Below are 72,089 nucleotides of genomic sequence, written 5' to 3'. Positions count from 1 at the left end.
CGGGGAATGGCGTTGTCCATAGGGTTGCCGCTAATCTTAAAATACCTGTAAAAGACCAATTGGAGACCGGTATCAGGCATTTATAGGAGCAGTGGTACCATTACAAAGCATGATAGTGTACGTGACAGTCAACATGAAAGCCTGAAAACAAAAATAAAGAAAATGGCTGATAACTATGAATTATGGCATTGCACAAAGCTTGGAATAAACTCCTATATCTACATGGATATTCTGCAAACCACACTTAAGTGCCTTCAGAGGATTCATCGAATCACCTTCACAATAATTCTCTGTTATTCCAATCTCGAACAGCGTGCGGAAGAAACCGAATACCTGCATCTCTCCGTGGGAACTCTGATTCCGCTTACTTTATTATGACGATAGCTCGCCCTATATAGGTCGACGTCAACAAAATATTTTCGCATTCGGAAGAGAAAGCTGGTGATCGAAATATCGTGAGAAAGTTCCGCCGCAAATGAAAACGCCTTTGTGTTAATGATGTCTATCCCAAATACTGTATCAAGCCAGTGTCATTCTCTCCCTTATTTCTCGATAATACGAAACGTGCTGCTCTTCTTTGAACTTTGTCGATGTACTCCGTTAATTGCATCTGGTGAAGATCCCACTTCGGACAGCAGTGCTCAAAAAGAGGACGGACAAGCGTAGTGTAGGCAGTGTCTTCAAGCAGATCTGTTACATTTTCTGTGCTCTGCCGATAAAACGTAGTCTTTGGTTTGGCTTCCCCACAACATTTTCTGTGTGTTCGTTTCAATTTAAGTTGTTCGTAGTAGTAGTTCCTAGGTATGTGGCTGAATTTAGGGCCTTCACATTTGACTGATTTTTGGTGTGACCGAAGTTTAACGAATTCCTTTTAGCACTCATGTGGATGAATTCACGTTTTTCATTATTTAGGGTCAATCACCAACTTGCGCATCATACAGATATCTTTTTTAAATCGTTTTGCAATTTGTTTTGATTTTCTGATGGCTTTACTAAGCAATAAACGACAACGTCACCTGCAAACAAACTAAGACGACTGCTCAGATTGTCGCCAAACCTTTTATACAGATAGGAAACAGCGCAGGGCCTATAATGTACTATCTTGGGGAGCGCCATATAACGCCTCTTCTTCTTGATGATTTGGTTTGATTTGTACTTGGACTCGGCTAAAAATCGGCGACAGTCGGTAGAGTGTTGAGATCGTTATCAAGTTACGAAGACGACGTTATACAAAATAACAGTGCTGAACCGAAATGTCGACGTGCGTCAGATATTTACTTCACCAAGAATCGTAATTAATCGTTCGTTATCGATGTTTAACTGATTAATGTCCGCCCCGGTAGCTGAGTGATCAGCGTGACAGACTGTCAATCCTAAGGGCCCGGGTTCGATTCCCGGCTGGGTAGGAAATTTTCTCCGCTCAGGGACTGGGTGTTGTGTTGTCCTAATCATCATCATTTCATCCCCATCGACACGCAGGTCGCCGAAGTGGCGTCAAATCGAAAGACCTGCACCAGGCGAACGGTCTACCCGACGGGAGGCCCTAGCCACACGACATTTCCATTTTCCAACTGATTAATGATGAAATACTAATTATAAAACCAATATAGTCACATCCACAACAAATTCCCTACAAGCAGGTCGTAATTTCAAGTATCTAAGAAATCGTAACAGTGGGCTTGTTATTTGAGTCAAAGATTCTACACAAGCGTCGAGCGCTACAATCAAATATTATCGCTGCGCGTAATTATTACTCGGGAGTTTCATGTCAATAATTTGATAGAATTTTAAATCACAAATGCACGACTTGACACGAGAGGGTGTTTTATTGCACAATATCAGTCACTTCCTAACCGAGCCTTGAGAAGAAAACTTTCCCAGGTGTTGGGGGGATTTAAATTATTTTGCTTCGGACCTATCACTGAAGTTCCATAAACCACTGGATATTATGAATGAAAATTGTCTGTCAGTGTTCGTTGCCTAAATCACTGTCTAAGTAATGTTTAGTTCTATTATCCAGTTAAAATTTCACTTTATTCTAGTAGGTAAAAGTCCTCCGTTCGAATTCTAATGCCGTGATATTTGAAGTCAGACGATCGTATCACTGCGCCATAATAGATCGCAATTATTCAATCTCAATAACAATCTAAGCGCGCCTATATGTACGAGCATTCAAATATATGACCTGCTTCGGCTAACTCTCCTAACGTAGTGACAATGCATTGAATTATACTTAGTCATTACCCACGATTCCCAAAGAGTACTCACACGGAGTATTCTTTGGGGTCGTTGGTTCTACTTTGCAAATGTTAATTTATGCTAAGTTTGCGATTTATTATGATTTTGATTTTAATTTTAGTGAAATTTAATCTTTCTTTCGTAGATTGCTAAATTGTCAAGTCTAAGATTCCTGATTTAATTACTTGTTATTGTCCTAATAATAGTGATAAATAGAACTTCGTTCGCTTATTCACTTTTCTGGGAATTTGGGACTTGGGGGGAAATCTTTAGGGTATTAGGAGCTAATTTTTGATTTTTATTTCTCGTCCGAGGAAGTGGCATTACAGCCAGAAACCAGTTCTGTTTTACTCGACGACTTTTCGTCAATTATTACGAACTGTGACCTCTCTGACAGGAAGTCACGAATCCAGTCAGGTTACAGACGATATTCCATAAGCACACAATTTCACTACTAACCGCTCGTGTGCTACAGTGTCAAAAGTCTTCTGGAAATCTAGAAATACGGAATCAATTTGAAATCACTTGTACTTCTCTCACCTGAGTCCATCACTGGGTCTAATGAACCTCTACTTGTTCAGGATTTGAAGAATGCAATCAGGGATATATTCAAGACTGGTTCGATAGTGATGTTGATGACCCTATCTGCCAACTGTTGACGGGTGATGGACGAGTTCACGGTCTCACAGACTACGAATATCCTTGCAACGACGAGAAATAATCTATCGACAACGACCGAGGTGGAAAAGGACATCCAGTGAGTACGTTTTGCACTGCCTTTATGCGGCTATGAAGTAGTTAGAACTACAAGGCGAAGTTAATGCAGTCCAGATTGGAAGATCTGCGAAAGTTAGCGACAGATGAATATGAATCTCAGATCTGAAAAAAATGGGACTTCTTTCAGTAAACTATACGCCTCTTATAATGGTTATCGAGAACTTATCAAGCTGCACTACGTAGTCAGCTCCCTGCTTTTTTTGTAAGACGTATGATACGATATACGAGTTGATTCAACTACCCCTGCCGTTGGGCTCTATGCAGCCAAAAACGCCCTCTGTAAAATTCTCTCACACGCTATGCACAAACTATTAGTCCTAGAGAAAGAGTGAACAGCTCGTACTGCGAGCGGCTAAAAACAAGGAGAAACAATAGCTGATATTTTTTTCGAGGTCAGGTAACTCTACAATATGGTTAAATGACGATGGAATTCTCTTGGCCGGCCGAGGTGGCCGAGCGGTTCTAGGCGCTACAGTCTGGAACCGCTCGACCGCTACGGTCGCAGGTTCGAATTCTGCCACGGGCATGGATGTGTGTGATGTCCTTGGGTTAGTTAGGTTTAAGTAGTTCTAAGTTCTAGGGGACTGATGACCTCAGACGTTAAGTCCCATAGTGCTCAGAGCCATTTGAACCATTTGAATTCTCTTGGGTAAATTTTTCCGGATGTAACCTAGTCCCCTATTCCGTTCTCCGGGAGCAGATTACTTCGAAGGGTGCAGAATGTTACATCCGTTAATCGAGTAGGTAGTCAATATAATTTAAAAAGGGTAACGCATAGCTTGAAGATATAGTGGAAAATAGTGAAGTGAGGTGACAGAAAGAACTGGATTCCCTGTCAGGTGAGTACATGGTTACAGATACAAAATCAGTCAGGTGTAACGAATGAGTATGTCTAATAATGAATGAGGAAATAGGGATGCGGATAAACTTCTATAAAGACCTCACTGAACGTATTGTCGTAGGCAAGAGAGAAGTGAATCCAATGTACACTGGAATAGTACAAGTTTATATGCCAACTTGTTCTGCAGAATTTATGATGAGATAAAAGTAATTATTCAGGTCGTTATGGGAAACGAAAGTTTAATTATGACTGGGGACTGGCGTTCGATAGCAGTAAAGCGTAGAGAAGGAAAAATAGTAGGAGAACAAATACTTGGAGAAAGGGATGAAAGAGGAAGTCACCTGGTAGAATTTTTTACAGAGCAAAATGCGCTCATTCTTGGTTTTAAATCTATGAAAGAATGCTGTACACTGAAAAGATACCAAGAAATATTGGAAAATGTCAAATAAATTACATAACGGTAACAAAGAGATTTCGAAACTAGATTTTAAACTGTAAAACATTTCCACGGGCAGATGTGGACTCGTTTATTATTATTATTATTATTATTATTATTATTATTATCATTTATTGGTTATGAGCGGGAGTACTCGGGCCTCCTGGGTGAGAGCCAGGTATCCTAGCCAAACAACACTGGAGAGAAGAAGTAGCAGAAAGCTAGAAATTTATGATGATGGGGCCGGATAACGTGACGCAACCAGATGCTATTGAGAGTCTGAAACAGGAATTAGGCAAAGATTAAATGCAACAGAGTTGAGGATCTACGGAACACAACATAAAATGAACGGTTAGCCTTGACAGACGAAACAGGGAAGCATAGGACCAAATAGGCAAAAAGATAAAGGCCAGCATAAATTCTTGCGTAACGCAGGATACATTAAATTTAATTGACTAAAAGAGAAAATGTATAACACAGAAAATGAAGCAGCCCAAAGGGAATACAACATCTAAAAAATGAGATTGACAAGAAGTGCAAATTATCAAACCAAGAGTAATTGCACGGGAAAAGCAAGGATTTAGAAGCATCTGTAGCTAACGAAAAGACATGCCGCCTATAGGAAAACTGAAGAGCGTTTGGAGAACAGACTAGCACCAGTATGGATATCAAGAATTATTAATTTTACTTTTAAAAACCAACAGCCTCAGTTGCAAAGTTTATCTAGATTTACCTACGTTTCAGTCGGGATAATCCAACCTTCTTCAGAATAAAAGTAACTACCGTTTGTCCATAGTGGACATCGTCAAGCTAAAACTACAAATCATAAATTATCGTCAGACTCTAAAAACTTATCTGAAACTGCCTCGGCCCCACTTCGCGACCACGATGCGGCAGCCATTAGTGCTGTACTGAATTCCAGTTAATATTTATACAGTTTCTGACAGGGTCGCAAATTATTGAAAATATTTATTTCAAGACTTAGATGGCCCGGAAAGAAGAAAAAGAAGAATGGAATAACTGGTACGAGCCGACTTCGGTAAAGATTAGTTTGGATTCCAGAGATGTCTAGGAACTCGCGAGGCAATACTGGCCCTGCAACTACCTCAGAAGGTAGATGAGAGAAGAGCAAACCAGTGGTTTTAGCACTTATAAATTGAGAGAGACTTCGGGAAAACGTTGACTAGATTACAGGTTTTGAATTTCGAAAGTAGCAGGGATGAAAATACAGGGAGCGAAATGTTATTTACAACAATGAAAAAAAAAATCAGACGTTAAAGAGAAGCGGTGGTTGAGAAGCGAGTCGGAGAGAGTTGTAGCCAAGGATGGATTTTGAGAGGAAATTTTGGTTCAATGATTAAAGAAACAAAGACATTGAGGTTTGCTGAAGACATTGTAATTCCGTCAGAGACAACAGACGACAAGGAAGAATCAAGTTCCAGTAAGCAAAGATTTGTGAAAAGGCATTTTGCTACTGGTATAAGTATACTGTGCTCTGGGATCTTTTATGCTTACCTATTTGATTGTTTATTTTATGATTATCGATTTAGGCTTCCTTGATGCAGGAAGTATTTTGCATATTTTTGAGAAAGTTGTTGTTAGAGTTGAAAAACTGCCTCATGCTATCGCAGGCTACCCTCAGTAAGCGTGGACTACGGTAGTTTTCCTAGCAGTTACGGTAGTGCCTGCCTTACCTGAACATTGGGTATGTTGCAAATCTATCGGGTGCGACCTGATAGCGGTCGCTTTCGTTACGTATGCAATGTGTCTTACGATATTTAGCTAAAAACCTCAAGCAGTGAACCATCTAAACACTGACTGAGGATAGAAAAACATTGAAATTTGTGATAAGGTCTTATGGGACCAAACTGCTGAGGTCATAGATACATGAGCTTACACACTACTTAATTGAACTTGCGCTAAGGACAACACACACACCCATGCCCGAGGGAGGACTCGAACCTCTGACGGGGGGACTGAGTGTATATAAAGAACCAGGTAATCTACAGAATATTTTTGTTCTACGCAGTTATCCCGTCTGTTATTTAAGTATAAACAGTATTTACAGCAAAACTGAAATTGTCAATGTTTATTTCAGATTTTATTCAAAAATTTGTAATCTGAAACGTGACACAGAGGGATGCTGTAGTAAAACTAAAGAAAACAATACAAATTTATCAGGTACTGGTAGAAAACGAAAGTATCCTAACAAAAAGGTAAAATAAAAAACCACAACAATATATCAAGCAATACTTTGCCGAGCTTATATAAAACATGTTCCTGTTATTCATAAACAACTTTCGTATTTATCAACAATAACAAGAACTGTTGCCTTTGATCATGTTGAAGAATTTCTATTGAGTACAAAATAACAACAATAATTATATACATATCTTTTATGTCTGTGCATGTAAACTGTACTTGCGACAAAAGTAATTTCTTTGGTTACGTAAAACCGCAGAAGTTATGCGATCAACTAATTATTAGTGCTTATGAAATGCAATTTATATTTTGTAAGGATAAGAAACGCACAATTAACTAACAGTGAGTGAAGTGCGGTTTTAAATACGTGTATAAAAAGCAACTAAACAAACAAAAATACTGAAGAGAAGTCGTCAGCTCCCATTTTTCCTCTTACACATTCATTTATGTTTCTTTCCCTACCAATTCCATTAGCACTGCTAGTAAACCTACCATCTATATATCATTTGTATAGCGTGTACCAAAACTATCGAAACGTAATTTGCTAGAGTGCAGCTCTAGTTATTACAAAATTAATTATGTTATCTTTGAAAAGCTGGACAATGTTTCTTGTTTTTCTTGACTAACAATGTTGAATCTGTGCAGTTACCATGTTGTTCTGCTGAAACATTCAGTTTTTTATGTGTTACGTATTGCAGAAATAGAACTCTTATTTAGAAAAGGAACAACAACAACACAGGTCAAAGCATACAATGTTTACTGCTACACAGATCTACACCAGTACCAGCAGAAGATGTGGGAAAATGTAACACTATTCCTGTCGCAGTTACTCTAAGCCTTACAGTCAGGACATTTTCTGTTGTCAGTCAACGGTTTTTGCCACACAGGCGTAAAAAAGTCGCTATTCACTTCGTACTTGCTCACAGAAATTCCGTTTTACATCTGTGTGTCACATGTCAAGTACGGCATAGTTCTTGGCACTTTTTTCTGGCAGAATTTTATCACACAAGATAGCGAAAACTAATATCTAGAGGCAGATTTCTTTTCCCCATTACCTCCCAGCTTCTTTGTAATGCCTTGACAACCCCATAGCAGCTGGATGTTATGACTTTTCCTTTCCCTTAGGGTAGCTGAGTTGTCAGATGAAATGTATAGTCAAACATACTCAGCTCTTCTGAATGAGTCTGACAAACATGAGGTCTCCTGCGCTAAGTGCCATGAAATCCTCTGGTCCCGTCTTGCACAGAAGGAATTCGTTCTCCAGGGCACTGGCAATGTCTGGACTCCAGGTGGTTGGTTCAAAGGATATTTTTTTCTCTCTATCCCGGCAAAAGGTCAGCGGCCTTGCCGCAGTGGTAACACCGGTTCCCGTCAGATCACCGAAGTTAAGCGCTGTCGGGCTGGGCTAGCACTTGAATGGGTGACCATCAGCTCTGCCGTGCGTTGTTGGTAAGCGGGGTGCACTCAGCCCTCGTGAGGCAAACAGGAGATACTTGATTGAGAAGTAGCGCCTCCGGTCTCGGAAACTGACATACGGCCGGGAGAGCTGTGTGCTGACCACATGCCCCTCCGTATCAGCATCCAGTGACGCCTGTGGGCCGCGGATGACATGGCGGCCGGTCGGTACCGCTGGGCCTTCATGGCCTGTTCGGGAGGAGTTTAGTTTAGTTATTTATACCTGCAAAATCGCTATCAGTTGGTAAAAAACGTACCCTGTAATTTCTCATTTACAGTAGTGAAATATTTATGAAAGATCAGCGTTTGGAAAGGTGTCCTACTGTCTTGCACATGTCTCACAAAATCAGCAATATTTACGCATATCTTCAAATGAAGTCCTTATGGAAAACAGTAATTGCAATATAAACAGGGAAATAGGAATTATAATCAAAACATTCCAGTTCCGTTTCTTTTCCCTGAGTACTGTCCTTTACTTTGTCTAACGCAATATAGAAACACTTTCGAGACATCCTGTACAAATACTGGAAACGTTCGGGATATATTTTCCCTTCTCACATACTTCTTCCCTTTTTTTCTACCATAACAAATACGCACTTTATCTTCTTCAACACAACACATTTAAGAGTTTCAAAAGACCGACCAGATCAATATTTTCGCCTGATGAAGACGCCATACTCTCATCCATTCGTAGCACGACCGCCCCGCGTCTCCCTGACAGCGCCACTTCTGTGTGCGCTTCTCACGTCCCGTTCGCGCCACGTGCAGCTTCGTCATCGCCAGGCCATTGCTGTGTGATTTGAGCCATTCAGGTGTAAAAAGATCATCTACTCCGTTCAAGTAAGCTGCGTAAAATAAACAACTTGGCGAGTTGTTCATTTTCCACATTTGACTTGTACTTAATATAAGATACTACTTCGTCGATGCCGTCAACATGAGGCATCTTCAAGGACACTTTTATCTGAAGTAGGTCTAAGCCTCTGTAGCGAAACCGGTGATCATTAATACGAAAACACCTCATATTGTTTCAAGATAAGTTTTTTATTACCTTGCCTACATCTACATCTACATACATACTCCGCTGGCCACCAAGCGGTGTGTGGTGGAGGGCACAATTCGCGCCAAAGTCGTATTCCCCCCTGCCCCCCTCTGTTACACTCGCGGATCGCGCGGGGAAAGTCTGAACGCCTCAGTACGAACTCTAAATTCTCTTATCTCTGAATGGTGATCATTGCGCAATTTGAAAGTTGGTGGTAATAATATATGCCCTACATTCTCGGTGAAAATCGGATTTCGGAATTTAGAGAGCAGCCCCTTCCGTTTAGCGCACCGTCCCACTTCTAACTTTCTATGAGATTTGTAACGCTCTCGCGATGGCTAAATGTACCAGTCACGAATCTTGTCGCTCTTCTTTGGACCTTGTCAATCTCTTGAATCAGACCCAACTGGTAAGGGTCCCATACAGACGAACAATAACACTCGACGAACTAACGTATTATAAGCTATTTCCTTTGTTGAAGGACTGCATCGCTTCAGGATTCTACCAATAAACCGTAATCTAGAGTTCACCTTACCCGTTACTTGTGCAATCTGATCATTCCATTTGAAATCATTTCGAATACTCACACCCAGAATACTTGACGGATGTTACCGCTTCCGAAGACTGGGCATTTATTTTGTACTTGTACATTAATGGGGATTTTCGCCTTGTTATACGCAGTAGGTTACACTTACTAATATTGAGAGATAACTGCCAGTCATTACACCACGCATTTATTTTCCGCAAATCCTCATTTAATTGTTCACAACTTTCGTGTGATACTACAGTCTAAGGCCGCTGTCAACTACCAGATCGTTTATGTAAATCGTAAAAAGCAGAGCACCTTTTACGCTTCCCTGGGGCACGCCTGAAGTTTCTCTTGTTTCTGTTGAAGTTACCCCTTTCAGGACGACATACTGCTCCCTGTCTGTTAGAAAACTTTCTATCCAACCGCATATGTCATCGGATAGATCGTAAGCGCGCACTTTTTGGAGCAAGTGACAGTGCGGAACTGAGTCGAACGCCTTTGGAAAGTCGAGAAATATGCCATCAACCTGGAAGTCGGTATCTAGAGCCTGTTGTATATCATACACAAACAGGGCCAGCTGTGTCTCGCATGACCGCTGTTTCCTAAAACCGTGCTGGTTTCTGCAGATGAGCTTCTCATAGTTTAGAAAGGTCATTATGTCTGAACACAAAATATGTTACATGATTCTACAACCAATCGATGTCAGTGAAATTGGCCGGTAATTATGTGCATCCGATTTTCTACCCTTTTTATAGATTTCTATGACCTGGACCTTCTTCCAGTCCCGTGGAACTTGCCGTTGTTCCAATGATCTCTGATAGATGATGGATAAGAATGGCTATATTTGTAGCATAGTCAACATATTATGTTACGGGGATACCGTCTGCGCCAGACACCTCCCTGGCGTCTAAGGATCTTAACTGTTTCACAATCCCAGATACAGTAAACACTGTGCCAGCCATCCTTGCGTTTGTTCGATAGTTGAAAGAGGGAATGGTGCTGTACTCCTCTACTGTAAACGAGTTTTTGAAAGCCAGGTTTAGAATTTCGGCCTTCTGCTTATTATCTTCAGTTACATTACTCATACATCTACATCTACATCTACATCTATACTCCGCGAGCCACCTTACGGTGTGTGGCGGAGGGTACTTATTGTACCACTATCTGATCCCTCCTTCCCTGTTCCATTCACGAATTGTGCGTGGGAAGAACGACTGCTTGTAAGTCTCCGTATTTGCTCTAATTTCTCGGATCTTTTCGTTGTGATCATTACGCGATATATATGTGGGCGGTAGTAATATGTTGCCCATCTCTTCCCGGAATGTGCTCTCTCGCAATTTCGATAATAAACCTCTCCGTATTGCGTAACGCCTTTCTTGAAGTGTCCGCCACTGGAGCTTGTTCAGCATCTCTGTAACGCTCTCGCGCTGACTAAATGTCCCCATGACGAATCGCGCTGCTTTTCGCTGGATCATGTCTATCTCTTCTATTAATCCAACCTGGTAAGGGTCCCATACTGATGAGCAATACTCAAGAATCGGACGAACAAGCGTTTTGTAAGCTACTTCTTTCGTCGATGAGTCACATTTTCTTAGAATTCTTCCTATGAATCTCAACCTGGCGCCTGCTTTTCCCACTATTTGTTTTATGTGATCATTCCACTTCAGATCGCTCCGGATAGTAACTCCTAAGTATTTTACGGTCGTTACCGCTTCCAATGATTTACCACCTATGGCATAATCGTACTGGAATGGATTTCTGCCCCTATGTATGCGCATTATATTACATTTATCTACGTTTAGGGAAAGCTGCCAGCTGGTGCACCATGCATTAATCCTCTGCAGGTCCTCCTGGAGTACGTACGAGTCTTCTGATGTTGCTACTTTCTTGTAGACAACCGTGTCATCTGCAAATAGCCTCACGGAGCTACCGATGTTGTCAACTAAGTCATTTATGTATATTGTAAACAATAAAGGTCCTATCACGCTTCCCTGCGGTACTCCCGAAATTACCTCTACATCTGCAGATTTTGAACCGTTAAGAATGACATGTTGTGTTCTTTCTTCTAGGAAATCCTGAATCCAATCACAAACCTGGTCCGATATTCCGTAAGCTCGTATTTTTTTCACTAAACGTAAGTGCGGAACCGTATCAAATGCCTTCCTGAAGTCCAGGAATACGGCATCAATCTGCTCGCCAGTGTCTACGGCACTGTGAATTTCTTGGGCAAATAGGGCGAGCTGAGTTTGACATGATCTCTGTTTGCGGAATCCATGTTGGTTATGATGAAGGAGATTTGTATTATCTAAGAACGTCATAATACGAGAACACAAAACATGTTCCATTATTCTACAACAGATTGACGTAAGCGAAATAGGCCTATAATTATTCGCATCTGATTTATGACCCTTCTTGAAAATGGGAACGACCTGCGCTTTCTTCCAGTCGCTAGGTACTTTACGTTCTTCCAGCGATCTACGATAAATTGCTGATAGAAAGGGGGCAAGTTCTTTAGCATAATCACTGTAGAATCTTAAGGGTATCTCGTCTGGTCCGGATGCTTTTCCGCTACTAAGTGATAGCAGTTGTTTTTCAATTCCGATATCGTTTATTTCAATATTTTCCATTTTGGCGTCCGTGCGACGGCTGAAGTCAGGGACCGTGTTACGATTTTCCGCAGTGAAACAGTTTCGGAACATTGAATTCAGTATTTCTGCCTTTCTTCGGTCGTCTTCTGTTTCGGTGCCATCGTGGTCAACGAGTGACTGAATAGGGGATTTAGATCCGCTTACCGATTTTACATATGACCAAAACTTTTTAGGGTTCTTGTTTAGATTGTTTGCCAATGTTTTATGTTCGAATTCGTTGAATGCTTCTCTCATTGCTCTCTTTACGCTCTTTTTCGCTTCGTTCAGCTTTTCCTTATCAGCTATGATTCGACTACTCTTAAACCTATGATGAAGCTTTCTTTGTTTCCGTAGTACCTTTCGTACATGATTGTTATACGACGGTGGATCTTTCCCCTCGCTTTGGACCTTAGTCGGTACGAACTTATCTAAGGCGTACTGGACGATGTTTCTGAATTTTTTCCATTTTTGTTCCACATCCTCTTCCTCAGAAATGAACGTTTGATGGTGGTCACTCAGATATTCTGCGATTTGTGCCCTATCACTCTTGTTAAGCAAATATATTTTCCTTCCTTTCTTGGCATTTCTTATTACACTTGTAGTCATTGATGCAACCACTGACTTATGATCACTGATACACTCTTCTACATTCACGGAGTCGAAAAGTTCCGGTCTATTTGTTGCTATGAGGTCTAAAACGTTAGCTTCACGAGTTGGTTCTCTAACTATCTGCTCGAAGTAATTCTCGGACAAGGCAGTCAGGATAATGTCACAAGAGTCTCTGTCCCTGGCTCCAGTTCTGATTGTGTGACTATCCCATTCTATACCTGGTAGATTGAAGTCTCCCCCTATTACAATAGTATGATCACGAAACTTCTTCACGACGTTCTGCAGGTTCTCTCTGAGGCGCTCAACTACTACGGTTGCTGATGCAGGTGGTCTATAGAAGCATCCGACTATCATAACTGACCCACCTTTGATACTTAACTTAACCCAGATTATTTCACATTCGCATTCGCTAATAACTTCACTGGATATTATTGAATTCTTTACTGCTATAAATACTCCTCCACCATTGGCGTTTATCCTATCCTTGCGGTATATATTCCATTCTGTGTCTAGGATTTCGTTACTGTTCACTTCCGGTTTTAACCAACTTTCCGTTCCTAATACTATATGCGCACTATTTCCTTCAATAAGAGATACTAATTCAGGAACCTTGCCCTGGATACTCCTGCAGTTTACCAGTATTACGTTAACTTTTCCTGTTTTTGGTCTCTGAGGACGGACGTTCTTTATCAACGATGATAATGTCCTCTCTGGTAAGCCGTCAGGTATTTTATCGCTTCGCCCAAGGGGGTGTCCCTCTAAACTAAAAAAACCCCGTGCGCACGCCACACGTACTCTGCTACCCTAGTAGCTGCTTCCGGTGTGTAGTGCACGCCTGACCTGTCTAGGGGGGCCCTACAGTTCTCCACCCAATAACGGAGGTCGATGAATTTGCAACCATTATAGTCGCAGAGTCGTCTGAGCCTCTGGTTTAGACCCTCCACACGGCTCCAAACCAGAGGACCGCGATCGACTCTGGGCACTATGCTGCAGATATGAAGCTCAGCTTGCACTCCGCGTGCGATGCTGGTTGTCTTCACCAAATCAGCCAGCCGCCGGAAGGAACCAAGGATGGCCTCAGAACCCAAGCGGCAGGCGTCATTCGTTCCGACATGTGCTACTATCTGCAGCCGGTCACACCCAGTGCGTTCAATAGCTGCCGGAAGGGCCTCCTCCACATTACGGACGAGACCCCCCGGCAAGCACACCGAGTGCACACTGGCATTCTTCCCCGACCTACCCGCTATTTTCCTAAGGGGCTCCATAACCCGCCTAACGTTGGAGCTCCCTATAACTAATAGGCCCGCCCTCTGTGACTGTCGGGACCTTGCCGGAGAATCGGCCACTGGCCCAACAGGCGAGGCATCCTGTGGTGGCTCGGAAACGATGTCATCACCACTAGGAAGCACCCCGTACCTGTTGGAAAGGGGTAAGGCAGCTGCCACGCGGCCAGATCCCACCTTCGCCTTTCGGCCAGGCACGCGCGAGCCCACCACTGTCCGCCATTCACCCTGGAGTGATGGCTGACCGGTAAGATGCTCACTGCCGGAAGACGCAGCGACATCAGGGGTTCCATGTGATTCCAAGGCCACCGAAGTAGGCATAGGTCTCACCACAGTTGCCCCAACGCCACTACGAGCCGACGCCTGCGCCTCGAGCTCGATGAGCCTAACAGACAAAGCCTCCACCTGCCCCCGAAGAGTGACCAATTCTCCTTGCGTCCGCTCACAACAACCACAGTCCCTACACATGACTATGTTTACCCTACTCTATACGGTGACAAATTCCCAAGATAATCTTCTGATGAGCTACTCTGATAATCAAGAAACACTCACTGAAATACGAGACGCGAAAACTACGCTAGGTTTTCCCAGAAAAACTATTGAAAAGCTAAGCGCAGCAAATAAGTACAAGAACGCTTTATACAAACAGTACTCGCTGCCGCTGGTGCTCTCGCTCTGGCTGTCACAAGACAACTGCTGATTCAAGTGACTAGTGGCTAACGGCCGCGAAACAAACAAAAGACGGTTTTAGGGCGCTTTCTGTTCTAAACGATCAAGAAAACACTAAGAAATCTAACACGAAAACTACGTAAAGTTTTATTAAGAACTGTTAGTTACTATGCAGAGCAGATAAACACAAATAGAATCCCTTCCTTAGTGGAAGGTCGTAAACAAAATGCAAAATAAACGCTTTATACAAACAGTACTCGCTGCTGCTGGTGCTCTCGCTCTGGCTGTCACAAGACAAGATACTATCAGCAAGAAGCTTGAGGCTACGGTAGACGCAATGTACGATGGGCGTTCAATGAACAATGCAACACAATACTTTTCTGAAAGCAGGTTTGTGTTATTCAGGATTCCAGGGCGCCGTCTTACATCCCTCCTTTGGCTAAAAAACCTTTTTCTCAACATAATCTTCATTCAGTGTGCCGGCCGTACGCCTCCTCACTGGGAGGGCCTGTAAGCCCACATTGTACCACTCTACAGGTCGACATCGGAGCCAATGTCCTGTTGTATCAATAACCTTCACATCATCCACGTACTGCTTCCCGCAGAGTTCACCTTTGAGTTCAAGCTGTAGGGTGGATGAGGAAGAACGGTCCAATGATGTTTTGTGAGCTCCTCTCTGCTGCACAGATCTGAGTTGCTCCTTGCGTTGTCAAGGAGAAGAGGAAGCCCGTTTCAATTTTTGTGGCGACGAACACGCTGAAGTCGTTTCTTCACACCCCTGAAAAGGCGGACATACTGGTGCAAAATGACGTCCCGGTACACCTGATCTGTTACAGTCCCTCTGTCAAAGACATGCAGGTGTGTACGTGCACATGCTCATAAATTAAGGATAATTGCAGGATATGGTGCCACACAACGTGGCACTACACAAAACTGGCACTAATAGCATAGGGACAGAGTGAACACACACGACACAGATCTATAACTCCACGGTATTGTTGATAAGTTGAGAAAACCGTCCCGAAACACATGTGTTACAAAACGCCGCGCGCATATACCCCGACATCAATGTCGGATATGATCACATGCCCACGTACACAGGCCGCACAACGGGTTGGCGTACTCTGGATCAGGTGGTCGAGCAGCTGCTGGGGTATAGCCTCCCATTCTTGCACCACTGCCTGTCGGAGCTGCTGAAGTGTGGTATAGGTGCTCGATGGGGTATAGGTGTGGAGAACAGGGAGGCCACTCCATTCGCCTGATATCTTCTGTTTCAAGGTACTCCTCCACGATAGCAGCTCGGTGGGGCCGTGCGTTAGCATCCACCAGGAGGAAGGTGGGACCCACCACACCCCTAAAAAGGCGGACATACTGGTGCAAAATGACGTCCCGGTACACCTGATCTGTTACAGGTGTGTACGTGCACCAATCATAATCCCACCCCACACCATCAAACCACGACCTCCAGACAGGTCCCTTTCGAGGACATTAAAGGGGTTGGTATGTGGTTCCTGGTTTACGTCAGATGAGACTATAGGGGCTGAAGCGAGAATTTTCCACCACGTCCCTCAATAAATTCGGTATTTTTCAACCGAAATTGGCCGAGAAAAATGTGTGTTTATTTACATATTGAACGGTCCACGTATAAAATAATTTATGGGCCTGAATAAGCGTGCCCTCAGCAAAACCGCCGCCCTGCCCTATTTTAAACTGACGAGGTCGCATTTTACCAGACACAGGAAGTTCTAGAATCACAGATGGGCAACCAGTGTCCTGCAACTACACTCACGCTCATATATTAAGGATAACGCTGATACATGGTGAAACAACGCTCTGGTGGGCGATTTGCAGGTTTAAATCACCTCGGGGTATGACAATGCGGTGCATTTCACCTTCGGTCGTCGCACGGTGGCGCTGGCAGCAGTCCATATACTCAGAGGTGTGTTGCTGCATGTCAGAGTACGGTGCAGCGAGTAAGTGTGCAGCCTTCTCCATATGCGCTAATGGTGACCGTGTGTTGAAAATGGCTCAAAGAATACATATTGATGACGTTATGAGGGGTAGAATACTAGGGCGAGTAGAGGCTGGTCAAACACAGCAGGTCCATTCGCACAGGTCCTTCGTGTGCCACAAAGTGTGATCTCACGATTATAGCAACGATTACAGCACACAGGAAACGTGTCCAGGCGCTACAGTACGGGACGTCCACAGTGTACAACACCACAAGAAGACCGATATCACACCGTCAGTGCCCGCAGACGGCCACGGAGTACTGCAGGTAGCCTTGCTCGGCACCTTACCCCAGCCACTGGAACAATAGCCTCCAGACAGACAGTCTACAGACGACTGAACAGACTTGGTTTATTCGCCCGGAGACCTGCAAGGTGCATTCCACTGACCCCTGGTCACAGGAGAGCTCGTAAAGCCTGATGGGTCGAACACAGCACATGGTCATTGGAACAGTGGTCCCAGGTTATGTTCACGCATGAGTCCAGGTGTAGTCTGAACAGTGATTCTCGCTGGTTTTTCATCTGGAGTGAACCAGGAATCAGGTCCCAACCACTTAATGTCCTTGAAAGGGACCTGTATGGAGGTCGTGGTTTGATGGTGTGGGGTGGGATTATGATTAGTGCACGTACACCCCCGCATGTCTTTGACAGAGGAACTATAACAGGACAAGTGTATCGGGACGTCATTTTGCACCAGTATGTCCGCCGTTTCAGGGGTACAGTGGGTCCCACCTTCCTCCTGATGGACGATAATGCACGGCCCCACCGAGTTGCCATCATGGAGGAGTACCTTGAAACAGAAGATATCAGGAGGATGGAGTGGCCTCCCTGTTCTCCACATCTATACCCCATCGAGCACATCTGGGAAGCTCTCGGTCGACTTATCACTGCACGTCTTCGAACCCCTACGACACTTCAGGAGCTCCGACAGGCACTCGTGCAAGATTGAGAGGTTTATACCCCAGCAGCTGCTCGACCATCTGGCGTTTTGTAGCACATGTGTTTCGTGGGACGGTCTTCTCAACTTATCACCAATACCATTGACTTACATATCTGTGTCGTGTGTGTTCCCTATGTGCCTATGCTATTAGCGCCAGTTTTGTGTAGTACCACGTTGTGTGGCACCACGTTTGGCAATTATCCTTAATTTATGAGCACGAGTGTAGGATCCGGTTTGCGTTTAGTTGTGGCCCGCAGGAGAAATTCACGGGAGAGAGCGAGGGGCTCGCATTATGCTCCGCCAGGGACGCATTTTAGAACATTTCGGTCAACGCTTGGCTCGTTTCACATTTGCTGCTCATGACGCAGACCAGTTAAACCTTTACTTAACCCTTGCAAGGGTAATGCTATTTCTCAACAGCTGGATTTGAACGACAAAGAGAAACACGTTTTCAGTCTGAGCGCGATATTGTGACCCATGAGCTCACGTGCATGCGGAGAGGGGGAAAACATCTCATTATGTTCAAGGGATGTGGGGAGAAGGATTTTCACCTCTGGATCATTGCTGACAACGCAAACACAAAGATCTTTTTTCAATTAATGGTGGGATCATAGAGCAACCGCTGATAAATTGTTTTGAAGAGATAAACAGTGTTGTCGGCAAAACAGACTTTATTATTTTATATTTTACCAATAAGACATTTTATATTTTACCAATAACACATGTTCAGATCGGCTGGCACAATAGGTGTTAAACAAATAGTCTGCCGTCCATGCCAATGTCTTAGCAAATATCAACAGTGTTTGCCTTCCAACACATGTGTGGACGGCAGACTACGCCTTTAACACCTACTGTGCCAACTAATATGAAGATGCCCTAAACATGGCGATTTGCGCTATTGACAAAATATAAAATAATAAAGCCTATTTTTCAACCAAGATAGTTTATCATTTCAATACATACACACGATTACAACTTACAGAAATAACTCGTACCTGTGCAACCAGTTGTCAAAAGTATTTTTGAACGATCATTTACAAAATGTTTACTGAGCATATTTGTGGATATTAATGCACTAAATTTCAAACATACGAATGACCCGCTTATAGCCAGAAATCGCAAAGTTACTGCTAATTGCTAGTGGACTGAGAATGCCTATGTCATAGCCATATTTGGTTTTTCTATTCCTTCTCGTATTAATAATAGTAAATAATTTTTGTCCGTTGTGAGATTATAAGTTTGTTACTGTGTAACCGGAAGGCAATTTAATGAAGTAGCCGCAACCATTTGCTTTAATAGGAGCTTCATTTTCCATGAATTCAAGACGCCTGGCATCCCATCTTCAGATGTTTACTTTCATTTACTTGCGTGCACATTCTTTCTTTGCTATCAACGGCCGGCCGAAGTGGCCGTGCGGTTAAAGGCGCTGCAGTCTGGAACCGCAAGACCGCTACGGTCGCAGGTTCGAATCCTGCCTCGGGCATGGATGTTTGTGATGTCCTTAGGTTAGTTAGGTTTAACTAGTTCTAAGTTCTAGGGGACTAATGACCTCAGAAGTTGAGTCCCATAGTGCTCAGAGCCATTTGAACCATTTTGCTATCAACGTTTCAGAATTTTGCAATGGACGTTTTTAAGACAGCTATTGTAAAACGTCGTAAGTAAAAAACAGTGGGATGACGCGTGAATAAAAGTAAACATCTGAACATGGAGTGAAAATAAATGCACGTGCCACAAAAAAAAGCGCACGTTTTGTGGCATAATTTGTTCTGTGCCTGTCGGGAAAAGGGTGTCATTCCTACCAGTGCTTATCCACAAAACATTAACGCCATTGATGTAGTGGTTTTCTTTTTATATTCTGGGAGTGCTGCTATTTTGAACCTAGCGACTTCCTCGCACATTCATGTCGCTATGCGCTAATTCCGTGTCCTGGAAGCGTGCGTAATTGAGCAGCAGAAAGCGTGGGCACAGAATGCATCCAGCGTTGACCTCGTAACCGACAAGCAACAAATAGAATGTGACTATGTGCCTTACACTGTAAGATGTACAATTTCCGGGCGCTCTTTTCACACGCTGCATCATACTGCAGTAAGCTCTCTGCGAGAAAGAATCAGATACTTTCTGTGTACGAAAACCAGTCTTTTCTACTGTCAACTCCATACGGGAGCATGTACTCAATCATCGACATTTCCACGCTTTTGTTGAAGAATCTGATTCCGAATTCTGTTACTTGCCTTATGACAGCAGTGAGGTGGCTCAGCTGCGGTAAAGTCCTGTTTCATTTTTACAAGCTCTGGAACGAAACTGGTGTTTTTGTCACTGTATAAGATAGAGCTAATCAACGGCTGTTAAAGTTGTCATTGTTGGTCGACATCAAAACATGATTGATCGGAACTTGAAACATCAGGGAAAGGAGTAACCTTGTCTGTGATCTTTACAGAATCATCAAAGGGTTTCGGAGGAAACTGTTACTGTTTGTAGCAATACTGGAAGTAGAAAAATTGTCCCTGTTTACTGCTACAATACCCGAAGACGTCAATCCTAAAAACATTACCCATGACATGAAGAAGCATTCTTTGGGGAGATTGTCTGATCTGGGAGTGGCATTCTTCTGTTCCAGGATCCGTTTGAATTGAAACCTTGATGATGTGCCTGTTGAACTACAGTTTGTACTCACTGATTGGCAAAGCAAATGACTTTTTGAAAGAGAAGCACAGAGAAGAAAAATTTGTTGAAATGTACCGCTGCTTAGTTGATGTCTGGTTTCGAAAATTGAAGAAAATTGCCGCTGGTGTGGCGTGAGCGTTGGGAACAACTTCTGTAAGCAAGCTTTTTCAAAAATGCAGTATGTTAAATCTGCACATCGAACAAGATTGTCTCATGAACATATGGAAGCAACACTCTTGATTGGATGCAGTACTACCAAACTAAACATTGATGATATCATGGAAGACAAACATCGGTTTCACAAATGTCATTAATGTGTTTTGCTGCCTAGTTTATGAGATTTGGATATGTGCACACTGGGTCTGATGTAACTTTCATTTCTCTAACGCCGCTTTCTTTGCCAAATTATTTTAGTAAATGAATATGCTGGTTTCCTTGATTTTACACGGAATCCTGAACTTACTTTTTCGTCTTTTTTCACAGAGCTTTCGTCCTGGGTTCCATGGATTGTATAGAATTTTGTCTGTTATCCGGCCCACTGTGCAAAACGCTTCGTGACCTCTGACGTAAACGATTTAAGCATCTTACGCCAGTAAATTTCTCAAGAGGCATTATTGTTGTCTACGGCACATTTAATTGGTGTGTGGGATGACATGTCGTAGCAATTATAGGAGAACATCATAATGTAATTAATCTGTTTACTACAAAGTAAATTTCCTATGAGAATCATGGGTGTAAGCGTGTGTGTGCTTCTATATATGTTTTAATTTGTAGCATACAAGAAGTGGAGGCTGGTTGAGTGGATCATGTCTGGAGACTACAAAGGAATTAAGAAGAAAAAAAGACCACGGTTGATGTAAATGTGTAGCCCGCGATGGACTTTTGTTGTAAAACTTAGTGTGCACTGATTCATTTGTAAGACTCATTGACACAATTGTTTGTCTCTGACCTTTGGACCTTTTTAAGGCAGACTGTCGCCCTACCGCGAAAAGAATCGTGTTCGCATCTATGTTTGATTCAAGGAAAGCAGAAAGCTGTTGAAAAAGTTTCTTTACGTAAGCGAAGCTACTTCACATGTAGAAGTAGTTTTTCGAAAATGCTTTACTTTGCTTATAAAAATCTGAAAACCAAAGATTTTCGATTCGTAAATTTTTTCGCTATGCAATTGTTCTGAAAGAGTTGCAATTAACTGGATGTCAGTTTGATGAGTCCATAAGCAGCTTTTCAGCTGGGCATAGGGGACTTATAGTGTTAACATGGGATTCAAACCACATTTCATTTCTGTCGAATCTCCAGAAAAAAGAGGGGACAATGCTAGATTAAAAATAAGCGTGAAGAAAAAATGATCCAGCAGGAATTCGAACCCGCAAATTTCACTTTATAGATCGGCTACCAAATATCATCAAGCTTTGCTCTTTTATTGATTAGTCTTTCTCCACAGATGTGGCGGCTGTGTCGCTAGGTCGCAATGACGTCGTTTTCACCGTGGCAGGGGTCTTCAGTTAGTCTTAACTCAGACAACGTCCAAGAAACATTTTTCAATTATATACACAAACTTCCTCGTGAACAATATATCTGCAAGTCAAAACATGATCAAAACCCGTACAATAGTTCCTGAGGACTGAATACACAGACGGAAGCGAACAGAGTATTTCAATTTATGTATAATAGAGAAGACATGAAGTAAAATTAAATTAAACGCTACATGTTTTGGATGCGGTGGTTTTTTTTTTTAAACATGTGTAAAATTTTGCTAATGTGCTACAGAATTACATCTAAACAGAATGTAGTCCATTATGTCGTCATGATAGGTGCTGCATAATGCTTTTGGGATATTAGTTTTACCTAAGGCACTAAAAAAGTATATTGACTGTATGTTTCTGATTTCCGCTATGTTTTTTTATTAAAAAATTATGCCAATATATCCTAGATAATTCACTCCGGCTGCACCTCACGAATCAGAGATACCGGATAAAAAACGTGGAAAGCAGAGAAGTGTATTGCGAACATAACATCCGGAGATAAACCTATTTCCGTACAGTTTCACACTTCTTTTACCACCACTGACAAGGGTAGTAATGGTTACCTAGTTGAATATATTAAGTTAATATACGTAAATTTAACTGTTTAAATATATTCAAATTTTATAATTAAACGTTTAACATTCCAAGGAATAAAACAAAATGAAATAAAAGTGACAGTAGCCGCAGGATCCAAACCCGAGCCGATGAACAGCCAGAGGTCTCCTGGCCGAAACATTCTGCTGTAACTGCCTCTTACCTGACAACACAGTAGTATCGCTCCCTTTTACATCACCTCTCGTGACAGCTATCGGGCAATTCCGCTTTACATAGGGATTCCGGATGTATTTTGTCAGTGTAGTTGCATTTAATACATTATTTGTTGTATCATTCTCGGTTACCAAGTATTAACCTGTCTTCTAGGCCTTCGTGATGAGCAAATTACCGAAACTCGTCTTCCAACATGACAACATCTTTGTTCACAGGACTGCTTATCTAGCTTCCCACCAGTCTGATGAACAATCACGCACTCAATTGTACCTCGACATAGTAGTATAGAAAGCGTCTGGACTATTTGGACCAGAGGGTGAAATACTGCAATGAATATCATCAATGAAAAATTGAGACCAAGGCTAGAGGAGGCGTTGCGCGGTATTCGTATGATCTTTCATTGGGATGACAAACTTTTTGTCCAATTTGCTTATTTTCCATAGTGTCGGTTGAGTCTGTACACAGTAAAACTCCGATTTTACGAGAGACACTCAATAAGCAATGCAAACACATCTATTTCTCAAAGCAGTTTCGTTTTATTCGTGATCCATTACATCATATTATTTTCCATTGTTTTTGCTAAAGGACCCTATTTCTCAGCACAACGCCCTTCAATGCGACGGCGCTGACCCAACATTTTACTTTATCAGTTGCCTCTCCAACATCCGGGTACTGCCTCCGGCGGATTGCATCCTTCAATGAGGTAAACAGATGGAATTCGGAAGGTGCGAGACCAGGGCTGTAGTGTGGATGAGGAAGAACAGTCCAATTAAGATTTGTGAGTGCTTCTCGGGTCCATATACTTGTGTAAGGTCTTGCGTTGTCATGGAAAAGGAGAAGTTCGTCTGCAATTTTGTGATGATGAACTCGCTGAAGTCCTCTGTTCAATTCCCTGAGGGTGGCACAGTTGCCTGCCTGGTCACAACTGATCGTTGCACAGTCAGGGAGATTATCAAATAGCATAGGAGAAGCGGAGTGTTGCCACTCCATGGATTGCCGGTTTGTTTCCGGTTTGAAATAATGGACCCATGTTTCATCGCCTGCGGCGATGTTCGACAAAGAATTGTCACGATGAGTCTTGTAACGCTCAATCAATTCCTCATAGATGGTTATTCTTTACGGTCTCATGTTAGGTAGCGAGCAATCCAGTGGGCACACAGCTTTGAGTACCCTAACTGCTGGACGAATGTGTCAGCGCTAACAAAAGAGACGTCCAGTTCAGCAGCGAGGTGTTTGATTGTGATCTGTCGATCACCTCGAATGAGAGTGTTCGCGCATTCCAACATTGCATGAATGACGATTGCGTACGGCTAGCCGGCACCCCTGAGATAGGATTAGTTTATGCGACTTTGTGGCTATGATAACAGATGGCTCACTCAACGACTCGCCTTGCTTTTGTTCACTTCCCAGTCTCCGTAGAATACTGCAAGCGCCTATGAATTACTGAAATGCTCTAGTTTTCCGCTGAAAGTGACTGAATGACAGCTGTCTGTTTCCACGCACCTCCGTTGCAGGCGCCTTTTGGAAGGCTACACGTGGCGACGCCATCGGAATTTCGTGAAACTATAGGGGCTGACGCGGGAATGTTCCATTATGCCCCACAACGAATTCCGCAATTTTGAACCGAAAGTGACCGAGAAAAAAAGATTGTGTTGCATTAGTTATTGAAAGCGCTTCGCCCTGTACAAATGAGTTCGTGTGTTAAATATTTGACGTAAAGGATTAAGCGATAAAATAATTTAAGTCTTCAGGCTAATGTTACCATTGTCACTGAAAGTTAAATCTTGTGGGTAGTTAGGTCGCATCATATTTCTTCTATGCCTTAGACGATACGATCTCTCAGTCGGAACAGTCTTCAGGACCTTGAGGCGTCCACGGTTGACTGAACACTGTCGGAAGCCAGTGCCTAGTTCTTTTATAACGGTGAGACGTTCCGCTCTTATGGATTTAGTGGGTAAAATTCTTGTGGGTAACATTGGCTGGCCATCGTCATACGACCGAAAAGGATTTTTCCCTTGCATATGCTGAAGCAGTTACTTCCGACGCAAAACGGATGCACCTGATTACTGCTACACTGCGGACGTCTATGAAATGAGCTGTGGATGCGACAGAGTGTATTATAGGCTGAACAGGAAGGTCTGAAAAGAACGTATTAAGGAACACGAACGTCAAGTGCAGCAAAAGCAAAGCGTATATCGGCGGTAGTGGAACGTCGCGACAACTGTGGCCTTGGCACTGATTTCAAAAACGTATGTGTGCTGGCTAAAAAACCCACAATTATAGAAGAAAAGTTCATGAGGCGACTGAACTTCCTAAGAACGAAAGTAACTTCAATAGAGAGAATGGCTATAGACTTCCGACTTCCCGGCTTCCACCATCAAGGCAATGAACACGTGGCCGCAGTCTTTAACAACGCCCTGGAAGCCACCATTGCGGACGACATTTGTGATAAAAATTTTCCGTCTCTTTTCTGACTGTTTAGTTTCTATTCAACGTCGGTGGCCCGCCAATAGCAGCAGTAACAATCTGAACTAATAACACTTCTCCGGCCTAAGTGCGGGAAAAATCCACTCAATGACTGTGACTCACCAACAGTAGCCACAAGAATTTTACCCAGTAATCAAGTAAGCTCTCGGAAACTCCCTCTTGCAAGAGATCGCGGCGTTGGTGTTTACATCTACATCTATATGATTACTCTGCAATTCCCATTTAAGTGCTAGGCAGAGGGTTCATCGAACCACAATCATACTATCTCTCTACCATTCCACTCCCGAACAGCGCGCGGGAAAAACGAACACCTAAACCTTTCTTTTCGAGCTCTGATTTCTCTTAAAACTTTTGATGATCATTTCTACCTATGTAGGTTGGGCTCAACATAATATTTTCGCATTCGGAAGAGACAATGTTCAGTCAATGGTGGACACCACAAGATCATGAAAATGATCTCAGCAGAGGTGTCGAAACGTCGATCGTGCAAAAGAAATATGACGTGGCCTTAACAACCTAGAAGACTTTACCTTAAAGTGAGGAGGCGTTCAGAAAAGGTTTGAACTATGTGTAAAGTTCGTTGAAAATCCCTAAGTGCTTTCATCCTCAAATACCTGACGAATATACTCCATGTAAGTTGCGCGTCTTGAATTACGCTGATTAAAGACATATACAGAGTTTCTGACTTCGAAACTTGTTTTTTTGTGTTACACTTCCAACGAAAGACTTTAGTCCTTATAAGTATATTATGGCACCATTTTAGATTTTTTTAGTTTGGTCAATAATTATATTAAATACTGAGGAATCAAATGCTCCTATACTGTAGGAAGAAGTTACAAAGGCAGCTTTCAACTAGGACTCGGTGTTCGGTTGACCGTTTAAAGCTACACCTGAAGCGGATTCGTATTTCTTCGCCAGATGTAGTTTTAATGTCTACATTAAACTCAGTTAACCCCCGATCTGGAGGCAGATGTACTTCGTTGTTGTGGACTCCAAGGACGACGTTTCGTGTTGCCTTCTGCTACAGAAGATAGTATGCTTAGTAAGAGAGAACAGTGATGTGGATGCGCTAGTTTGATAAAGACAGCTCCACAAAGGAGTTTACGAAATGGAAGGGCTACCACTGTATGATTACGTTCTTGGAGAACTGGCATAACAATTTTCCACAACCATCAACTGTGAAAGGAATTATTAAGCGTATGGCATTTCTCATACTTGGAGACGATGCATATACTTTAATAACTTATTTAGTGAAATGTTATCCCAAACGCTGTCCTAAACATGAAGAGAATGTTTTCAACTACAAGCTAGCGAGAACAAGTACATATGTGGGATGTGGCTACGCTATCATGACTGACAAGTGGCGTTTACGAGAAAAATGTGTAGATACTGAAACTAAAAAAAAGTAGAGGGTACAGCTAAATGTACATACTGCTCAACTTAATTACTGACCATGAAACCATTGACTTCTACAAGTCGGCGCAATTGCAAGACAGTTCTATTGAATCATTACTGCCGTGACTTAATTCAACCACAACTTCCGCCAGCCCATTACAGCAGGCTCAAATCGTGTGAGGCAATTTCATATCATACACCAACGCAGCCAGCAACAATAATTCTTATTAGCTTCTAACAGTAAAATAAAAATTGATACAATTATTTAATTTAATGCAGTTGTCGTTATAGTTGTCTGTAGCAAAATAAAGTAATTTGAAATTCAATATTAAAAACCTTTTGCGAATAATTGCTCCCCAATAGAATCCCATGGTTCTGATTTAATTTACTTGTTATGGTAGTAACTGTTGCACTTGTCCCACAAGATCAATTAAAGATTCGTTTTTACTTTCCGCCTTAATTAGGCACCTTAGTGTTCCGATATGGGACTGAAAGCAAATATGTTTGGTCCGTCATTGGACACTGTCGCATCAGGTTTTCGCTTCCATTGTGAGCACTTAAATTGTAGTATTGGTGTTTATCCTTCCTGAGTCATCTACTGGTCGCTCGACATGGGAACGGGAGGGTTACGGATTCATTGTAGTTAAACAGTTTATAAACTTATAAGCGATCAGCGGTCTCGGTGGGGGAAGTGCTTTCCCAGAATAACCCTTCGACTGCGCTACAGGTAAACCCAAAATCAGTTGTCCCTTTTCGCGTCCAGCAGTCTGGTGCATCGAACGTTGATTCTGTTGGTGTTATTTTGGTTAGCGCCGTCAGTCAGTTCAGTTACCATATTTTTGATACACTGAGTTATCCAGGAGTGATGGATAGGCGTAGTATTTCGGAAGAAATTACGGATTAAAGAAGGTACGGTCGTCTCCTAGGTACTCTTAATACAGTTTTTATTGAATAATTGGTAAAGAAGAACTGAGGGCTGATATTTCCAGCCACGATCAAAGGCTTCCAATTTATGCAGGTCTGCCTTGTCAAATAGGACACATCAGAAAAGTAAGCGAAAATATATTCCAGGGTTTAGTGGAATTACCAATGAAGTATGCTACGAAATGAAGGAAGAAATCCATCGTTGTAAACAGCATACCAAAATCGGTAATTCGCCATATTGCTGTAGAACAAAAAAAATCCAGTTTTCTTGGCAGCAAGAACTTAACTTAAACCGCTCGTAGTGTTATAAATTTTAACTAGCTCCTACTTCTCTGCAGAAACACAATGTAAGAATAAGCCTTAAACTTCATACTACAATTGTACTAAATTGTGTTTAAAAACGTAAATATGCTGATAATTAGATGCATTGGTATGAAATTTGGTTCCCTACAGAATTTGCGAAAATCGAAATACACGAAGGTGACAAAGTCATGAGACACCTCCTAATATTGTTTCGGACGTCCTTTAGCCAGCGTAGTGCAGCAACTAGATGTGGCATGGACTGAACAAGTCGAAACTCCACTGCAGAAATGTTGAGCCATGCTTCCTTTATAGCCGTTTACAGCTGCAAAAGTGTTACCGATGCAAGATTTTGTTCACAAACTGAGCATGCGATTATGTCCCATGTCGGGTGATCTGCGTGGCTAAATCATTCGCTCGAATTCTCCTGAATGTTCATCACACCAATAGCAAACAACTGTGGCTCGGTAGCATGGCGTATTGTCATCCATAAAAACAGCATCGTTGTTTGGGAATATGAAGTCAATGAATAGCTGCAAACGACCGAACGTACTCTTTTGCAGTCAATTACCGGTTCAGTTGGACCAAAGCAGCCAGTTCATTGCATGTAAACACAGCCCACACCATTACGGTTCCACCTCCAGCTTGCAGAGTGCCTTGTTGACAACTTACGCCCAAATTTGTAATATCTGTAGGAGCCCTGATTTATTACTTCTGTTCCTACGTAATTATAATCGTTTTTTCTATTCATATAGTCTTACTCATTTATCTACAAACAACCGCTGCCCGGTTGTATCTGCACACTGCAAAGCCATTGGTTTAAAGCATACGCTAAGGGAAGAGCCGGTACTGTCACGTGAAACAGACTGTAGAGTTTGTAACGTAGCTGGGTAGGCACAGACTGGACTCACTCACTCTTGAATTTACCGACAAACTACAACAACCTTAAGCCGTAGGCACAGGGACCGTGCTATCGAACGTCAACGTTGAGCGTGCTAAGTTCAATGTGCTGCTGAACACTCAGAAACGATGCGACTTGTGCATACGGTAGGTGGGACTCAACGTGGTATACGCGATCGCAAGGCACTCCAGCGGCAGTTGTGTGAGGTTTCTAGTTCGTAAATCACATTGTCTGCTAAAGGGCTCTATTAAAACGCACATTTCCTCCATTGTCCATATGCTATTCATGTTGTTCTGTATGTAATATACACAAATAAAAACTTCAATATCCATGTACATATTTTAAGACAGAAAGGAAAGTACCGAGTACAGTCAATAAGGACACAGGCTTATAAAAGTTCCTTTACAAACAGTGCGATGCAAATTTGCAGTAGTTCTTCACATACGATAAACATTATTTCATCATTCCCACATTTTAGTTAAATCCCAAGGTTTTACTTGATCACCGTTCCTACCCAGTAGCAGAATCGTTACAACATGTGAATTACAAAACTTGATAAGGAGCAAAATAGCTTTATACAAGTAGCGCAAGCTGCCCTGTAGATTAAGCCAATCGAACAAACTCACTCCTAAACTAAAGAAAAGTGGACTTATATTTGCATAACATCAAATATTATAGTATATACTTATATTAAACTAATAATAAAGCATCAGGACCTATTAAATACACGGATGTTAGGGAAAAAATTTAGATGTGGCGAGACGCCTTTTCATACTACTCTTGGGGATCGGTAACTCAACTCACAACACTTTTTTTTTATCTCATTTTGTTCGTTACTGTTCGTTCGATTTGCTCAGGGCGGACATCTCATGACGCTTATTCAAGTTCATCCATTAACTCAGTTTTTTTATTACATACGTCGGCTAACACTCTGACCGAACACGCTGAGCTACTGTGACGGCATGCTAAACCGATGACAAGTTATTGTTAGTTGGTCTTAGCATGTTCCCACTTGCTACGAACTTTAATTGTAGCTATGTTATTAAATGAAATTTAATTATAACCAGTTTTACGAAGAGCAATGCGTTTCCGGTGGATCCTCAGTATGTCGGTCCCTTCAAGAGGCATACTCTCATAATACGCAAGTTACAGCAATTCTTTTGCCCCGAATATGATGTTTCTCATTATTTTATTGCAACTAATCACACAGTTAACAACGGGTTTTCGAGTAATTGTCAATTTTCAGGTGCTCAGAACGGCATATATGTGTATAGGCTTGAACTGAATGCCAATATGGCGCCTCATAACTCTGTACTGAAGAGATATAGCGTGCATGACGTAGGTGGCTTTCTACCATCTCATTGGTCAACACTCAGACGCACGCTCAGAGTATCTGACATGCTAGATATTGCTCTGCGTGTTCGGAAAGACTCCCGAAAGTGCTATTCCACGCTACGACGTCAGAAACTCGGCACGCTCAACGTTCAACGTTCCGATGGACGGTCCGAGTGCCGACGGCTTTAGTCTTTAGTAAAACAGCAGCGCTGCTTTTCAAGCGCAGAGACATAGGAAGACAAGCGCCCAGTGATATTGCAGTTAAGATATTGCGCTAAGCAATCTGCATAACTGATTTACAGCACGTCCAGGATATGTCATTCTTCGACGCAAAATAATGTGCCGACGTGAGGTGCAGATACGTTATTGGTGTTTAATTTGATTCCTTCATGAGACATTATGGCAGAATCAGTTTGACGTCACCAGCATGGCGTATCACTGCGCCTCGCCCATCCCCAACTGCGCCATCCCCCGTGATTGTAGACCCGTGTTCATATGTCATGTTCTGCCTGCGGCAGCGTTTACAGTCGCGCCTGGTGTGGCAGCCGTTCGAGCGACGTTCAGCAGCCGCAGGCCAGTTGCTGCTGTAGCCAGTACAGCGGAAGTGGCATCAGCCAGCTCTTTCGTCCTAGTCTAGCTTTTCTTTTTTCTATTTCCCCGCATCGCGAGTCACTAATTACGAAGCAACGTTGTAAGACGTGTATATTTCTGTTGTCTATTGTCAAGTCACAATTTATGAAAGATGTTTGTACTTTATTAATAGGATTAAGTAGGAATAATTAATATTTTTCATGTTGGAAATAACTGTGGTAGCAGGGAATGTCTGCACCAAAGTATTGTTGGCAGGAGAGACCGCACATTGATATAATTTTAAAAAGGGCGGGAGAGACCGCGTATGGATACAGTAAAAGAAAAGAGTGGGAAAGACCGCGCATTGATACATTTTGTAATGGTAACAGGGATTGTCTGCACCAGAAAGCATTGTTGGCGGGAGAGATCGCACTTTAGCGTTCGTAGGAAGTCAGTAGTAAGCGAGAAGTGAAGCGAGTCGGTAGCAGGTCTGAAGCGAGAGGTTGAGAGAGCGGTGTGCCTGCCAGCCACCAGCTCTGATTTACAAGAGATTATAAACGGATGTACATAGACATCAGCTAACTATTATCATAAGAGGAACTAATATTATTGAATTATTTTTTTGAGACACTCAAGACTTCTGAAGGTATGTTTGCGCAATGCTAGTTGTAAGATTATTGTAAAAGGTAAGTCCCTATTGAACGTTTGTAAAATCATTTCATTCAGAATTTAATTAATTTTTGCCAGCAATATTGCATTACTGATTATAATCCATCCCAAAAACCATCAACATAAAACTTTGGAAAATTTTATTGTTGTCAAGAAAAAGTTTAACTATGAACTACGTAACTTCAGTCAAATTAATTAAAGAATAACGTCAGCTTTGCTATTAAAGAATAACGTGAGCTTTTGTAATAAATACAGCCACTTATTATGACAGCTCACCAGTAGCTAATAGAGTGTAGTAAACCAGATTATGTATATTCACGTCGCAGTTCGATGTAGCAGTCATGTGGCGATCCAGTAACAGTAAAAAAGGTAAGGAACAGTTTTGGATTATTGCAGGTAACGACTGAGGGCCACGACGACGACGCATTCTATGTTTCGTCGAAATAATCAGACACTCACTTTTAATAAGCAGCATTTAAATTTGCATTCGAAGATTGAGAAAGAGAATAAATTTCAAAGGGAAGATTTCATTTGTTATTATTAAGCAAGAGATTGAAATCCTAATGGTAGGTTTCACTGGTTATTGTAGAAGGGAAGGTTGCGTAACATAAGAGATATAGAGGAGACGGGAAAGTTTCAACATCTCTCTTTATCTGCGGTAGCAAAAACTTTTTGCCCAGGTGCGAGTCCTTGTTACCCTGACACTGTGTTGGATGTATAGTAACAGGGGCAGACAAAAGGAACAGCTACTCCCTGCTGTCCAGAAACCAAGCATTATCGAGAAAAGGATGAATTTTACAAACGATCATCACTTCACAAAGAGCAATTCTGACATATGTGGAGATCGGGAGTCGAATTAAAATACAGAGTGGCAGGATAACCACAGTACAATACAATAATATAATAAGTAAGCGTTGCTGCATTTGCTGGACGCACACACAGTACCGAATGAGAGTCAACTGCCAGGAAATGAGGAGCAGCAAAAATGAGTTTGGTACGAAAATTACATCAAAACTGAGGACCACGAAGTAGACGAAGTGAAGGCATTCTGTTACATTGGAAGCAAAATAATACGTGTTGGATGAAGCAAGATGGGCCACAAAAAGCAGACTAGTTCAGCCAAGACGGCTGCTCGTATAAAAAAACATTGACTTTGAGGAAGGAATTGTTGAGAACGTACGTTTGGATCTCAGCACTGAGAAGATAATCTTGGAGTGTGGGAGAAAAGGTAGAGAAGAGAGTCATAGCGTCTAAGGAGTGGGCCGGCCGGTGTGGTCGAGCGGTTCGAGGCGCTTCAGTCCGGAACCGCACGACCGCTACGGTCGTAGGTTCGAATCCTGCCACGGGCATAGATGTGTGTGATGTCCTTAGGTTAGTTAGGTTTAAGTAGTTCTAAGTTCTAGGGGACTGATGACCTCTAATGTTAAGTCCCATAGTGCTCAAAGCCATTTGAACCATTTTCTAAGGAGTGGTGGTGAATAAGGATTCTAACAGAAGAAATGATACTCCATAGAAACGACAAGTAGAAGAGACAGGCCGATAGGACATGGATTAAAACATGGAGGCTTAACTTCCACAGCACTAGATTGAGCTGTTGAGTGTAAAACTTTAGGGGAAGATAGAGACTGGAAAATATCCAACAAATAATTGACTACTCAGGTGAAAGTTCTACTGCGAGGTGAAACGGATGGTACAGGAGAGTCATTCATGGGTGGGGACGGGGGGGGGAGGGGGGGGGGGGAGGGCAACAAACCAGACTGAAGACCAATGAGGCACGCAAAAAAAAAAAGTGAAGCATTTTCATAGTTTTGAATGAGCATGAATCCGAAAATTCATTTACAATGAATACAATGGACACGACAGGTGGAAAATGTTCTACCGGATAATATGTATTTCATCCCCGCCAGAAGAAGGCATTCAGGCATTACATGAGGGAATAATGAACCTACTGATACCACCGTCTTGGCTGCAAATGGCTCTCAGCACTATGGGACTCAACTGCTGAAGTCATAAGTCCCCTAGAACATAGAACTAATTAAACCTAAGTAACTTAAGGACAACACACACATCCATGCCCGAGGCAGGATTCGAACCTGCGACCGTAGCGGTCGCGCGGTTCCAGACTATAGCGCCAGAACCGCTCGGCCACCAGCGGCCGGCACCACCGTCTTACTATGATCCATGACGTCATAATGACGGACATAAACGACTCATCAAAATTCAATACGCCTAACATATAAGCCATAAAAAGAATTACAGCTTCTATTGTGACATCACAGTCGTACCCTTCGACAACTCGCCACCTTCGAGCATAACCAATAGGCCGTGAACGCGGGATGATATAGCTGGAGCTAGACGCGTGGGACATTCGACTTTGGAAATCGTTAGGGGAAATGCAATATTCCGAGTTCCACACTGTCAAGAGTGCCGAGAATACCAGAGTTTATGCATTACCGCTTGCCACGGACAGCGGCCTTCGCCGGCGTTTGGATGTTGTTATGGCCTTCAGTCCTGGGACTGGTTTGATGCAGCTCTCTATGCTACTCTATCCTGTGCAAGCTGCTTCATCTCCCAGTACCTGCTGCAACCTACATCCTGAATCTGCTTAGGAGGAGGAGGAGGAGGAGACGATTAGTGTTTAACGTCCCGTCGACTAAGAGGTTATTAGAGACGGAGCTCAAGCTCAGGTGAGGGATGGATGGGGAAGGAAATCGGCCGTGCCCTTTCAAATGAACCATCCCGGCATTTGCCTGAAGCGATTTAGGGAAATCACGGAAAACCAAAATCAGGATGGCCGGAGACGGGATTGAACCGTCGTCCTCCCGAATGCGAGACCAGTGTGCTAACCACTGCGCCACCTCTTTTATTTTTCTTCTCCTTTTTTATTTTTTACTTTTTTGTGCGTAAGCGGTCAGAGGCCTTCTGCGCCCGATTGGTAGTATGTTGAGTCACGTCTTCTCGAAATTGATGTGTTCCGTTAAATTGTTCAGAAATGTTCATTGGTTCAAACAGGAAACCTTCTTGTCTCTTGGCTTAACACATTCCAGCTGCGAGACGGGTCGTGGAAAGCACTCCCAAGGAAGTTTGAGAAAAATTGTCTGCATTTTGGGTGACGGACAACGACATAATGACGGTCATTGGGGTATGTCCAAAAATCGAGTACAGAGTCTACAATTTGTCCAAATAGGTAGTGAATGGCATGTCCGCGCATCCAATTCACAGCATTGGTCTTTGTCCGAGGAAAATAGTCACGTTCCGGAAATAATGATGAAAGGGGAGTAATCCGATCCGGAATGTCCCGCGTTAGAAAAGCCACAATACGACGAACCAAGTGCCAAACCTCCGCCGCCGGTCCGCAAACAAACCGATGTTCATCATTGTCTGGCACTCCACACGTGGAACATAGAGGAGATTGGGCGAGGTGGATAAGATGAAGGCGAAATTGGTTGATTTGCTTACCATTGGCAGTTAGGTACCAGACAGATTGAACATTCGTGTCAAGGTAACAAGCGAACACCGAGCGCCATCCATGACGCCAGTCAACCTGGGGGAACTTTTGTTCAATCGGGTTAGGTGGACGACCTAATTGGAGGACATTGTATACTGCCTTTGTCTTGAGTAAAAGTTGTCTTGGTAGGGTGAGGCGTAGATAAATGAGTTCAAGAAAGAAGTATCGTATATAATGGAACCGGGCCGGAACATCCGAGATCATCACTGGGGCTGATAGTGAGACCGGCGAATATGCCGACAGGAGGAGACCAGTGAGGCTCGTTGGGCAACGGGTCCATACCGTCATCTGGGAGCTGACAAATAGGGCGAGAGCTCTATCCGGCACGTGAAACAGACCTATCCCATCTCGTTCACGGGGAAGAGTAATGGTTGCATAGTTAACTTTGAACAACAGCCCAGAGCTGACGAAATATGCCATTGCTGCCAACATACGACGTGCCACAGTAAGCGGGAAAGGTTGAACTTGTGCTACATGGGGAACTCGGGATGCGATATATATATTTACATATCGAGCTCGTTGGAGAATATCTAGAGATCGAAGGCGATGGTCCATAAGACCTGCTCTGATCATTAAAAGGAGGCGTCGGCAGTTGATGGTGGCTGAACGCCGGAGATCAGATGAAAAATCTATTCCCAAACAGCGAATTGTATCAACGGTGGTGAGAGGTGTAACGCACTCCACGGGAAGTCCTGTGCCAATGAACATAACTTGTGACTTACGTACGTTTAAAGAGCTACCCGACGCCTCACCATAAGTCGCTATCCACGTCAAAACTGCTCGAACCTCATCCGCATCACGTAAACAGATGACTACATCGTCAGCATAGGCCGTGCAACAGAATCGGTAGCGATCTATGGACAACCCTACCAAACGTTGTCTTAGTCCACATAGCAAGGATTCCAAGGAAAAGGCGTACAAAATCGCTGATACAGGGCAACCTTGACGTACGGATCGACCTACTTTTTTCGGGGGAGTGAGTCTACCATTGTACATAACCCTGGATGAGGCACCCCGCAGAAGGCGCATCACTACCGTGATAACGGTGACTGGGAAACCCATATGGTGGAGAACGGCCGTAAGGAACGAATGGTCAACCCTATCAAAAGCTTGACTAAAGTCCAAAGACGGAAGTGCCCCAGAGAGGCGTTGTGCCTGGGTAACGGTGATCATATCCCTGTAGCGGCATAAAGCAGTGCGGATATTATTATCCTCTCCCAAAGATGCTTGATCTGGCGACACAACATATCAGGCAATGTTTTTAAGTCGTGCCGCCAAAAGGCGGGTGAAGATTTTCGTATCACTGTTAAGGAGGGTGATGGGCCGATAATCACTGATATTGTTGCCACCATGCGGTTTATGTACAGGAATAATAATTCCTTCCATGAAAGCGTCCGGCACAGGTACTTCCGGAGACATCAGTTCCCGACAGATGGAGATGAAGGTGAACTCTAACAAATCACGGAAGGTGCGATAAAATTCGAGGGGAAGACCGTCGGGTCCTGGGGAGCGATTGATGGTTCCTGCCCGGATCGCGGACTTCATCATCAGTCACCTCTGACATCAAGTCAATCGCCGCATCTCCTGGGATACCACAGAAGTTGAGCTGTGAGACTTCCTCGATCAACTCTGGGGAATGTGGAATTGCGGCGTAGAGCTGCTGGTAGTGGGCGTGAAGCACATTCCCTATTGCAGATTGGGTTACGTAGCGACGCCCTTCTTAATCTGTTAGGACGTGAATCAATTTTCGGCGTCGATTTTGGCGTTCTTGGATGATATGGTACATCGACGGATGTTCATGAGGCATGCGATCAGCAGTACGTACTATCGCTCCCTCCAAATACCTCCGCATGAGATTGGAGATTTGTGCCTTAGCATGTTTCATCCTTGTATGCCGCTCAGGGGAGGCTGGCATCGTGGAGCATTCTCGTAGGATCCTGCGGTAAAAGTCCATAGTGCTCTTCCTCCAGGCTACAACATCTTTGCCATACCGGATCAAAGTTTTTCGAAGAGCAGGTTATGCATACTGGATCCGCCAGGATATGGTAGACGGATACGTGGGACGGCGTCTATTACATGTGATCCAAGTCGACAGTCAGGTGAATTAAGAAGTGCCGTGTTCAGTTTCCATAAACCACGTCCGTGCCATACTGCCTGTCTTGTGAGAACAACATCACAGAAGTAAGCCTCATGATCTGAGAAAGCAACAGGCCAGATTTCAGCCTGTCGTGTGTGTTGAATTAGGGATCGCGAGATGTAGATGCGATCCAGTCGGCTAGAGGAGTGCGCAGTGTAGTACGTAAAGCCCATAAGATCACCATGAACATGTCTCCACGTGTCGACAAATTGTAGCCGCGTGACGACTGTTTCCAGAGCTGCGCATGGTGAGTGACGCGGCAATTGGTCCTGAGGTCGCTGGGTGCAATTGAAGTCTCCACCCATGACCCAGTCAATGTGTGGTCCCATAAAAAGGGGTGTAACTTCATTCACGAAGAAGGCATTGCGTTCACGACGGTAGCAGGAGCCAGACGGCGCATAAATGTTGACGATGCGTACACCAAAGAGAGTAAGGGCCATACCTCTGCCGTTGGGGAGGTATAGGACATCTTCGGCAGGAAGACCTTCTCGTAAGATGATGGCAACACAACTACCGGTGTCCGAAGCGGGAGAAAGATGCGCCGTGAAGCCATGTGGCGGTGAAAAATCGGCGACATGCACTTCCTGAAAAAGCGCAATATCTATGTCCGCATCATAAATCATATCGCGAAGCAGCGCTAGTTTGTGGGACGCACGAATGGTCGCGAGGTTAATCGTTGCGACACGATAATGCTGGTGTTGGAGTCCCACAGGCACAGGTGGGGCTCCTTCTTCAGGAGCGAGAGGTCGTCGATCTTGCCGGTCCGATGAAGAGGTTGCTATTGTGGAGAGTTTGCGGGCGCGGGCGCAACCGATGGGGGCGCCAACAGCACCGTCCACCCCAGTCCCTTCGATCTCCACGTCGTCTGCCCAGGAGACTGATACTGCGGTTGGGCATCGGCTGTGCACATCATCCGCGTGGAGAGGAGACGTAGTTTTCGGCTCAGCGGATAGGCTCTCTTTTCAACAGCGACCTGTGGGGGCGACGGCGCCAGTAAGGAGGGGTGTTCGTTGTCAGTGGTCGCCTGCGGCGGGTCGTTCGCATCAGACTTTTGGTCATCAAAGTGCGGTTTGTCGTCCATCTTCGGGTCTGCATCCCTGTTATCCATCCGTAGAATGGATTCATCAGGGGGTGTACGGCTACGTTTCTTTCTCTTTCGTGTCGACCCTTGTTTTCGAACATGTCGTTCAGAGTCTGATTGCGGGTGGCTTTCGTCTGACTCAGGACCAGTCTGAAGGAAAGCAGAAGTAGGTACCACTCCCGAATCAACGTCCATCTCAGTAGCAGTTTCAGTCACATTGCTGTGAAGATTCGGCAGGTCAGGATCTGGCGTCTGTGGCACCTCAGAAGGAATCTCAGTAGCGGTTGCATCTACCTGATCAGACGACGTCAACGGAGCCGGAAGACCCTGTGTAGACGTGCTGCCTTCCTTGGCAACCTTGGCATATGTCACAGGGATCTGAGTAATCACCGCTGCGGACGCTTCCTCGCCGACCGGCGTCTGGATCAGGCGGCGTCGCATGCAGGCGGATCTGACGTGGCCTTCTTGTCCACAACCCGCACATGTTCGGGGTTGGCCGTCGTACATGACAATGGCTCGCACCCCGCCAATTGTCAGGTATGATGGTATATGTTTTTTCAGTTCGATTTTAACCTGACGCACACCATTAAGGACATGGTAGGTCATGAAGGTTTGCCATTTATCCTCTACGTAACCGATGACGTTACCGTATGGTTGTAACGCAGAGACAACTTCGTCCTTCGGCACTTCAAAAGGTAGTTCAAACACCCTAATCGTGCGTAGACCGTACTCAGCGAGTTCAAGTGTTGCAGTTCCGACGTGACCATCAGAGTATTTGAACTTAAGTCATTGGCATGGCGGCGAATAACATCTTCACACACCTCGGTGTTTGTCATTTTAATATGAACGACACTACTCGTGATCGAAAAATTGATTCCGATAACGTGGTTAGGATCTAAACGAACTTCTTCACGTAAGAACGTTTCAACTTCATATGCACGAGGTCGCGCATGTTCAGCTGGGAAGGAAACTTTAAGGGTCGCACGGCGGTAAGCGCCCGACATGTTGTTTACGGTGGACGGACACAAGCCTTAAAGCTACGACGCGGAAGTAAACAACGCCTGCAGCGGAGCACTGGCCGGCGCGCGGGGCCGTCCGCACGCTGCGACGGCTGAGAGCCGACTGCCCAGTGCTTAGTGTATTCATCTCTTGGTCTCCCTCTACGATTTTTACCCTCCTCGTTGCCCTCCAATACTAAATTGGTGATCCCTTGATGCCTCAGAACATGTCCTACCAACCGATCCCTTCTTCTTGTCAAGTTGTGCCACAAACTCATCTCTCCAATCCTATTCAATACCTCCTCATTACTTATGTGATCTACCCATCTAATCTTCAGCATTTTTCTGGAGCACCACATTTCGAAAGCTTCTATTCTCTTCTTCTCGAAACTATTTATCGTCCATGTTTCACTTGCATACATGGCTACACTCCATACAAATACTTTCAGAAACGACTTCCTGACTCTTAAATCTATAGTCAATGTCAACAAATTACTCTTCTTCAGAAACGCTTTCCTTGCCATTGCCAGTCTACATTTTATATCCTCTCTACTTCGACCATCATCAGTTATTTTCCTTCCCAAATAGCAAAAATCCCTTACTACTTTAAGTATCTTATTTCCTCATCTAATTCCCTCAGCATCACCCGAGTTAACTCGACTACATTCCATTATCCTTGTTTTGCTTTTGTTAATGTTCATCTTATATCCTCCTTTCAAGACTCTGTCCATTCCGTTCAACTGCTCTTCCATGTCCTTTGCTGTCTCTGACAGCATTACAATGTCATTGGCGAACCTCAAAGTTTTTATTTCTTCTCCATGGATTTTAATTCCTACGACCCCTCAGAAGGATGTAGGTTGCAGTTGTTACTCAAAGGTGAAGAAGCTTGCACAGGATAGAGTAGCATGGAGAGCTGCATCATACCAGTCTCAGGACTGAAGACCACAACAACAACAATCCTTGAAGATAATGCTGTGTTGCAGAGTAATCATGGAGAAAATGAAATACCAAACATGATATGGCTGCGCAAATCATCACCGAACCCCCGCTATGTTTCAGTGTTCGAAAGTAAACCCGCCTCGGGAACAATGTGAAACAAGACACATTCGATCAAATGAAATTCTGCCATTGCTCCTTACTCCCGGTTTTATGACTTCGGCGTCACGTCTTCATCTTACTCGCATTTGCGTCACTAATGACTTGATATTGAATTCCAGCTTGCTTCAAGTCCCTGCTTCTGGAGTTCCCTTCGTTCTGTTTTGGTGCTGAGAGGGTTCTCTAGTGCGCTATTCAAGTCTGCAGTGACTGTTGCAGCTATTATCACAATTTTCTTCAATGATCATCCATCATGATCAGTCAACATACACTTTCGTCTTGGTCGACCTGTAAAACATCTTGTTCTTGATGTTTCGTTGCCAACTGCGGGCAACGCTTTCAGAGTATAGTGCGTGCCACCGGTCGCCTAAAATTCAATATTCCTCGACAGAATTGCTGCAGTGTCACCATTTCGTAATATTTTCAGATAAAAACTTTTTGTAATATACTTAAATATATGCTCAGTAACTACCCGAAGTATAACTTTTCTGTCACCTTTCCTTCCGCCCAAAAAAATTGTCAAGGAAACGCTTTTTTCAGGCCGTTACAGTGGTGATACCTTTTAATGACCGTTCAGATCATAAGAGGAGCGTATCGCGCGTGCTTCCTATCCACTGTCTGTCTGGTCGCGAGCCTAAGAGGTGTCAAACCGAAGCAGAGCTCGCCACAGGGGTGGGTGTCACGCGAGGGTGTATCACCAGCGACGATACTTGCCACACAAAAAACCGGTAAAGGCATTTACACGGGCTCGTTGTCGAGGCAAACAGAAGCGCGCGACGGTTGGAGCCGCGGCGGCTGACGGCACCCGAGACAAAGGGTGGCGCCGAATGCAGAGCGGAAGAGAACAATGAGCGCGCCGTAATTCGCGTCGTAGCCGAGATCAAAGCGCGCGCCTCTTCCGATGGGGATACCGCGCGCAGAAAAGAAACTGGATGGAAGATGTCGGGATCTGTGTTCGCCCTGATGTGGCGGGAAGGCGCTCCGTAGCCGCAGGTCTTATTGACATGAAAAGAAGTCCCCATTTGTCGCCGACGCGTTCACCCTCAGGAACGCAGCCGTCTGGTAACAAAGCTGTGACGAGCGCTTAGATAAAAGTCAGAAGAGATGAAAATAAAGTCTGCGTCATGGTCTCACATTCCCTGGCACTTAAATTAAGTGCTCTGTTGACAGTGTGTAAGTAAATGGTGTGCTATGTAATCATACCACAAATACAGTGTGGGGCAAGTGAGAATGGCCCGGAGAACAGAGTTCCGGGGTACAAAGAAACACAAAGAAACTAACTTGACTACGGCATATACTGAAAGTGACCACCATTCATCTCTTGGCACTTTTGTGCCCTGGTCGGCAAACTGCTGAGGTGGATCGACTCTGGACTGCTGAAAGAGTTGCATTGTGTTGTTGTGGTCTTCAGTCCAGAGATTGGTTTGATGCAGCTCTCCATGCTACTCTATGCTGTGCAAGCTTCTTCATCTCCCAGTACCTACTGCAACCTACATCCTTCTGAATCTGTTTAGTGTATTCATATCTTGGTCTCCCTCTACGATTTTTACCCTCCGCGCTGCCCTCCAATACTAAATTGGTGATCCCTTGATACCTCAGAATATGTCCTACCAACCGATCCCTTCTCCTAGTCAAGTTGTGCCATGAATTTCTCTTCTCCCCAATTCTATTCAATACATACTCATTAGTATGTGATCTACCCATCTAATCTTCAGCATTATTCTGTAGCGCCACATTTCGAAAGCTTCTATTCTCTTCTTGTCTAAACTATTTAATGTACACGTTTCACTTCCATACATGGCTACACTCGATACAAATACCTTCGGAAAAGACTTCCTGACGCCTAAATCTATACTCGATGTTAACAAATTTATCTTCTTCAGAAACGCCTTCCTTGCCATTGTCAGTCTACATTTTATATCCTCTCTACATCGACCATCGTCAGTTATTTTGCTTCCCAAGTATCAAAACTCATTTACTACTTTAAGTGTCTCATTCCCTAATCTAATACTCTCAGAATCACCCGATTTAAATCGACTACATTCCATTATCCTCGTTTTGCTTTTGTTGATGTTCATCTTATATCCTCAAGTCACTGTCCATTCCGTTCAGCTGCTCTTCCAGGTCCTTTTCTGTCTCTGACACAATTACAATGTCATCGGCGAACCTCAAAGATTTAATTTCTTCTCCATGGATTTTAATTCCTACTCCAAATTTTTCTTTTGTTTCCTCTACTACTTGCTCAATATACAGATTGAATAACATCGGGGATAGGCTACAACCTTGTCTCCCTCCCTTCCCAACCAGTGCTTCCGTTTCATGTCCCTCGACTCTTATACCTGCCATTCTGTACAAATTGTAAATAGCCTTTCCCTCCCTGTATTTTACCCCTGCCACATTCAGAATTTGAAAGAGAGTATTCCAGTCAACATTATCAGAAGCTTTCTCTAAGTCTACAAATGCTAGAAACGTAGGTTTGCCTTTCCTTAATCTATTTTCTAAGATAAGTCGTAGGGTCAGTATTGCCTCACGTGTTCCAACATTTCTACGGAATCCAAACGCCAGCCGCGGTGGTCTCGCGGTTCTAGGCGCGCAGTCCGGAACTGCGCGACTGCTACGGTTGCAGGTTCGAATCCTGCCTCGGGCATGGATGTGTGTGATATCCTAAGGTTAGTTAGGTTTAAGTAGTTGTAAGTCTAGGGGACTGATGACCACAGCTGTTGAGTCCCACAGTGCTCAGAGGAATCCAAACATCTTCCCCGAAGTCGGCTTCTACCATTTTTTCCGTACGTCTGTAAAGAATTCGTGTTAGTATTTTGCAGCCGTGGCTTATTAAACTTATAGTTCGGTAATTTTCCCATCTGTCAACCCCTGCTTTCTTTGGGATTGGAATTATTATGTTCTTCTTGAAGTCTGAGGGTATTTCGCCTGTCTCATACATCTTGTTCACCAGATGGTAGAGTTTTGTCAGGGCCGGCTCTCCCAAGGCGATCAGTAGTTCTAAGGAATGTTGTCTACTCCCGGGGCCTTCTTTCGACTTAGGTCTTTCAGTGCTCTGTCAAACTCTTCACGCAGTATCGTATCTTCCATTTCGTCTTCATCTACATCCTCTTCCTGTTCTAAAAGACTATGAGGGTTGTTTCGATACGCCTTAGACTGGAAGGTTCCCATACAAAGTAATCGCATACTGCAGATCAGGAAACTGTGTGGCCGGCTGGGGCGGCTACCAGACTGCAGGTCCAGGTGGAATGTTCGTCCGCATGATCTACATGATATGCCGGTCTCCTGCGACAGACGTATGGTTGATTTGGTATGACTCTGAAGCATTTTCTGGTGAACTGCAGTCACATTTTCTGGTCTGTGGGCACGTTGCGGGATGTTTTTTGACCTGTTCAGAACAGATCCAGTCTGACGTAATTTTCGGACTAAGCACTGCTTGGTACTTCTTGCTCGCACTTTGACTCATTTAAATTTCTCTGCAAAAAACTGACCACACCATTTCCACGACTTTGTAGTCACGTAACTTTCCACAACGAACAACCGCTGTTCCAGTATGAGTACCGTCGTCCCTAGCACACTGGACTCGCATTCGGGAGGACGACGGTTCAATCCCGCGTCCGGCCATCCTGATTTAGGTTTTCCGTGATTTCCCTAAATCGCTCCAGGCAAATGCCGGGATGGTTCCTTTGAAAGGGCGCGGCCGACTTCCTTCCCCGTCCTTCCCTAAACCGATGAGACCGATGACCTCGCAGTTTGGTCTCTTCCCCAAAACAACCCCAACCCCCAACCAACCGTCGTCCCTATCGCACTGCTCACTCTCACACTAACACAGCTCACACAACGCTCTAAACCTGTGTGGATCATGTGGCGGGCGTACACGTTGTGTGTGTGTCACGGGGTGTGATTATATGCATACATTCACATCCAATAGTATGCACACATCCGTGCCATTTTATTTTCCCCACTCTGTTTTAGCCGCTATTGAGAGACAGTGCGACACTGGCTCTAATGGACCGAAATCGGCGAGGAACACTGACTACAAGTTTCCTCAGGTGAACCATATAAGCTGAAACCTCTCATTGATGGTTAGATCCAGCATAGGATTACGTACCAAATTACGAGAATGTTGCCTGCTACGTTTCACCCCCTGTTTGAAATAGCCACAGACTTTTATATTTGGATGGGGATGAAGATCAGGTGATACAATGAAGCAGTGCTTGCCAAACTAGGAATGTAAGCACACTGTCTGTGAGCACGACTGTTGTCATCTTTGAACATGATGGTGTCTGCGGTATACTCATCCTGAAGGAGTAGGAGAAAGAGCAACAGCCCGACATTGCTCAAGCAGACGGAAGTATCAGTACGAACCAGCTCTAGGCGTAAACGTTTTGACACTGTCAGTTGATCACTGTGAGTGTGGGCGAGCTCAGTGCAAAAGTGTAACAAAAGTGCGGATCAACATGCCTCCATTACCCCGTAACATTATTAAGGAGCACTAGGTGAACGCAACATACCTGTCAGAGTTTGATGAAACGGTTATGATACTGAAACAAATTGATTACGCCAATTCAGCTAAAGCGAAGACTGCTGACGTAATGGGCAAGACCGATTAGGTAATTACAGATGATGTCGCAAAGCAAAGCCACTCCTCGTCACCATAAATATTCCTCTCAGCTAGCTTAGATTAGCCGATCAGTAGGATTGACGGCTTTCGCAGTTCTCCGATTATTATATTGTAACATATTGTGTGAGATTGTGAAACACGTATGTAACGCAGCAGCGATGGCGAGGCATTGTAGCATCTGTGACCAGAGAGTATGCGCTTGACCGCGCGAGTGTTGCGAGCGGTTCTCAGTCAGTAGTAGTCTTTGCGAGTTAGTTGTCGCTATGCAGAGTAGCAGTCAGTCAGTCGTTGCGAGTCTGTAGCTCTGTCTAGTTGAGAGCAGTACTCAGTCTGTAGTCGTCATGCAGAGCGGTCGGTCAGTAGTAGCAGCCCAGTGCGGTTGTGTGATGTAGGCGGTCGGCAACAATGGTCAAGATGAGGAATAAGGTATACTGTTAATTAATATAATCATTAGATAATGAAAAAATTTTATTTATTGTAATTATTCTCCAACAAGTCTCCCAATAATAATTTTTTATTTCAAAAGCATTTTCTCAAAAGTTTAATTTTTTTGAACTAAAGATCTCGTTGCACTTCCCATTTCATTCCACTTCTTTTTGAAGAAAAATTTCACTAGAATTACAAAAAAAAAAAAGGAGAATATTATTATTTGCAATGCAGTTCCTCCAAGTGGTGCGCAACAACAAGAGCAGATATGTGACATCCATTTATTCTGAGGTAAGACTTTAATTCTGATTGTTTTTACACAGGGCCAAAGACCGATATTTCGGTTTAATTGAATTTTCTTGTCACTGAATGGACTTTAATTTTTTGAAGGATTTATAATTGAGTCAGATTGCGAATTTCACATTTGTTGCCATTGTCAGTACATTTGATTGTATGCAGGTTACGCATAGAGCCATGTCCATCAGCATTTCTAATTAGTATCGTTTTTTTTCTTTTAAAATTTTTGTGGGGAGGTTACACTTGGCACCCATTTCTATTAAGTATTGTCAATTTTCTTTCTTTTAAAATTACGGTGGGGAGGTTACACTTGGCGACACCCAGTCCAGGATCGTATTTCGTTGAGAGTCTTTTGAGCGACAGTCAGATATCTGCTCTTATTTGCTTAGATAATTAGGATTTGGCGCAACGCTTTTAATAATATTGTGACTTTCTTTCTACAGGTCAACGGCAATTTGCTGCTTTGTTGTATTTGTGTGTTGCTTTTGCATTGTGTTGATTTGTTTTGTGAAAAATTTTGACTATTGTAAAAATGCCGCGAAAGACTGTGAATAGTGTATCGCGAGGTATTACGAACGAAACTACCGATTTAAACAATTTTACCGATAGGACATGTGACACGCAGTGTAATCATGACATTCCTGCGTTCACTAACAATCAATGCATTACAACCACTAATGATGACTTTTACCTTGATAATGAACAAACGAACTCAATTGTCTCGTCTGTTAACTTGACGACAATTGATGACGCGGGACGCTCTATTGTAATGAGCGCTGTCGAGCTTAACACACCCGATTCAGAAAATCCAAGTAATGTACAGACAAATTTGTCTAATGAAAATGAACAGGATACACAAAGTACGACGGATTTATTTAATTCCGAAATAATGTCTGACCGTGTACATCCGACTGACAAACCTTTTTCTAAATTACAGAATGACCAAATGGTCACGGAAAGCGAGAGAGTTCTAGATCCACCACTAAACAGTACAGATAATATAAACGCTAATTTTGACTTGGTACGAATTATGACAAGTTTGATACAACAGCAAAGTGAGAAAATGGACAACAATTTCAAACAACTTAATGAAAAACTTGATAAACAGCACAAACAACTTAGCGAAATGATTAATGAAAGTTTCAAACTGACGAACGAAAAACAAGACAACCTTAACGAACGGAGCAGACAAGTTAGCGAACAGATTACAGGTGTTACCATGCAATGCCAGGACATTAAAGAACAATTACGTGTGAATACTAAGACTTGTGCTAATAACAGTAATGAAAAAGTTGGCACTGTTGCACAAGAATTAAGTAGCACACGTGTAAGCACAACAGAATTACACAAAGATGACATTAATGCAGTCACTGAACGATGTTCAGCAAACGAAACACAGAAACACGAAATTAATGCAGTCACTGAACAATGTTCAGCAAACGAAACACAGAAACACGAAATTAATGCAGTCACTGAACAATGCCCTAAAAACGCAGTACAGATTCGCGACGAAGTTAATTTAGAGTCAGTGGAAGTTTCATACACTCCGAATACGGAAGTTGACGAGAAAAGTGAACGACACAATAACCAGATTGACGAAAGTATTAAAGTAACAGAATTAACAATTATTCCAGTCACCAATACGTCACAGAATCCGCCACTTTGCGAGCATTTATCAGAGTCACGCAGCGTGTATAATGTGAGCAATTTACAGCAACTACGAGACGTAAAATCCGAAAAGACACGCGACTTAAAATCTGAAAAGCTACGTAACTTGAAATCTGAAATGACACAGACAAACAGATACACTCACAAACCCAAACGTGTTTTCAAATTCAATGACGAGAACATAGATTATGAGCAATTTTTATCCTCAAGAAAATGTAAAGAATTTAATAATGACAGAACACAGATAAACGATTTACACAGTATACGACAATTTATCTTTGTACATGCACCGCTATTACCTGTAATGCAGAAGCTAGCTTTGAACCTGAGGCGACAATTTGCTATTGTATTTTCATCAGCATTACGTATTATGCAGAAACTGGAATTAGCATGCAGACAGCAATTTATTTCTGAATTTGTACCGCCATTGCCTATAACACAAAAGCTAAAGATTATTTGCAGTGCGTAATAGACCTCAGGGGATTCATTACGCTTTAATGAATATGTGCCGTAGCGAGCATAGGGCCCCGAGCTGTAGTAGTGCTGTTTCATCTTTAGTTTTCTGCACTGCTGCCTTCTCTTCTACTATCCTTTATATCTATCCAAACTGCTCTTTAACTATTGCTCTTTGTAGTATTAAGAAACATGTAATGAATATCCGATGTGACAAACTTTTACCGAATGTGACAATTTTCAGTAGGCACTCCCGTAATGACAACTACCGCCGTAATTTTAATTACAGATAAAATCGTAATCATCAGTATGTGTAAAAGTAAAATTAACAGCAAACGCATTTTTTGGTAACAATAGATGTTTTTCACCACAATAGCATGAAAGTCAACCGCTTAGCATACGTAACCAACAATGCAGTCTACAAGGTCAACCAAACTTTAATGTTTCGCCGCGTGCACGTATAGTCCCAGCCCCAACAAATAGTAACGCATGGCAGCAAAGAAATAACTACGTACAGACAACACACTATTTCAACTCGCATCGCTATGCGCCGTATAGAAATTACTATCATGACAGACGTAAAAATGATGAGCACAATTTTCAGCGTACATTTAATAACAGTCGATCTTTTCAGCAGCAAGAACATTAGCAACAACACATTATCATGAATGATCCAGACAATAGGTGTCATCCATAGCGTAACACGTCAGTATGAAATAACAGAACAGTTCATACAGTGGATATGCCACAACATTCTCCCGTAAATAATAACACGTACGATAGAATTTAACCAGATACAGCACAGATTGCATACTACAGTAACGCAAACATTACTTTTGACACGCAGAATTTTGCTCACGAGAATGTTATTTGAAACATGCTCTGTTGAATGCTCCAGTTTTATCGCACCCAGATCTTATCAGAAATTTTTCCATTGCCACCGACAGTTCTAACACCGCTTTAGGCGTACATATTTTCCAGGAAATAGAACAAGATGGCTCTACAGTAATTAAAAACATCGCATTTGCAAGTCGCATTCTGTCACCTGCTGAGCGAAATTACTCCGTTACAGAATTAGAAACATTGTGTGTTGTATGGGCTTTTACGAGATTTAGGCACTTTCTTTATGGCAGACATACCACCGTTTACACAGACCACAGAGCGATACAATTTTTACTTTCGGCTGAACTCACTCACGACAGGTTAAGCAGATGGAAACTATATTTACAAGAATTTAATTTTACGATTGTCCACATTCCTGGCACACAAAATGTTATAGCAGACGCACGATCGCGTTCTCTCAGCAACAATCAGCAAGACGTAGCAACCCACTTCTGCAAAACAAATTTCAGTGTCATGTACATTCAGCAAGTTGCATTTAAAAACTTTATTTCATCGTCATTACAGGACATAGCAAAGGAGCAAAATAAGGACAATGTGTGGAAAGAAATTAAACACCTTTGGCAAGATAGGAAAAATGTTACGATTAGGAACCACTACACTGTACGCAATGACATTCTGTTTCGCCGCTCTCATCCTGACAGCAACATTTGGTTATTATGCATTCCTGACGAACTGGTTAACAAACTAATTTGGTACACTCATTTAAGTTACGCACATTACGGAGCACGAAAATGTTTTCTTATACTGAGACAGAACTGTTATTTTACCAACATGGAAAAACGTATACGACGAGTTTTAGCGTCTTGTAAAATTTGCCAGAAAGCTAAATCAGACACCACTTCACATATTCCTCCTTTATATCCCATTATACCTGTGAAATTAAGACACATGGCCGCAGTAGATATTTTTGGTCCGATTCCGAGAACTAACAGAGGTTTTTGCTACATTTTTGTCGCTGTTGAGCTCACTTCAAAATTTGTTACTTTCACTCCGTTACGCAAAGCTACTGCTAAAACTGTTTCGAAAGCATTTGTAAAACATTTTCTATTTCATGTAGGGCATGTAATGAAAGTAATTTCTGATAATGGATCTCAATTTCGTAGTAGTGTATGGACACGCATGTTACGAGCTAGAAACATTTCTCCGATCTATATATCCAAGTACCACGCTTCTTCGAACCCTTGTGAAAGATTAATGAAGGAAATTGGTAAGCTGTGCAGAATATACTGCCACAAAAGACATATTGATTGGGATACACACATACTCTCATTCCAAGATGTAATTAATTCCATTCCAAATGAATCCACTATGCTATCTCCGACTGTTATACTGAAAAACGTTGAACCACCGAACAAAATTAAAGAATTAATAGAATTCCCCAAAAATCGTCGCCTACGACACCACGAAATAATTGACATTGCGCTGAACAACATCAAACGTGCCGCAGAGCGCCGGAGAAGACAGCAAAAACAGGTTTGTACACGCCGCGACTTTCACGTTGGACAGAAGATATTAGTACGTACACACTATTTATCCAGCAAATTAAAAGGTAAGTGCAGTAAATTTGAACTTCTATACGCAGGTCCGTATCGGATTCGCAGCATCCCTCACCCCAATGTTGTACACGTCGAAACTTTGAGAACCAGAAAATCGAAAGGCAATCACCATATCTCAAACATTAAACCGTTTATTGAGTGAAACCACTGTATGATTCAACACACTATGATGCCATTTACTAATGCAATTAATTCACCTGACTAATTATTGATGATTATCGTATTTTTTTTTTTCTTGGCAAGTGCCCGGCAAGGTAAGGTTAGCAGGTCGCTTTTCTTGTCGTTACACATCAGACCGTGCATATTTTTCCAGATGAATTTACACATTTACGACTATTTTTGCAATTTTATTTATGTGACTACTTATTGATGATTATCGTATTTTTTTTCTTGGCAAGTGCCCGGCAAGGTAAGGTTAGCAGGTCGCTTTTCTTGTCGTTACACATCAGACCGTGCACATTTTCCATTTTTTTGTGTATATGACTGTACTCCAGTTTTGTTTGTATGCACTATGAAATAGTTAAGATATAACACACACCAGTCGACTTTGACATTTTTTTTTTTTGCCTTATGACATCTCAACATCGTGACTGTTTCACATTTTTTTTGCTACTGCATTGTATTATTCTGTGTACATTTTTTCGCATCCGAACACTGTCAATGTCTTGGACATATTACGTTTTCTGTCATGTTATGCTGTATGGTTAATTGTGTCACCATAAACCAGTCATTATTTAGTGGGTATAGGATTTAAATGCAAGACATTAATCTTTGTTCATCAATTTCAGAAAGGAATGATGATTCTAAGAAATAAATTTAACATAAATGGGAATTTCACCTACGGAATAAACGAAAGGAGATGCAATAACTTTATGAGGAAGAGTAAAGGGATCAGGATTAACAAGCATTAACAAGACTATACTATACTCATCACAGAATAGCAGTCTTAACTAATTTTTTCTTTCAGAATACAAGGTGATTGATGCAGGCTGTCAGAGAGAACTACACATCTTAGTTTTAGTGATGAAATGTGCTAGAGATAAGGAATAGTTAGGTAATGAGTAATGAAGTGATTTTTTGCAGATGATAGTGAATACTGATGAATAATGATGAAGGAAATGGTATTATGAATAATGAAGTTTTTGTTTACAGGTGATGATAATGGTGAAGTTATGATGATATGGATAATGAAGTTTTTTTCTTTATGCCACGTAGTTATTTAAGTATTTGTTGCGGTTTGCTTTGACAGCAGGTGTTACATTGCATAGTAGGATGACGGAAAGTTTTGGAAAGGACAGCTATGGAACACATTTTATACACATTTCACTACTTGTTAATTCGAAGTTCACTACTTTTCAGCATAGTGTGCGTTTCTTCTTTCAGGTCAATAATCCGTTTTTGTATTTTTTCCAGGAGAAGTTTTTCATGACACTTACTAAACCTGTTACTTATTATACCTGTTCTAGTACTTGCATTTTTATATTTTTTACCCATTTGTGTTTATCATTTATAAATGTGATCACATGTACTGCCTTGTTACATAATCTTGCTACAGCTGACTCATGACGAATGACGTTACCTATCCTCATTTGCAGCAATAGGTCAAAAGCAAAAAGTATTATGCCTCAGCAATTAATTATCGATCCCAACGCAATGCATTGCTACCAAAAAAATGTATTACCAGTCCCACATAATGTCACTAGTTTATGATAATTCTGAATAATACCGATCAACTCTGAATAGCATGTCACTTGATTAATGACCTCTTAATGAGACTATATTCAAAATGATGCTTTGTCACTAGCTAATAACTGCCACTGTTTATTGTAATGAGTGTAATGCCCATGATTATTAATGCTATGACTGTAATTAACTGATTTTTAATAATGACTTCGTAATAATCTGAATAATACTGAATGATGATTTTATTCAATACTTGCTGGCCACTGAGTGCCAATAATTAATGTCACTCCACGAATTGTTATTAATTATGCCATTGATTAGCTCTTGTTTCCAATGTTGATACTTTGTAATTTGAAATGAATGTGACGGTTTAATAATGCTTTGTAATTAATTAAGGCTAATAATTCTTAATATATTGAAATGACAAATGATCAATTAATTAACTGTAATTATACAAATGATTAATTAACTGTAATTAGACAAATGATTAATTAACGACAAATGATTAATTAACTGTAATTATACAAATGATTAATTAACTGTAATTAGACAAATGATTAATTAATGACAAATGATTAATTAACTGTAATTAGGAAAAGGCTAATGATTCTTAATTATACACTGTAACTGGAAAAGAATGCGATTATTTAATAATGCTTTGTAACTAGGAAAAGAAGATTACTGATTCTATGTAAAACAATTAATGAACATTTTTCTGTAATACTACATACATGGTACAGAAATGTTCAATAACTGGGCTATGAATGCCGCACACTACTACTGTAATTAACAATATTATGTGACTTAATGTCCTTCACCTTATGAGCTAACTACCCTGAATTACTGCAATGTCCATTTGTCCTGTTTATCCTAGTGATCATGGAGCACTATCTTTGGTTTTGCACTAATTCTACGTTGGTGTGCCTTGTAAGAGTGTGGTGTTGACACGACATGCTGTCCACCACCGTGAGCAATGAAGACGTTATTATGGTCCCACTGTTTGGTGTACGTAATGTACTGCCAAAATGAAAACATGGAACATTACTACGACAGTTCAGTGTCTTGGCTACACTGATAAATTCTGATGGGAAAAGAACTTCAAGTTGTGTCGCTTGGTGTTGTACTTCTGTGGAAAGATATGGACTTTCAGAGCAGCTGTGTGCAATCTAAAGTGCTACAACCATGATGCAATCCTTCCCTTTCCTATCCTGATTCTTGTCACATAAAGAAAAAATTTTTGGTAATATCATTTATGTTCATAGGTTATACATTTTTCGATTCGCTTAACTCCAATGCGAGTACACTTATGTCACTTGTCAACATAATATTTTTTGCCAGTCTGTTTATTTGTTCTGAAAATGCTAAAGAATTTTTTCAGTGCCTGTGCACTTTGTTATCTGTCAAATAATTTGTATATACTTTTCTGATTTGCTACTATGTTTTGTACTCACATTTTGTCTTTGTCTGATATATTTTGTACTTAGTGCGTGTGCACAACATTTACTTTATGTACTACATCTAATTATTCTTGCCAGTCTGTTTATTTGTTCTGCATATGCTAAAGAATTTTTTCAGTGCCTGTGCACTTTATTATCTGTCAAAAAAAATTGTATATACATTTTTCTGATTTGCTACTATGTTTTGTACTCACATTTTGTCTTTGTCTGATATATTTTGTACTTAGTGCGTGTGCACAACATTTACTTTATGTACTACATCTAATTATTCTTGCCAGTCTGTTTATTTGTTCTGCATATGCTAAAGAATTTTTTCAGTGCCTGTGCACTTTATCTGTCAAAAAGTTTGTATATACTTTTTTCTGATTTGCTACTATGTTTAGTATTCACATTTTGTCCTTGTCTGATATATTTTGTACTTAGTGCGTGTGCACAACATTTAAATATTCTGTAAGTTGTAGGATTTTGTTAATTAAAGAAAAATTTTGCCGCGCTTGGCAAGTCCAAATGACTCACCATCGCTGCCAAATTTTTGCCCCCCGAGTGGAGGGTTATGAAACACGTATGTAACGCAGCAGCGATGGCGAGGCATTGTAGCATCTGTGACCAGAGAGTATGCGCTTGACCGCGCGAGTGTTGCGAGCGGTTCTCAGTCAGTAGTAGTCTTTGCGAGTTAGTTGTCGCTATGCAGAGTAGCAGTCAGTCAGTCGTTGCGAGTCTGTAGCTCTGTCTAGTTGAGAGCAGTACTCAGTCTGTAGTCGTCATGCAGAGCGGTCGGTCAGTAGTAGCAGCCCAGTGCGGTTGTGTGATGTAGGCGGTCGGCAACAATGGTCAAGATGAGGAATAAGGTATACTGTTAATTAATATAATCATTAGATAATGAAAAAATTTTATTTATTGTAATTATTCTCCAACAAGTCTCCCAATAATAATTTTTTATTTCAAAAGCATTTTCTCAAAAGTTTAATTTTTTTGAACTAAAGATCTCGTTGCACTTCCCATTTCATTCCACTTCTTTTTGAAGAAAAATTTCACTAGAATTACAAAAAAAAAAAAGGAGAATATTATTATTTGCAATGCAGTTCCTCCAAGTGGTGCGCAACAACAAGAGCAGATATGTGACATCCATTTATTCTGAGGTAAGACTTTAATTCTGATTGTTTTTACACAGGGCCAAAGACCGATATTTCGGTTTAATTGAATTTTCTTGTCACTGAATGGACTTTAATTTTTTGAAGGATTTATAATTGAGTCAGATTGCGAATTTCACATTTGTTGCCATTGTCAGTACATTTGATTGTATGCAGGTTACGCATAGAGCCATGTCCATCAGCATTTCTAATTAGTATCGTTTTTTTTCTTTTAAAATTTTTGTGGGGAGGTTACACTTGGCACCCATTTCTATTAAGTATTGTCAATTTTCTTTCTTTTAAAATTACGGTGGGGAGGTTACAATTGTTCTAGTATTGCGTATACTCCTAGTGCCTGACGGGATGACACCCAGTCCATAGCCACGGATGACTACAAACCAGCACCTATTACTGAAGACGTCACTTATGAGTACTCCAAGAATCAAGGAACACGGTTCCTATTCAAGTCACGACCCACTCCGAAACTTCAGTACCGTTCTGATAAGACGACCTACCGAACCGGCGGACCAAGATTAGCATTCCACACTACATCATGGCGTCCGACATCACGGTCCATGTGAAGGGGCAACACGGAAAGTGACCTGAGATGGACCGAGTAGCTACAAGGCAGCGTATGAGCCAAATATCCAAGCTCCATGGCTGCGGTCTCATCCGTGGTAGACCAGCCAATTGGAAACGCCTTGTGATTCAACTGGTGGGCTACCTGCCACAGTCAGTCATCGGCCAGCGCTGATGCAGCAATCTTCGGGAGTCCTGCGTCTGCCTCTGGATCCAGCAGATTCCATTCCAGCCTACGAACCCACCAGCTGCCGCAGAAGGTGGCTCTGAGCACTATGGGACTCAACTGCTGAGGTCATTAGTCCCCTAGAACTTAGAACTAGTTAAACCTAACTAACCTAAGGACATCACAAACATCCATGCCCGAGGCAGGATTCGAACCTGCGACCGTAGCGGTCTTGCGGTTCCAGACTGCAGCGCCTTTAACCGCACGGCCACCTGCCGCAGAAGACAAGGCGGCGAGACGTATTCTGAGGAATGAAAGAATGTTTATTGCGTCTGACAACGTGACAGAGTTTTCTCGGCATCCGTCCTAAAGAAACAATAGGGGTTTCCTGCCCAAGAGTGGGCGACCGTAACTCTTCAGCCTTTTACGTCCAGTTTTTGTGTTGATGGCCCCAGTGAAGACCTGCAGATTTGCTTGCTGTGGTGAGTAATTGTCCTCTGGCGGTACGCTACTCCAAACATCCACTGAATGCGGTTCTTTTGAAAATGTTCAGAGTTGAGATGGATCTGCAGTCACCGACAGCAGAATTTCGTGTCGCGTTTGAAACCAGTCGTTACTTGCAAGATATGACACTCGTCTCCAGCCCCTGTAAGTTAAGATCTCTTTACGTACTTGGTAACATAGTGTCACATGACTGCGAGTGGTACATCACTCTGTCTACACATGTTGGATAGTCCGTGTTAGTACACTAACACATCGGGCGAAATCACTGACTGGGTGGCCATGATTACCTCCAGACAAGAGAGCTCCTATCTGTAATTCTATCGCCGGCCGCGGTGGCCGTGCGGTTCTGGCGCTGCAGTCCGGAACCGCGGGACTGCTACGGTCGCAGGTTCGAATCCTGCCTCGGGCATGAGTGTGTGTGATTTCCTTAGGTTAGTTAGGTTTAAGTGGTTCTAAGTTCTAGGGGACTTATGACCTAAGATGTTGAGTCCCATAGTGCTCAGAGCCATTTGAACCATTTGTAATTCTATCACGTCTTCACTGGACTCACCTTGCTTCCATGATTCCACACGCCTGCATGGTGCATACACAGCACTTCACTGCCATGACTTGCGTCAGCAGTAGTGGAGGGCCACATCAACGCGTAATACCGATTCTCTGTCTATAGCACTCTACAGTCACCGACCTGCGCAATTTTGAAGGAGCGTTCAGTGAGCTGTCCGGTGAGCTTGCGACAGAGAATGATTCCAAATTTGTCTTCAGTTACCTGGGAAAGTGCACATCTGATAAACGACACCTGTCGTCGTGTGAAACGTTGGGCAATCTTTTGGTGGAGACGATTAATCGCAGTCGGAATCAGAAATTATCTAGAAAGGTGAAACTTTATCACCCTAAGTTTCTACAACCTTCAAGATGACAGAAATCTAGTGAGCAAGACGTATTAACTCCCCTAGGTTGCAGCATAACGTAACGTTTATTTAAATGTCATATTTTCTCATGCAGTGCTTTTTATGTATAAAGCAGTCAATATTGCCAGTTTTTTACTGTAGTTTTATACTTGAATTACTCCATCTCTAGATCTTAAATATGTAATATAGGATGGTAACCGTCACGAAATTCTTACTGGGTCTCGGATCTTGTTTCCGCTCTGGGATCCTGGCTTTTCGCTTCTGTCGCGTAAGGTAAGCGGGCAACAGGACTTCGTCCTCCTTTTGCTTAACCTGCTTTGACCTCCTTGCATGTCATATCTCGTAGTATTTATTAACGTATCCATTCACGCGGAATATTGCGTGAAGTTCATTTAGATTTTTCCTGTATTTGCTTATTCGATTAGCTCATGCTGTCAGCGTAAATAACACAGCATTCTATTGTGACAGATGATGGTGCTGAAGATCGGCGACGTGCTGAAGATCGACGACGTGTCGAATCGTGAGAAAATTGTGAACTGTCGCGCTCAGATTTTATCTGTGGCCTTATTACAATTATTTGACAGTTGACATTTCATGGGTTGGAGCTGGTTTCCTCCAATCAGAACGCTCGGCGTCACGCCCCAACTGTTCTCCTATTCCAGATGGTCACAACATTTGGTCAGTTCACTTCTAATTTCTTGTCCGGCTCTCTTTCTTGAAATGTTGGATCCCGAACTATGGGACTGGCACTTTCATGTCGTATTTCATCATAAATGATAACCACAACACAAACAACATGCACACCTAACTATTCTGATGAAATACACACGTTTCATACGCAACATTTACTAAACGCCACCGTATACTTCCGCGCAAGACACGATTCAGCGTCACATACGCTGTTATTGTAACCACAGAGATCGGCTTATATTAGGTAAGCTCGGCACGACATTAAGTGAAACCGAGTATCAGAAGGCTGATTCATCATTGCGACTAGCTTATCACAGTTAAAAATATAACACCTTGGGTATGTGTTGCAGTTTAGAGCAATGGTCAGCGTATTAACTTGCCATGTTGAATAACGTATGTTCGAAGCACGTCAAATGACATGAAACATTTTTATTTCTGAATCTAATCAAAAGAATTTGACTATAATTTTTATTCAGTTAAATGATTTCAGTGTAATTTTCTATTTGTTACTCTTTGCCACGTTATTTTCATCATGTATTGACTTTTTTTATTTGCTCTTCTTTTTCTACCAATCTTTCGTTTTTCGTCTGAAAACTGTTTGTGTCGCCTGTAATCTGCAACCAAGTGCTAACGAGGACTGCTCGTCGGTTGGCAACGCAGGAGCTCTTGTAGCCAGTGACAGGATAATTTGGGACAAGCAACGATGACATTACAGTTTGTTTTTAGCGCTGAAACTGAACCTTTTCTGTCTTGAGTTTGTTCGTGGAGGTTAGGTTTAATAGCAGTGAAGAAAGGGACCGCGTTTTTTGTTCTGCCGCACATCGTTTCTTGAACACATTACACATTACGAAGTTGTGATTAGCTTAGGACATGAGTTTAAATTCAGGGCTACTAAACGCATAGTCTGCCGCAGTTCAGTCATTAGTGATTTGATATCAGCTTTCGAGAGAGCGTCTCGCATTTTCGACTTACATTGCGGTGGCCACTTTCAATATTGTCCCGCCCTGCACGTTAACAGCATTTGTGAAATGACGTGCCGCGTTTGTGACACCTATACCCGTCCGGAAACTGGCGGCCGATGTAGCAACACCGTAGCAGCAGATGACAGACGTCAATTATCAAGTAATTTTAAGCGAACTGTAGTATTTTGTAGAGACAAGAGTGATTCTGATTCAAACCTAAATTTAATACAACGTTTTAATTTCCTTTCCACCTAACAAGACTCTACAACTAGCACGTTTGGATACCCATATTCAGTATATACTAAATTCCATCAGTTGACTCAATTTCTTTCATCTTATCCAGTTTTATGATTCTTGTACCATATTCTTCCTCTGACAACCCCATGCCTATCACTCGTTCTGTTGTGAGCTAGTTTCATTTCGTTTCTTTCGTTCTATTCGCTTAGTCTCCCCTTTGTTCACAAATTGTGAACCCAAAAACTCTTTTCACTTCTGTAGACTCATAATGACGAACGGTGAGCCCATATTTTCATTGTTCCTTCGCAAACAAACTACATCCTCCACGCTGCTTCATCACCCACGCCCTCACAATAATACAAAGGCATGCCTTCCCACAGTATCACCGACACATCTAAGTCTGCGGACAGTATCGATCTTTACTTCCTCTGAAACAATGAAGACCATGCCGCATGTATCTTTTTTCATGCATTGTACCTGTGTAGTGTCGATTGAATGACCCACGATGTGGGTAACATCGATATAATTTTTTTTTTGTCATCAGTCTACTGACTGGTTTGATGCGGCCCGCCACGAATTCCTTTCCTGTGCTAACCTCTTCATCTCAGAGTAGCACTTGCAACCTACGTCCTCAATTATTTGCTTGACGTATTCCAATCTCTGTCTTCCTCTACAGTTGTTGCCCTCTACAGCTCCCTCTAGTACCATGGAAGTCATTCCTTCATGTCTTAGCAGATGTCGTATCATCCTGTCCCTTCTCCTTATCAGTGTTTTCCACGTATTCCTTTCCTCTCCGATCCTGCGTAGAACCTCCTCATGCCTTACCTTATCAGTCCACCTAATTTTCAACATTCGTCTATACCACCACATCTCAAATGCTTCGATTCTCTTCTCTTCCGGTTTTCCCACAGTCCATGTTTCACTACTATACAATGCTGTACTCCAGACGTACATCCTCAGAAATTTCTTCCTCAGATTAAGGCCGGAATTTGATGTTAGTAGACTTCTCTTTGCCAGAAATGCCTTTTTTGCCATAGCGAGTGTGCTTTTGATGTCCTCCTTGCTCCGTCCGTCATTGGTTATTTTACTGCCTAGGTAGCAGAATTCCTTAGCTTCATTGACTTCGTGACCACCAATCCTGATGTTAAGTTTCTCGCTGTTCTCATTTCTACTACTTCTCATTACCTTCGTCTTTCTCCGATTTACTCTCAAACCATACTGTGTACTCATTAGACTGTTCATTCCATTCAGCAGATCATTTAATTCTTCTTCACTTTCACTCAGGATAGCAATGTCATCAGCGAATCGTATCATTGATATCCTTTCACCTTGTATTTTAATTCCACTCCTGAACCTTTCTTTTATTTCCATCATTGCTTCCTCGATGTACAGATTGAAGAGTAGGGGCGAAAGGCTACAGCCTTGTCTTACACCCTTCTTAATACGAGCACTTCGTTCCTGATCGTCTACTCTTATTATTCCCTCTTGGTTGTTGTACATATTGTATATGACCCGTCTCTCCCTATAGCTTACCCCTACTTTTTTCAGAATCTCGAACAGCTTGCGCCATTTTATATTATCGAACGCTTTTTCCAGGTCGACAAATCTTATGAAAGTGTCTTGATTTTTCTTTAGCCTTGCTTCCATTATTAGCCGTAACGTCAGAATTGCCTCTCTCGTCCCTTTACTTTTCCTAAAGCCAAACTAATCGTCACCTAGCGCATTCTCAATTTTCTTTTCCATTCTTCTGTATATTATTCTTGTAAGCAGCTTCGATGCATGAGCTGTTAAGCTGATTGTGCGATAATTCTCGCACTTGTCAGCTCTTGCCGTCTTCGGAATTGTGTGGATGATGCTTTTCCGAAAGTCAGATGGTATGTCGCCAGACTCATATATTCTACACACCAACGTGAATAGCCGTTTTGTTGCCACTTCCCCCAATGATTTTAGAAATTCTGATGGAATATTATCTATCCCTTCTGCCTTATTTGACCGTAAGTCCTCCAAAGCTCTTTTAAATTCCGATTCTAATACTGGGTCCCCTATCTCTTCTAAATCGACTCCTGTTTCTTCCTCTATCACATCAGACAAATCTTCACCCTCATAGAGGCTTTCAATGTATTCTTTCCACCTATCTGCTCTCTCCTCTGCATTTAACAGTGGAAATCCCGTTGCACTCTTAATGTTACCACCGTTGCTTTTAATGCCACCATAGGTTGTTTTGACTTTCCTGTGTGCTGAGTCTGTCCTTCCGACAATCATATCTTTTTCGATGTCTTCACATTTATCCTGCAGCCATTTCTTCTTAGCTTCCCTGCACTTCCTATTTATTTCATTCCTCAGCGACTTGTACTTCTATATTCCTGATTTTCCCGGAACATGTTTGTACTTCCTCCTTTCATCAATCAACTGAAGTATTTCTTCTGTTACCCATAGTTTCTTCGCAGCTACCTTCTTTGTACCTATGTTTTCCTTCCCAACTTGTGTGATGGCCCTTTTTAGAGATGTCCATTCCTCTTCAACTGTACTGCATACTGCGCTATTCCTTATTGCTGTATCTATATCGTTAGAGAACTTCAGACGTATCTCGTCATTCCTTAGTACTTCCGTATCCCACTTCTTTGCGTATTGATTCTTCCTGACTAATGTCTTGAACTTCAGCCTACTCTTCATCACTACTATATTGTGGTCTGAGTCTATATCTGCTCCTGAGTACGCCTTACAATCCAGTATCTGATTTCGGAATCTCTGTCTTCCCGTATCTCCCGGCCTTTTCCAAGTATACCTCCTCCTCTTGTGATTCGTGAACAGGGTATTCGCTATTACTAGCTAAAACTTGTTACAGAACTCGATTAGTCTTTCTCCTATTTCATTCCTTGTCCCAAACCATATTCTCCTTCCCCTACAACTGCATTCCAGTCGCCCATGACTATTAGATTTTCGTCCCGATTTACATACTGCATTACCCTTTCAATATCCTCATACACTTTCTCTATCTGTTCATCTTCAGCTTGCGACGTCAGCATATATACCTGAACTATCGTTGTCGGTGTTGGTCTGCTGTCGATTCTGATTAGAACAACCCGGTCACTGAACTGTTCACAGTAACACACCCTCTGCCCTACCTTCCTATTCATAACGAATCCTACACCTGTTATACCATTTTCTGCTGCTGTTGATATTACCCGATACTCATCTGACCAGAAATCCTTGTTTTCCTTCCACTTCACTTCACTGACTCCTACTACATCTAGATTGAGCCTTTGCGTTTCCCTTTTCAGATTTTCTCGTTTCCCTACCACGTTCAAGCTTCTGACATTCCACGCCCCGACTCGTAGAACGTTATCCTTTCTTTGATTATTCAATCTTTTTCTCATGGTAACCTCCCCCTTGGCAGTCCCGTCCCGGAGATCCGAATAGGGGACTATTCCGGAATCTTTTGCCAATGGAGAGATCATCATGACACTTCTTCAATTACAGGCCACATGTCCTGTGGATACACGTTACGTGTCTATAATGCAGTGGTTTCCATTGCCTTCCGCATCCTCATGTCGTTGATCATTGCTGATTCTTCCGCCTTTTAGGGGCAATTTCCCACCCCTAGGTCAAGAGAGTGCCCTGAACCTCCATCTGCTCCTCCGCCCTCTTTGACAAGGCCGGTGGCAGAATGTGGCTGACTTCTTATGCCAGAAGTCTTCGGCCGCCAATGCCGATTATTTATCAAAATTTAGGCAGCGGCGGGTATTGAACCCGGGACCGAAGACGTTTTGATTATGAATCAAAGACGCTACCCCTCTTTTTTTTTTTTAATCTCATTTTGTCCGTTTTTTGTTCGTTGCTTCTGCTCGGGGCGGACATCGTAAGACATCCGTTGAAGTTCGTTGTTGATCGATTAACTCAGTTTCTTTATTACAGAGGGTTGCTAACCCTCTGACCGAATACGCTGAGCTACCGTGCCGGCGAACCCCTATACCACGGGTTGACCCTTCGATATAATTATATTTCCCAAATTCAGAGCTCACCCTAATAGAGCTGTTCCACCAGTGAGACGAATAAAATAAAACAGAAACTATAACAAAAGATTCGTGGGAACAGTAACTCACACACTTCTTAGAATTCGGTTGAGGGCAGCACTCTGAGGGACTGGTACCAAATAAAAAAAGAATTAAAAAAACTATATAAACGTTTCATGAACAAATCAAATGGCTCTGAGCACTATGCGACTTAACTTCTGAGGTCATCAGTCATCTAGAACTTAGACCTAATTAAACCTAACTAACTTAAGGACATCACACACATCCATGCCCGAGGCAGGTTTCGAACCTGCGAACGTAGCGATCGCTCGGCTCCAGACTGTAGCGTCTAGAACCGCACGGCCACTCCCGCTGGCTTTCCTGAACAATCTTGTTTGTTTCGAAATATCTGTACAGCATGATTATTTGCAGAGAAATGAAACAGAAAGGTATTTAAGTTCGTGAACCAATGTTTCTGGAATGGAAAGTTGTTAACGTTCACAGTGTTTGAAATGCGGAGGCTTCCATGACCAGAGTCTTTTTTAGTTACTTCTTGGACGTTAAGCCTCGTCATTAAGAAGCACTAAAAGAAATGTAGAGACGACATTTCGACCGTCTTTGTAGAAGTCGTCTTCAGGGCGGTCTATCACGATCTTTCTCATGTGCATCAACTTGGGTGTCACTACAAATATCAGGGATAACGTTATGAAAAACTTATGGTGGTTTAGGAGCAGGGAAATATGGATGAAAGACTACTGACCGAATGACAGACGGAAGATTAAGGTATCAGATCAGTTACTATTTGAGTTGTAACCAGTCACCTTAACACAAGAATTTTTTTAGGTTTTCAGCATAAAAATATCTTATCTCATGGTACTGACCACGGAGTTTATTTCACAAGAAGTACACTGTTCTCTAATAATTTCTCATCACAAACACCCCACGAATGTAATAAAAATTGTCAAGACAGAATTCACAAGCACGATTAGCTGTTACAACAAATAAATGCGCTAAAAGGAGAGGCTGCAATGTAAATAAGAAAAATCGCTAAAAATGCATTATTTTTAATATTGTTTTACTTCTCAAATGTTATGAGCTATATAGAGTTTTTGTTACCATACGCCATTTTCATCGTTTGCCTCTCTTGTCGCATTGGAGTATATTCGTATATTCGTGTGTGTAATAATACTTTTTGATATCTGACAATGTAGAGCATATAGAAGTTACCACTCATTGAGTGCTCAACCCGCTCTACGCGTTGCCTCCCACTACCCTATCCCCACTCCGAACCCTGGACCGTCAAGTTGTGGTATGTCTTGCGTGCAGTGCCTCAACGGTGCAGATGACTATACTGTAGGAGTACCCACAACAAAGTTCTTCTGTGGAACGACTACCCTATAGTTCCTGAAGGGGGGTAGCAGCCTTTTGAGTAGGTGCATGGATGATAATCTCGATTATTGATTGATCAAAATTACGAGGTGTGTTTTCTAAGCAAGTACCGTTTTGCCGCACCGCGGCCGCAGCGCTGCAGTCGGCGTTCTGCGCATGCGCACTGGGTACCTACATCTGTTTTCTACACACGGACGCCATTAAAGTCTGATTCTTCCTTGTTTACGTTGTGTACTGATTGTTTAAGATGCCACCGATAATCGTGAGCCCCGCCGACTGTGACGTACGGTCTGTTATAAGATTTCTTAGTGCTAAAGGCCTAAAAGCGATCGATATTCATGGTGAAATCTGTGCAGTTTACGGAGAAAACGTTATGAGTGATGGACTGTTAAGAAAGTGGGTGCAGGAATTTAATGATAGCCGCGCATGATGAACAACGGAGTGGGTGTCCTTTGGTCGTTAATGAAAGTTTGGTGCAGGAAGTGGACAATAAGGTGAGAGAAAACAGACACTTTACGATTTCCTCCTTGTGGGATGACTTTCCTAATGTTTCTCGTAGTGTTTTGTATGGCATTGTGACCGAGCACTTACCGAAAATTGTGCGCACGTTGGGTACCGAAAATGTTGACGTATGTGCACAAAACCAAACTTTTAGAGAGCGCATTGACGTTCCTTGAGAGCTACTACAACGACAGTGATGATTTCTTAAGCCAAATTGTTATGGATGATGAAACATGAGTAGCCTACATCACATCAGAATCAAAGCAACAGTCCATGGAATGGCGGCATTCAGATTCACCCAGAAAAATGAAGTTTAAGCAAACAATTTCTGCCTGGAAAATCATGTGCAAATATTTTTGGGACGAAAAGGAGTATTGCTTGCGGAATTTCTGCTTCGTAATGAGACAGTGAATGCAGCAGCTTACTGTAAGACATTGCACAAAATGCGCTGTTCAGTTCAGAACAAAATACATGGCAAGTTGAGCAAGGACATCGTTCTGCTGCAAGACAATGCCCGTCTGCATGTGGAGAATCAGATCAAAGATCTGATCACATCTTTTCATTGGGAAACTCTAGATCATCCTCTGTACAGCCCGGATCTTGCGCCCAGTGACTACCATCTGTTCCTGCACTTGAAGAAACACCTGGGCGGTCAGCGTCTTCAAGACGATGACGATGTCAAAACAGTGGTGATGTAATGGTTGACAAATCAGGTGGCAGACTTCTGTGAGGAGGGTATTCAAAAACTGGTACAACGTTATGACAAGTGCCCCAATATTGACGGAAATCATATAGAAAAGTAGATTAAGGTACAGGCTTTCAAGTAAAAATAAAATTATTGAGGTATCTTAGCAAGTCTTTTTTAAATTTCAAAACGGTACTTACTTAAAAAACACGCCTTGTATAACATTAGCCAGCATGGCCTTGCTGTGCTGATACTACAACCAGTTGAAAACAAGGATAAACTACAACCCCAAATTTTTCCTGAGTGCATGAAGCGCTATTGTATGGTTAAATAATGAGGGCCTCTTCTTGTGTAAATTATTCTTGCGGTAAAATAGTTCCTCGTCGGATCTCTAGGCGGGAACTATTCAGGACGTTGTCATTCCGAAAACTAATCTTCTACGGGTCATAGTGTGGAATGTTAGAGTCCTTAAACAGTAGGTAAGTTAAGAAACTTAAAAAGAGAAATGAATAGGTTGAAGGTAGATTTGGCAATTAGTGAAATGTGGTGGCAGGAAAATCAAGAGTTATGTTCATTTGAGTACATCATTATTAATACAAAACCAAATAGAGGCAATGCAGGAGAAGGTCTAATAATGAAGAGGAAAATAGGAATTCCGGTAAGCCACTATAGCCGGCCGGAGTGGCCAGAGCGGTTCTAGGCGCTACAGTCCGGAATCGCGCGACCGCTACGGTCGCAGGTTCGAATCCTGCCTCGGGCATGGATGTGAGTGATGTCCTTAGGTTAGTTAGGTTTAAGTAGTTCTAAGTTCTAGGGGACTCATGACCTCAGCAGTTGAGTCCCATAGTGCTCAGAGTCATTTGAACTAATTTTTAAGCTACTACGAGCAGCACAGCGAGTTCACTATAGTGGCCAAGGTAGCCGTGAAGCCAACACCGCCACAGCAATAAAAGTATGTATGTCAACTAGCTCCGCAGGTGGAGAACCTGAAAGAATCTGAGATGAGATAAGAAAAATAATTCACATTGTTGTAGAAATTTCTTGTGTTTCGGGATTGGAATTTCATAGTAGGAAAAGGGAAAAGGGAAAAATGGTGGACTATGGAGTGGAGGAAAGGTATGAAAGGGGAAGCAACGAACACTTGCTTTAAGAAACGTGAAAGAAGACTGTATACCTGTAAAAGACCTGGGAACACCAGAAGGTTTCGTATTTATTATATAATGGTAAAACTGAGATTTAGAAACCAGCTTTTAAAATCCAAATCGTTTCCAGGAGCAGACGTAGATTCTGACATAAATTTATCGATTATGAACTGCAGATTGAAACTGAAGGAACTGAAAGAAACAGATACTGTTCATAGTTTTAATGGGAACATTGGGTAAAAATTGACTGAAAGAGATTAAACAAATACGATAGAAGAAGAATGGGTAGTTTTCAGAGGTGAAATTATGAAATTAGCAAAGGATCAAACTGGCAAAAGACAATGACCAGTAGAAATCTTTAGCTAACAAGTGAAAGGAGAAAAACATGCAGCAAATAAAAATGGAGAAGGAAATACATTCTAAGAACGGAGATTGTCAAAAAATGCAGAACGTCGATACAGGGCAAACGCAGGACTGTAGAAAGATAGATACCAGCTATACTAATATTAAATACATATTCTGAGAAAAGAGAAGCTCTGTTATGAATATCAAGATCTCAGATGGGAAGCCAGTATTAAGCAAAGGGGGAAAACTAAGAGGTAGATTTAATATACCAGGTGTAGAACTATGAAACCGGGATCTCCCTATAGATTGTGCTACCGTCAGTGTAGCGTCCGTGAGACCATGACTGCAGCGCCATGAGCTTCCTGTAACGGCTGACGACTAATGTCAACACACATTAACACAAGTTCCATACATCGGTATCTGTGTCAGACCCGTAAACATGACGAGTTCTGTGCCTACGAACTACGACTTGCGGACAGCATTGGTTTTCTGCTGCAGAATCGCGTCGAATAATTGTCGAAGCTTTCGGCGAACATGCTCTTGGGAAATCATTGTGTTTAGAGTGACTCAAAAAATTTAAAAGTGGTTATTTTGACGTGAGGAACGACGAGCGCGGGAAACCACAGAAAAAGTTCGAAGACAACGAATTGCAAGCCTTATTGGATGAAGATGATACTCAAACTCAACAAAAACTCGCGGAATATTTTAATGTGACGCAGAAAGCCGTTGCTCTACGGTTGAAAGCTATGGGAAAGGTGCAGAAAGTGGGTAAATGGGTTCTGTATGAACTAAATGAAAGACAGCAAGCAAATCGAAAGACCTCTTGTGAAATGCTGCTCGCCAGATACAAAAGAAAGCCGTTTCTCCATTGAACAGTGACAGGTGATGATAAACGGATCCTAAGCGTCGTAAATCATGGATGAATCCAGGCAACCAATGGATATCCACTGGAAGACCAAATCGCTTAGGACAGAAGACAGACTCTGTGTTTGGTTGGGAAAGGTTTCATCTATTATGATCTGCTAAAACCTGTGGAAACAGTTAACACCGATCGCTACCAACATCAAATGATCGATTTAAATCGAGCATTAAGTGAAAAACGAACGGAATATGGAAAAATGCAACAGAAAGTAATATTGCTCCAAGATAAGGCCCCATCACACACAGCAAAACGGGTCAGGGAAAAGATTGAGGCCTTCAGCTGGGAAATACTAAGGGCATGCTGCTTATTCTTCAGGCTTGGCACCGTCCGATTCTCATCTGTTGGCATCACTGGGACACACTCACGCTGAAAAACGCTTCAATTCGTATGAAAACGTACGAAAATGACTCGCTCACTGGTTCGCTTCAAAAGAAAAACTGACTTTTTACCGTGGCATTCATAGCCGCCGGAGAGGTGGGAGTAATGTATAAATAGCAATGGAGATTAATTTGAATAAAATATTGTTTATCAGTTTCAAACAACAGATGAGTAATTATTGCAACCAAATTCCGGTTTCATACTTCTACACCTGGTAGAACTTCTGTACATGGAACTGAGCTACAAGACAGTATCATAGAAACATAAGTGTAAGTAGATGAAATTAATGAAAATATGATAATAGATATGATACTGCGAGATTAGTTTGAAAGAGCTGTTGTGACCCAGGTCTAAACAAGGTTCAAAATGGTTCAAATGGCTCTGAGCACTATGCGACTTAACTTCTGAGGTCATCAGTCGCCTAGAACTTAGAACTAATTAAACCTAACTAACCTAAGGACATCACACACATCCATGCCCGAGGCAGGATTCGAACCTGCGACCGTAGCGGTCACGCGGTTCCAGACTGAAGAGCCTTTAACCGCACGGCCACACCGGCTGGCTCTAAACAAGGCTGCTGGAGTGGACGACCTTCCCTCAGAATTATGGGCGTCTTCAGAAGAGCCAGCGAGGGCAAAACTCTTGAATGTAGAAACACCCTCTGACCTCAAGAAGAATGTAATAATACTAATTACAAGGATTTCAGTTGCTGACAAGTGTAAGTAGCGCTGAATTACGAATTTAATATGTCATGTGAGTAGCGCCGAATTATAACTTTAGTATGTCATAGTTGCAAAAGCCTGACGGGAACTACTCCCTGAAAAACGGATTAACTGTTTAAGGTCGACCTCGGGGAAGAGAAATGTAGCAACACACGAGGCTATACTGACCTTATCACTTGCCTTAGAAGATGGGTTAACGAAAGACAAACTTACGTTTTCAGCATTTGTAGATTTGGAGAACGCTTTTGATAGTGTTGCGTGGAACATACTCTACGAAGAAGATATCAGGAATAAAATACACGGAAATTGGATATTCGCAAATTGTGCAGATACCAACTTGCTGTGAAAGGTCGTGAAAGGGAAGCAGTTGTTGAGTACGGAGTGAGACTGGGTTGTAGCCTGTCCCCGATGTCATCTGTACTTTGAACAAGCAGTAAGAGTGGCAAGGAGTTAGGAGAGGAAATTATCTTTCAGGGAGAAGAGATAAAATTTTTTAAGTTTTTCGATGTTATTATCTGTCTCAGAGATTTGCTGATGGACTGAAGTGCGGGGAGTAAAAACTGTAGATTAAGGTCGAAAACAATAAGCCATCAAAATGGAGATAGTTAGCAGTGGTTTTTAGAGAGACGAACAGACTTCCACACGATAGACTAACATAGAGAACTGCGTCAAACTAGTCTTGGGAATGAAGACCGCGACAACAGACACAGGTTGATGCACTCACCACTTCAGTTACTTGGAAACCCTTATATCTCCGCCAAGACAAACCCATTAACGTTTGTAAGTGCTTGAGAGTACGTCACAAAACAACATTCAGCAATCAGTGCAATTTATTCCTATGGAATACGATAGGCGTACGATAAGAAGCCAGCGAATGGTAGGACAGTGTTTTTAGAAAAATTATTTTCGCAGTACATCCGTACCATGTGGTAAGTATTACTATTCTGCTTATACTGTCCAGATGCATGAACAAGTTAATGCTCTGCCCTGATGACGGATGAGAATCAAATGTTATAAGGCGAACAGCTGTAAAACACAGAAATCCGTCGTAGCCAAAAAGTGAGTCTCGAGGAAGTTCAAGTGTACATCAGTGCGACAGAAGTAACTCATCATGCGCAATCATGCCTGTGATACAGACAAGATACTTTCATTTCGACATTACCAAATCCAGAAGTGAACAGAGAGAGAGCGAATTTCTTCGGAAGTTACTGTAGCGCAGACACCCTGCTCGTAAAAACCTGCTGTACCATCAGTAGGCCGTCATATTTTGAATGAAGAGGACATGTTACCTTGAAAGGTGGCTACACTGAGTCACAGCGCCAGAGAGTGCGCCAAAGATTATTATTCCGCCGCCTCCACTGGTGCAGTAGTAGTTGGGAGGATGTCGAGGGCAGTTGTTGTTCTATTGGGCGACAGAGTAGATGCTGTTCCGTTGGTGTAATGTACAGATGGAAGAGGTTGCAATTGTCGCAGTGTATTTGAGAAAGGAGATGGACTTTTGATATATGATGCTGGTGCATGGGGGCTTAATTAAAAAGGAAAGACTATAAATGCAATAATCTTAGTAGCTGTGTGACAGGCCCTGACTAGTATCAGCACGCAATCTGACTGCATAAAATAAAAATAAAGAATGACAAGGAATTTCCATCAACACAATTGATTCATTAAGTCCCCTGCAACTATAAAAGCTACAAAACAACAAAGCACAACTGTAACTGTTCTGTGTGTGGTAGTGTGACTCAACGTACATGTATCTCGTTCGGTTCTTTCTCAATACGACAAAATACACTCCTGGAAATTGAAATAAGAACACCATGAATTCATTGTCCCTGGAAGGGGAAACTTTATTGACGCATTCCTAGGGTCAGTTACATCACATGATCACACTGACAGAACCACAGGCACATAGACACAGTTAACAGAGCATGCACAATGTCGGCACTAGTACAGTGTATATCCACCTTTCGCAGCAATGCAGGCTGCTATTCTCCCATGGAGACGATCGTAGAGATGCTGGATGTGGTACTGTGGAACGGCTTGCCATGCCATTTCCACCTGGCGCCTCAGTTGGATCAGCGTTCGTGCTGGACGTGCAAACCGCGTGAGACGACGCTTCATCCAGTCCCAAACATGCTCAATGGGGGACAGATCCGGAGATCTTGCTGGCCAGGGTAGTTGACTTACACCTTCTAGAGCACGTTGGGTGGCACGGGATACATGCGGACGTGCATTGTCCTGTTGGAACAGCAAGTTCCCTTGCCGGTCTAGGAATGGTAGAACGATGGGTTCGATGACGGTTTGGATGTACCGTGCACTATTCAGTGTCCCCTCGACGATCACCAGTGGTGTACGGCCAGTGTAGGAGATCGCTCCCCACACCATGATGCCGGGTGTTGGCCCTGTGTGCCTCGGTCGTATGCAGTCCTGATTGTGGCGCTCACCTGCACGGCGCCAAACACGCAGACGACCATCATTGGCACCAAGGCAGAAGCGACTCTCATCGCTGAAGACGACACGTCTCCATTCGTCCCTCCATTCACGCCTGTCGCGACACCACTGGAGGCGGGCTGCACGATGTTGGGGCGTGAGCGGAAGACGGCCTAACGGTGTGCGGGACCGTAGCCCAGCTTCATGGAGACGGTTGCGAATGGTCCTCGCCGATACCCCAGGAGCAACAGTGTCCCTAATTTGCTGGGAAGTGGCGGTGTGGTCCCCTACGGCACTGCGTAGGATCCTACGGTCTTGGCGTGCATCCGTGCGTCGCTGCGGTCCCGTCCCAGGTCGACGGGCACGTGCACCTTCCGCCGACCACTGGCGACAACATCGATGTACTGTGGAGACCTCACGCCCCACGTGTTGAGCAATTCGGCGGTACGTCCACCCGGCCTCCCGCATGCCCACTATACGCCCTCGCTCAAAGTCCGTCAACTGCACATACGGTTCACGTCCACGCTGTCGCGGCATGCTACCAGTGTTAAAGACTGCGATGGAGCTCCGTATGCCACGGCAAACTGGCTGACACTGACGGCGGCGGTGCACAAATGCTGCGCAGCTAGCGCCATTCGACGGCCAACACCGCGGTTCCTGGTGTGTCCGCTGTGCCGTGCGTGTGATCATTGCTTGTACAGCCCTCTCGCAGTGTCCAGAGCAAGTATGGTGGGTCTGACACACCGGTGTCAATGTGTTCTTTTTTCCATTTCCAGGAGTGTATTTTAAACACCATTTACAATGAACTAATTGCAAAACCGGAAATACTATAATTGCACACAGAAACCAAAATTACAAGTCTAATGAATGAACACGAGCCAGATGCTTTGTTGACTGTACCTGTGACCAAGAGGCATTGTCATTAAAGAAAACTGTAATACCTTTTTACCTCATTATATATTGACGAAAATTTTCCATTACACCAGCATCATAAATCAAAAGCCCATCTCCTTTCTCAAATACACTGTGATAATTGCAACTTCTTCCATCTATACATTACACGAACCGAACAGCATCTACTCTCTCGCCCAACAGAACAACAACTGCCCTCGACATCCTCTCAACTATTACTGCACCAGTGGAGGCGGTGGAATAATAATCTTTGGCGCACTCTCTGGAGCTGTGACTCAGTGTAGTCACCTTTCAACCTCTAGGACATACAGAAATGATCCGTCACCACGCCAATGTATGGAACGCAAGGAAAACAACAACACGGGCAGAAGCAAGGGGAAACTGTAGCCATTATTTTTCCC

Source organism: Schistocerca piceifrons, chromosome 1, assembly GCF_021461385.2.
Source record: "Schistocerca piceifrons isolate TAMUIC-IGC-003096 chromosome 1, iqSchPice1.1, whole genome shotgun sequence".
Lineage (NCBI taxonomy): Eukaryota > Metazoa > Arthropoda > Insecta > Orthoptera > Acrididae > Schistocerca > Schistocerca piceifrons.
The sequence above is the reverse complement of the archived record's forward strand: the minus strand, read 5'-3'. Positions refer to the sequence as shown.